This window comes from Protomyctophum parallelum (assembly GCF_964188405.1).
Source record: "Protomyctophum parallelum genome assembly, chromosome: 23".
Taxonomy (NCBI): domain Eukaryota; kingdom Metazoa; phylum Chordata; class Actinopteri; order Myctophiformes; family Myctophidae; genus Protomyctophum; species Protomyctophum parallelum.
Genome location: NC_139715.1, coordinates 414,104 through 486,192, shown reverse-complemented (window position 1 = coordinate 486,192; position 72,089 = coordinate 414,104). Strand labels below are relative to the sequence as shown.

Sequence of the window (72,089 nt, the reverse complement as noted above, 5' to 3'; positions counted from 1 at the left end):
AGGGTAACTACACTAGGGGACATGGGGAGAACATGCAAACTCCACACAGATTGTTGTTTTTAGTATTCAGAATTCCATTCATGAAAGATGAAGGCCAGAAACACGCCGACTGCCGCCACATAGAAAATGATGAACGCTTGGTTGATTCTGGTGGCCATTCTGGTCCAGTAACCTCCAGGCCTGCCTCCATCTTCCTCGCTCTTAAGGAACCAATGCAGGTTCTTCTCCAGATCTCTCAGCTCGTCCAGGATCACCTGGAATCCATGGGATTCCCCTTTGAGATCGCTGTCCTGAAACGCACATTATATCAGATTGATATTAGCGTTTATTAACAATGATAATAACTTATCTTAAGAGTGGTAGGCCTACAGTATTTTTTTACATTTAATTATTTGTGCCAACAATTAAGACAAGACACTTGTCTTGCGGTTTGTATCCTTGACGTTTGATGTGTCGTTTTTTCCTGTAGGAAGTCTAACAAAATCAAATCAAAGTCCTAAAGGTTTCGTGTTTCTTTCATATGCACACGTGGTGGCATGTACAGTACTGTGTACATGATGATGACATCATGCTAACCTCTTCAGCTGCAGTCTGAGGCTGACGTGTTGTGTCTTTATCACCATCATCAGGGACATTGTAAAAACATGGAGGACACCACTGGCATCTCTTCTCTGAAATGACGCATGCACGCACGCGTGCACACACACGCACACACACACACACACACACACGCACACACACACACACACACACACACACAGTAATTGATGATTGCCCCACATTATCCATCCATCCATCTTCAACCGCTTTAAATTAAAACTAAATTACGTTTTATTGAAAGGACTAGAGGACTAAAAACGACATCGAAATTTGCTGCCAAAACCAACACTGCTCTGCGTTGTAACGTCTCACCTTTGGTCTCGTCCTCCTCCTCGTCGGGGTCTTCGTCTGTCTCACCTTTGGTCTCGTCCTCCTTCTCGTCGGGGTCTTCGTCTGTCTCACCTTTGGTCTCGTCCTCCTTCTCCTCTTCGTCTGTCTCACCTTTGGTCTCGTCCTCCTTCTCCTCTTCGTCTGTCTCACCTTTGGTCTCGTCCTCCTCCTCCTCTTCGTCTGTCTCACCTTTGGTCTCGTCCTCCTCCTCCTCTTCGTCTGTCTCACCTTTGGTCTCGTCCTCCTCCTCCTCTTCGTCTGTCTCACCTTTGGTCTCGTCCTCCTCCTCCTCTTCGTCTGTCTCACCTTTGGTCTCGTCCTCCTCCTCCTCTTCGTCTGTCTCACCTTTGGTCTCGTCCTCCTCCTCCTCTTCGTCTGTCTCACCTTTGGTCTCGTCCTCCTCCTCGTCGGGGTCTTCGTCTATCTCACCTTTGGTCTCGTCCTCCTCCTCCTCTTCGTCTGTCTCACCTTTGGTCTCGTCCTCCTCCTCGTCGGGGTCTTTGTCTGTCTCACCTTTGGTCTCGTCCTCCTTCTCGTCAGGGTCTTCGTCTGTCTCACCTTTGGTCTCGTCCTCCTTCTCGTCGGGGTCTTTGTCTGTCTCACCTTTGGTCTCGTCCTCCTTCTCCTCTTCGTCTGTCTCACCTTTGGTCTCGTCCTCCTTCTCGTCGGGGTCTCCGTCTGTCTCACCTTTGGTCTCGTCCTCCTCCTCCTCTTCGTCTGTCTCACCTTTGGTCTCGTCCTCCTCCTCGTCGGGGTCTTCGTCTGTCTCACCTTTGGTCTCGTCCTCCTTCTCGTCGGGGTCTTTGTCTGTCTCACCTTTGGTCTCGTCCTCCTTCTCGTCGGGGTCTTTGTCTGTCTCACCTTTGGTCTCGTCCTCCTTCTCGTCGGGGTCTTTGTCTGTCTCACCTTTGGTCTCGTCCTCCTTCTCGTCGGGGTCTTTGTCTGTCTCACCTTTGGTCTCGTCCTCCTTCTCGTCGGGGTCTTTGTCTGTCTCACCTTTGGTCTCGTCCTCCTTCTCGTCGGGGTCTTTGTCTGTCTCACCTTTGGTCTCGTCCTCCTTCTCGTCGGGGTCTTTGTCTGTCTCACCTTTGGTCTCGTCCTCCTTCTCGTCGGGGTCTTTGTCTGTCTCACCTTTGGTCTCGTCCTCCTTCTCGTCGGGGTCTTTGTCTTTCTCGTTGGGGTCTTTGTCTGTCTCACCTTTGGTCCCGTCCTCCTTCTCGTCGGGTTCTTTGTCTTTCTCCGTCTTCTGGGCGTCTTTTTCCAGCAGAAACGTCACCAGAATAACCTCCAGCAGACTCAGCAGCATCAGAGCAAAGCTCCCGATGCAGTAGGTGGCTACAGGAGCAGGACATAATGTGAAATAGACCTATACATTAGTGGTTTTCAACCCTTTTCATATCAAGGTGGTCCATTATATATTCGGCCTTTGAGCCACGGACCACCTCTTGATCCATACCACATACTGTACAAAACAAAAATAAAATGTACAAAAAAACACACTTTCAAAAGGGCACGTTGCAAAAGCACCTGCCCTATCCATCTGTGCACGCCCCCTGGCGTTACCTATGACCACGCCCCCTGGCGTTACCTATGACCACGCCCCCTGGCGTTACCTATGACGGGCATCCTGTTGGACGTGGCGGGCAGGATGTCGTTGAGGAGCAGCTGTAAGACGGTGACGGCCAGCAGCACGGTGATCTTGAAGCCCAGCTTCGTACCGCTGTCCGAGATCAGGAAAGACGCCATGTCTAGACCCAGGAAGAAGAGGACGGGCAACAGGAAGTTGACAATGTAGAGGATGGCCTTCCTCTTCATGGTGATCTATGAGGAGGAGACGTTATATAGAAAGGTTAGTCTAGAGAAATGCAACTGTAGAAGTTTGCTATAGAAAACATCCTCTAGAACAGGGGTGTCAAACTGGTGATCCGCGGGCCGCATGCGGCCCTAGCCCCAAGTTGAGTTCGACACCCCTGCTCTAGAACAATATACCTACAGTGAAAACAATCCTGTGCTGAGGCTTCTGCTTGTTCCCGGTGAGTTTGACATACGTAAAGTTGTCAAACTCCCACTCGTGCTTGCCCCACATCACCATCTCCGTCACAAATCTGGTTTTGTTCTGGTCGTAGGCGGCGTTGAGCTCCAGTTCATTGGCTGGTATAAAAGGAAGAGAAGGAAATTAAACACAGAGGTAATCCAGGCTCCAGGCAGACCAACTATCTATCTATCTATCTATCTATCTATCTATCTATCTATCTATCTATCTATCTATCTATCTATGTCAATGAGCTTGTATAGATTTAGACCAATTTATTTAATTCATAATGGATTTCCTAGGGTGGGATGTCTGAGAAAGCATGAGAATTCACATTAAAAAGATTATTTTCCCCCCACCCACCTGTTCTGTACACACATGCATGCACAGTAGACTGACTCACTGAAGTCTACCCCAGAGGACTGACTCACTGAAGTCTACCCCAGAGGACCAGAGTATACCCCAGAGGACTGACTCACTGAAGTCTACCCCAGAGGACTGACTCACTGAAGTCTACCCCAGAGGACAGTAGACTGACTCACTGAAGTCTACCCCAGAGGACTGACTCACTGAAGTCTACCCCAGAGGACTGACTCACTGAAGTCTACCCCAGAGGACCAGAGTATACCCCACAGTAGACTGACTCACTGAAGTCTACCCCAGAGGACCAGAGTATACCCCACAGTAGACTGACTCACTGAAGTCTACCCCAGAGGACTGACTCACTGAAGAATACCCCAGAGGACCAGAGTATACCCCAGAGGACTGACTCACTGAAGTATACCCCAGAGGCGAACGTCAGGTTGCAGGACTGCATGTCGAAGGGGAACTTGTAGACGTTCATCCTGCAGCTGGTGACGACCACCTGGTCGTTCTTCACGTAGACCGTCCCGTCGTGTCTGATGTGGACGTAAGGGTTGAGAGCAGAGGCGTCCTCTAACCTGGAAGAAACAAAGACGGTTTATGTTCCGCCGCATCCCGCACTGCCAGCGATTCTCCGGCAACGGCAGCATCAGACCGACACTCTACCCAAAGCCCTTACCCTAACCCTAACTAAAAGCACGACGCAACGCAATGTCAGACCCAACGCACTGCCGCGGGAGCAAGTGGCAGTCGAGTGTCATAATCCCCCCCCCCCCCCCCCCCCCCCGTTTAAAAATGCACATTGATGTCGGTTATAGAGTTGTCCTTTCTCCATCAAAAAACACACAAAATAGACATTTTGATTTTCAAAACAAAATCTAAAGTATGACATTCGCCCGCCCTACGCCCCAGTTTCCCCGGCAGCTGCCGCCCCTTCTCCCGACAGCGCCGCGGCTGTTACCGGCAGTTTACCGGCAGTTCCTGCGGCCGGGGGTGACTGACAGATCGGTGAGATATCCAATCTGGGCGTGCGCAAATCTCTGCCGCGACCCGCCCCTCTAGACCAGAAAAACATTAGCTCAGGTTAGTTCAGTCCTAGCCTCGATACCCAGGCTTTCATTCAGTCCTAACCCAGTCCTAACCTAACCCTAACCAAATCAATATTGATTATAGATGACGTGTTCCCACCTCTCATCGATGATGACGTCAGGTTTCCACAGCCATCCGCTGGGTACAGAGATATGCTTAATGCCACAGAACTGAGACGGATCCCAGGATATGAACTCATTCATCCATCTCTGCAGTAGAAGAACACATCATATTGTTAGCTCGCACTAGACATAATATTAATATAATAATTGATTGCATTTTCATAGTGTTGCCTTTTTTATGGCTGGCTGAGGAAGAGTTATTCGATCGAAACAGGCTGAGTCTGTAAGACTAGCTAAGATTTTAAGACAAATATTGTGTATAGAGTAGAGTAGGGTCGGAGTAGAGTCACTGCTTCTTCGCCTTCTGGTTAGGATGCCTCTCGGGCGTCTCCCTAGGGAGGTCTTCAAGGCACGTCCCACTGGGAGGAGACCCCCGGGGCAGACCAAGGACCACGTCCCACTGGGAGGAGACCCCCGGGGCAGACCAAGGACCACGTCCCACTGGGAGGAGACCCCCGGGGCAGACCAAGGACCACGTCCCACTGGGAGGAGACCCCCGGGGCAGACCAAGGACCACGTCCCACTGGGAGGAGACCCCGGGGCAGACCAAGGACCACGTCCCACTGGGAGGAGACCCCCGGGGCAGACCAAGGACCACGTCCCACTGGGAGGAGACCCCCGGGGCAGACCAAGGACCACGTCCCACTGGGAGGAGACCCCCGGGGCAGACCAAGGACCACGTCCCACTGGGAGGAGACCCCCGGGGCAGACCAAGGACCACGTCCCACTGGGAGGAGACCCCGGGGCAGACCAAGGACCACGTCCCACTGGGAGGAGACACCCGGGCAGACCAAGGACCACGTCCCACTGGGAGGAGACCCCCGGGGCAGACCAAGGACCACGTCCCACTGGGAGGAGACCCCGGGGCAGACCAAGGACCACGTCCCACTGGGAGGAGACCCCCGGGGCAGACCAAGGACCACGTCCCACTGGGAGGAGACCCCCGGGGCAGACCAAGGACCACGTCCCACTGGGAGGAGACCCCCGGGGCAGACCAAGGACCACGTCCCACTGGGAGGAGACCCCAGGGGCAGACCAAGGACCACGTCCCACTGGGAGGAGACCCCAGGGGCAGACCAAGGACCACGTCCCACTGGGAGGAGACCCCCGGGGCAGACCAAGGACCACGTCCCACTGGGAGGAGACCCCGGGGCAGACCAAGGACCACGTCCCACTGGGAGGAGACCCCAGGGGCAGACCAAGGACCACGTCCCACTGGGAGGAGACCCCGGGGCAGACCAAGGACCACGTCCCACTGGGAGGAGACCCCAGGGGCAGACCAAGGACCACGTCCCACTGGGAGGAGACCCCCGGGGCAGACCAAGGCGCAGTTGGAGGAAACACATCGACTCACTGGCCTTGGAACGTCTAGGGATCCCCCAGGAGGAAGTCACTAATGTTGCTCTGGAGAAGGTAAGTCTGGAGCTCTCTGGTGGAGCTGTTGCCCCCGCGACCCGACTACAGATAAGCGGTTGAAGATGGATGGATGTCCAGATTATATTTCTCCCGTCCAAATGATACCTCCTCGTGTTCTTCATACTTTATACTGGATTTCTACCACTCTAGTCCAGATTAACTCCACCCACCGCCCGCTAAAAAGTACCAGAGAATATTATTAATTGTTGAGCAAAAGTTGTGAAAATTGCCGATCTGCAAGCTCATACCGCGTTTGCATCATGCTCTGTTGTGAGCTTACACGTACCAGCTATTTTCTCGGTATGTTTGAAGTGTATGTTTAAAGTGACATTACTAGGTTAGGTTTTTGTCTGTGGGCGTTCTGAAAATTAACCGCGTTGGACATTCATAGTTTCCAATCGCTACGCATTCAGAACTCACCATTTCAATCCACAGGTATGATGTGAATTTCTGGTCTTTCTCAACCTATATGAATGAATGAACACACACAGAGGACAATGTTTTTTGCAGACAATAATAACAACTGCATGAAAATATAGAAATTAGTCCGGAACGTCGGTGTGGAAGCTATATTTCCAAGTGGGGCGTTTATTGTTACAATTTAGGCATTTAGCAGTCGCTCTAGATCCAGAGCGACTTACATTTAAGCAAAAACAAAAGCATGTCATACATCACATATATAAAAAGTAGTTATCGTGAATCATGTATAAACTAAGAACGTAACAGTGGAGTATCTATGTCAACTATACATACTATACTTATATTATATATTATACAATATACATGTGTCCTATAAAGTGCTATGACTACATGAAATGCAATTCTAGTGCTGTCTACGTAACGAGCTATAAGTCTGTCTAAAATACTATCTAAGTCTACATAAAGTGCAACAATTTTATTTTAATTCATTACTATTTTTTTATTATTTTTCTGTTCTTTTTTCACCTAAACGTCATCAGTGATGTTCATTGCAATGCCATTTCAATGCCATTGGTCATGATATTTGCATATAAATACCCCCCACAGAGGCTGAAATTCACACAAATTAAAAATGTCTGGACTTTGAATGGATTTTGAACATTTTTAACCTAAAATTATTAATTTGTTAAATTATTATATGATTATATAATTATTATATAATTATTATAAACTTTTCATCAAACTTTATTCTTTTATTTTTTTAAACATATTTTTTAGTTTTAGTCCTAGTAGTACAAATTAGTAGTAAGGTTGAAATCTATTTTTTGCAAGTAGAAATTAATGCGGGTGTTAGAGGGCTAAGGGGCTAGGCTAGGGCAAGTGCTACGGGCCATGGTGGAGTCTGAAGAGGTGGGTTTCGTTACACAGGTTATACAAACAGATTCCAACATCAGGGCAAAAAAACAAGTCTCACTTTGAATAAGGTGGGCTCTGATTGGCCATCCACAACTCTGGGGTGAGCGAAACGTAATTCAAACTATGAGTGAGGAGTGCCGGTCAGACCAATTAATCTCCCCTTCAGGCATTCGTCTGGTTTCCAGGCTAATAAAGAAAACAACGTGCGTTAACCCATTCTGAACGGGGAACCCATTTTGGTGTCAGCATCATGTTATGCTTTTTTTTTTATATTTTGAAAAATCGAAGAACGACTGACATTTTTTTAGAATCTGATCTCAGGTCAGAATGGGGTTAATCAGACCAGTGTGTGTGTTCCAGTGGAAACCTCGTATGAATCTGATCTCAGGTCAGAATGGGTTAATTCCACTCACCACGTCTAGGATGGCGTTAAGCGCCACGTCCAGCCACACCACGGTGGGCGTGGCGTGGTCCCGGACGGGTCGCGTTGCCACATATTCTCTGTTGCCGTCCTTCAAGTCCAGCATTATTATAATGTCGAGGTAACTGCACACAGTATCCACCGATGGATCTGAAACAGAGTGAATATAATGTCTAGGTAACTGCACACAGTATCCACCGATGGATCTGAAACAGAGTGAATGTAATGTCGAGGTAACTGCACACAGTATCCACCGATGGATCTGAAACAGAGTGAATGTAATGTCTAGGTAACTGCACACAGTATCCACCGATGGATCTGAAACAGAGTGAATGTAATGTCGAGGTAACTGCACACAGTATCCACCGATGGATCTGAAACAGAGGGAATGAATGAGAGGAAGTGTCAACTCCTTACACTCCGGTACTGTATGGGGCGGTACAGTAGGTCAGAACGTGCCAGTGACCAATCAGAGCGAGCAGCAGAGAAGGCCTAGTGGTCGTTCACTTCCGTTTCAAGCGGAAGTAAAAGTCGGCCATTCCGTGTGTGTGTGTGTGTGTGTGTGTGAATGGGTGAAGGTAATGCACACTCTATGTAAAGGTGTATGAACTATGAGTGTGTGTGTGTGTGTGTGTGTGTGTGTGTGTGTGTGTGTGTGTGTGTGTGAATTGGTGAATCTAATGCACAATCTCATCTATGTAAAGCGCTTTGGATGACAGCGCTACAGTGGTGTCCCCTTCATCTCTACCAGGCCGATACCTAGAGGTTTTGAAAGGTACCTTTCATATGAAAGGTACCTCTGGAAGCCACACCTCTGATGGGTGGGGTTTAGTCTTAAGGGGTGTGTTTTTTTTCACCCACTGTGTAATACAATAAATGTTCAGTAGGTGGCAGTAGTATACAGAGGCCAGAGCAACTATACATTCCAGCTTGCAAATTTAACCAAGTATAATTTAGGTTGACACATTTTATCACGTGTATTTCTGTCCTCACTGTGCTCACCTGTACCGCGGATGAATCCAGTCCGACGATGTAGCGTCACCTTGGGCTTCGGGAGGAGGTCCTCGATCAGGGGTATCAGGTCCTCTGGAGGCTTCATCCTGTCCTCCGCAGCCATCATATACGTCAGGAATTCTAACACGCACGCACACACGCGCACACACACACACACACACACACACACACACACACACACACACACACACACACACGCACGCACGCACATGATGTAATATGTTCCAGTACACGTGAGAAAAATGAAAGATATAAAAGCCCCGAAATAGTCTGATTACTACAAGCCACTGGCTCTATACGTACCCTTCGGGGGGATAACTTCCAGGGTAGTCCCCTCCGGGGGGATAACTTCCAGGGTAGTCCCATCCAGGGAGCCAGCTTCCAGGGTAGTCCCATCCAGGGAGCCAGCTTCCAGGGTAGTCCCATCCAGGGAGCCAGCTTCCAGGGTAGTCCCGTCCAGGGAGCCAGCTTCCAGGGTAGCGCCCTCCAGGGAGCCAGCTTCCAGGGTAGTCCCCCTGAGGGAGCCAGCTTCCAGGGTAGCGCCCTCCAGGGAGCCAGCTTCCAGGATAGTCTCCCTGAGGGAGCCAGCTTCCAGGGTAGTCCCCCTGAGGGAGCCAGATTTCAGGGTAGCCCCTATAAGGGAGCCAGCTTTCAGGGTAGCTCCCCTGAGGGAGCCAGATTCTAGGGTAAACGCCGCGTTTCCCAGGGTCCCTCGAATCCAGGGTCCCTCGAGGGAGCGAGAGTCCAGGGTAGCCCCCTCGTCCAGGGAGCCGGCTTCCAGAACGGAGAGAGAGGGACTGGTCAAAAACATTACACAACACGACACAACAACCCCAAAACACCAATAATTATCCAAATTGATGAACCTGGCTCAGTGCTCAGACAAGAGAGGGATATACGCAGATAAACATGATTCATTAAATCCACAGAAAACCGACAAAGACAACTTAGCAACAATGGTAATGGAGTGTGTTAAGTCAGGAAAGACGATCACATTATATCACTACAACCTTCTGTCGGCATCGTGCCATTGGCTGGGGTCTGGGACGGCTTCACGTCATTGGCTGGGGTCTGGGATGGCTTCACGTCATTGGCTGGGTTCTGGGATGGCATCAGGTCATTGGCTGGGGTCTGGGATGGCTTCACGTCATTGGCTGGGTTCTGGGATGGCATCAGGTCATTGGCTGGGGTCTGGGATGGCTTCACGTCATTGGCTGGGTTCTGGAATGGCATCAGGTCATTGGCTGGGGTCTGGGATGGCTTCACGTCATTGGCTGGGGTCTGGGATGGCTTCACGTCATTGGCTGGGGTCTGGGATGGCTTCACGTCATTGGCTGGGTTCTGGGATGGCATCAGGTCATTGGCTGGGGTCTGGGACGGCTTCACGTCATTGGCTGGGGTCTGGGATGGCTTCACGTCATTGGCTGGAGTCTGGGATGGTATCAGGTCATTGGTTGGGGTCTGGATTGGCTTCATGTCATTGGCTGGGTTCTGGGATGGCATCACGTCATTGGCTGGGTTCTGGGATGACATCATGGGTGCTGCAGTGAATGCATCCGCTGAGCCTGACGACATCAGGGACATTTAGATTAGTTTTGATATATTTTTGATATGTTTTGATAATCAATGCTGCCTCACTCTAATCACAGGGCTCTGCTCCTGCATAGGAGGTCATAATGAACAGCAATAAAAGACCAGGCACCACACACAGCATGCAATACAATATGTACCCAAATAAACATACATATAATGTTCAGAAAAGTAAGCAATAAAATAACATAATTACAAAATACCCAATGCTGGGACAACCCACAGAGAAAACTCCACACCACAGCCAATCCACTTACTAGTTACTTTACAAACAGCTACTGATCCAATAAACACATTAACCCATTCTGACCTGAGATCAGATTCATACGAGGTTTCCACTGGACACACACTGGTCTGATTAAACACATCAATACATGAAGAGCTTATAACCAAATTAGCCTCTTGTCTTGAAACCTATAGCATAACTTTGAGCGAAAACAGCTGATCGACAAGCTCACAATGCATCACAGCGCTATTATGCATTGTGAGCTTGTAGATCGGCTATTTGTCTGCAAAGCTATTCTGTGTGTAGACAAGAGGGTTAAAAAGAACGGATCAAGCACAGAGCAGACCCCGGTCAATATGTATAATTATGCTTTATAAATAAAGTTGTATTGGATTGGATAGATGGCTTTAATCCATTTTGGTATTAGCATCATGTTATGCTTTAGCTATTGAAAAACAGCAGATCTACAAGCTCATATCTACAAGCTTTCACGATTTTTTGAAAAATCGTGAAAATATTTATTTCAGAAAACTGGAGGATTTAGAAGTTTTTTTTTTAATTTCGAGGTCAGGCCTAACTGGCTTTAAGTGGTCAAATCTGGCCTCTGTCTTCAGTGAGAAGATGAGTGAGTTGGACGTCACTATAATCACAATGTTTGGAAAATTGATTTAGCACAAAAATAAAACAAGATATGCTGTTAAGGATCATATTGTTGTACAAACTCAAAGAAAATGTCTTGGAATAATTTTACCACTTGACACACTAATAAAATAAATGAATCATTTAGTTATAGTGGAATGCAGATGACCAAAGTTGAAGGAATAACTTATAGGCAAAAGTTAATTATTGTATTATTTCTACCAGTGTTTATGTTTTAACCCGTTGCATGCAACATGTAATGTGAATCATTTAACACAATGCAATGCTCTAGGCCTAGCCGTTTTAAAATATGTAGACTGTAGATATATATAATATAAAATATGTAGACTGTAGATAAAAGACTGTATAGCCGATACTACGATATTGGGATGGATCCTTTTAAAATCTAAACAGATAAATAAACCCTGCATGCATTATAATGTTATTCATGAATGGGTCTTACCTGTGAAGACGAACAGCAACATGACGTTAACAAACATTGTATGTCTTGTGTGTGTGGAGAGAGAGGAGTGTGACTTTCTCCTCTGAGCTGCATGTAACTGCATGTTGCTGCGTCTATAGTATATCCAATTCTGACCTGAGATCAGATCCATACGAGGTTTCCCACTGGACACACACTGGTCTGATTATAACCCATTCTGACCTGAGATCAGATTCTAAAAAAATGTCGGTCGTTCTTCGATTTTTCAAAAAGTAGCAGACCTACAAGCTCGTAGCGCGCCACTCGGTGGCGCGCTATGAGCTTGTAGATCTGCTATTTTTCAATAGCTTAAAGCATAACATGATGCCGACGCCAAAATGGGTTCCCGTTCAAAATGGGATATAGATCCATGCAGTATACGGCGTTCCCACAGCTCTGAGTCCTGCGTAGAAGAGTGAAGAAAGGGCAGGGCAGCGTGAACGTTTCAATGGTGGCGACTAATGGTTGGTCATGTGAAAGGAAGAGTTCACTTCCTTAATGGACGTTATTACGGTCACTCTCATTAAGATTGCATGATGGAAATGGAAATTGCAATTGCGGTTTTCCCATAAACTTGAGCCATGCACGCCACAACAAGACTGTTAACTCCAACGCACACCAACGCAACCAGTTCCAACGACGTGCATTTTAACCATTAGGTTGACAGGAAATTGCATCCGTCTGAATATACTCTGATGATACTAAATGGTTCTCAATCTCAAACTTTGTCATTTCAAGGACAGTCCATATAACTCTGAGGGTGTACAAATGAAACCGGTCCATTTGGACCCCGTGCACTGAAGGACACTTTTGACCCCCTTTCCACCTAAACAACGTTGGTTCTATATAGAACTGGTTCTGTTCTCCATTCTTGGAACTTTGGTGCTTTCACGGAACCGGAGGCATTTTTTTTGGGGGTGTGCAGTAATATTCTGTACAGCATTATTATACAGATGTTTGAATGTAGCATCGTTGTTGGACTGCAGTCTGTAACAAAATATTAAGATAATTATGTTTATTGTCACTGTATGGAACAGTCTGTAACAAGATATTAAGACAATTATGTTTATTGTCACTGTATGGAACAACATCTTGTCAATGCATCCACTTAAAAAAAACAAATGAATACTGATAGAGCAACATTATGATACAGCCATGAATCATGATAAACTGTTAGTCCCTTATAGTGAAGTCATCCATAGCATAGGCCTAATACATACAATGATAAATCTTGAAATCTTCTAGATACGATTGCACCATAAACAAAGAGATCAGATTCGTGTGTGTGTGTGTGTGTGTGTGTGTGTGTGTGTGTGTGTGTGTGTGCGTGCGTGCGTGCGTGCGTGCGTGCGTGTGTGCGTGCGTGCAGGGTGCACACGTATATGCATGTGTGTGTATTTAGGGGAGAATGAGTCCATCAATGCTGTCATAGTTCTCAGATGTGTGCGTGCGTGCGTGCGTGCGTGCGTGCGTTGCGTTGCGTGCGTAGAGTGAGTGCATGGTTTGGTTGCATGGTTTCTAAGTGCAGGATGATGACTCAATCAATACAATACATTCACATGCGCACTACATGTACCACATACACATACATACACTGTCTACATACAATAAACTACATGCATGCATCACATACACATACACTGTGTCTACATACAATACACTACTGTACATTATGCACCACATGCACTGTGTCTACATACAATAACCCCTTCAACCACACACGGTTGAGCGGAGGCCCTCAGGGCTCTGTGCTAAGGTAGGATCATGTGTTCCACTTTGGTATTATTATTCTTGGGGGAAAAGCTTTCGCAGAAAACAGCCGACGGACAAAAGCTCACAAAGCGCGGCCGCTATACGCTAATTCCACCGAACAGAACTTTAGTGACAAAGTCAGCAGACATCACGATCAATGATGATCTATAACCGCAGACTGACAGACGAGGAAGGTCTTTTAACTAGAGGCCATCAGTCGCTTTAACCCATTCTGATCGGGAACCCATTTTGGTGTCGGCATTATGTTATGCTTTAGCTATTGAAAAATTAGCAGATCTACAAGCTCATAGCGCGCCACCGAGTGGCGCGCTACGAGCTTGTAGGTCTGCTATTTTAGAAAAATCTAAGAACGACTGACATTTTTAGAATCTGATCTCAGGTCAGAATGGGTTAATCAGACCAGTGTGTGTCCAGTGGAAACCTCGTATGAATCTGATCTCAGGTCAGAATGAGTTAAGCACTTTCAATATCAAATGGCACTGATCGACGGTCATCCCATTCCCATGCATCGCTTCATCAACCTCACGCCATCTGGACAAAGACACAGAAAAGGGTCAGTTTTACTTTGAGTTCAGAGTTTTGTCCTTTTGTTATTGAGATTGATTTAAAAAATGCACAGGTAGCCAGGGACGAGATCCAGAGATTTGATGAATTTGCCTGACCAGAGCCTTTTGTGGTGGTTCTGGACAACCGTGTATCTGACCGACTCGACACCGGGCACTGCACTCCCTTGTGGGGGTGTGGAACGCCTGTGCCAAAAGTCTGTGGGGCGAACGGTTCTCGAGTTACGTGGACCACAGACACGCACACGTACCGATGCAGACCAACATGGAAAGGTTTGGTGAAGGGCTCTAGCTGCCACAGCCCTGAGCCCTCACACACTTAAAGGTTTGGTGAAGGGCTCTGCCACAGCCCTGAGCCCTCACACACTTAAAGGTTTGGTGAAGGGCTCTAGCTGCCACAGCCCTGAGCCCTCACACACTCATACAATACATGCAGCATACTGTAATAAAGTCTATATACTGTATACGCAGACCACAGGCCTGCAGTTCAACCCGTTTGTACAGTTCAAAGTGTTCCACATTGAACAGAGAAGCAAGCAGTGTTGTTTTCGTCGACTAAAACTAAGACGAAGAATGTTCGTCGACTAGCTATTTTCTGACAAAAACTGACAAAACTGACAAAACTGACAAAAACTGACAAAAACAAATGGAAACTAAATGAAAACTAATCTATGGTGACTAAAACTAAGACTAAATATACTGACAATTTCGTCGACAAATAAAAACTAGACTAAAATGTTAGGAAGGGACTAGTGGACAAGAGATCCAGTATAAGTCATTTTACACTTGGTTGCATGCTGAAAATAGCTGATAAAAACACTCATTACGACGGCATCAAGACCCGCCAAAACACATTTTAGTCGACTAAATCAACTGTAGATTTAGTCGACTAAAATCTTATGACATTCAGTCGACTAAAACTAGACTAACACAAAGACATTCCAGGTGACTAAAATGTGACTAAAACTAAATGAAGTTTCAGTCCAAAGACTCATGACTAAAACTAAAATAGAAATTTGCTGCCAAAAACAACCACTGGAAGCAAGTCAACAATATCTGCAGCATTTCTGTCCCGTTTTTAGTATTCAGGACTCCATGCCCTGAAGATAAGAACCAGGAACACGGCGACCGTCGCCACGTAGAAAACGGCGAACGCTCGGTTGATTCTGGTGGCCATTCTGGTCCAGTAACCTCCAGGCCTGCCTCCATCTTCCTCGCTCTTGAGGAACAAACTCAGGTTCTTCTCCAGATCTCTCAGCTCGTCCAGGATCACCTGGAATCCATGAGATTCCCCTTTGAGATCGCTGTCCTGTGAAACGCACATTCGATTATCATTTGAGGGGTTTCCACACTACCGTTTCAAAGTCATGGACTAAGTATTAATTCATACATGTATTTACTGTGCATAGTATTCTACAAACACGTTACATATACACGGTGACGTGAATATGGTGACATCATGCTAACCTCTTCGGCCGCACTCTGAAGCTCATGCATGGTCTCTCTTTCACCATCATCATCATCATCAGGGACATTGTAAAAGCACAGACTGCTCTTGCTTCTCTTCTCTGGAACGACACATGCAGAGGATTGATGAGTACGTTCTCTTTCTCTATCCTTGTCATTTACGTTGATGTTGGACTTTGTGAGATCACCGTGGATAAGAATGTCTGGCTGAATGCTAAATGGCTACAAATATTAATTTGCCTCCGTGTCGCAAATCATGCCTCACCTCTGTCACAGCTACGGCCTTTGATGGTCTCGTCCTGCTTCTCGTTGTCGTCTTTGTCTGTTTCCGTCTTCTGGGAGTCTTTGTCCAGCAGAAACGTCACCACGACCGTCTCCAACAGACTCAGCAGCATCAGGAAAAACGTCCCCATGCAGTACATCGCTGTGAGCAAAAGACAATGAATAGTGTATTAATTCATTTTAATAGACTATTATCCACTTGTAGTGATGCACAGGAGCTGGGATTGAACCCCAGATCTCCCAACTCGCCAGACCGCCACACAACATGTCGTGCCGATAGGGCTGAGCCCGACTTGGCAGGGCTGTTGTGTGAGCGAGATGAGCGTTGTACCTATGATGGGCATCCTGTTGGAGGTGGCGGGCAGGATGTCGTTGAGAATGAGCTGTAAGACGGTGACGGCCAGCAGCACGGTGATCTTGAAGCTCAGCTTCTCTCCGCCGCCGTCCGGGATCAGGAAAGACGCCATGTCTAGACACAGGAAGAACAGGACGGGCAACAGGAAGTTGACGATGTAGAGGACGGCCTTCCTCTTCACGTGATCTATGAGGAGGAGACGGTATAGAAAGGTCAGTCTAGAGACGGTTCAGATTAGACGAATGCAACGGTTTGACATTTAAAGATGGAGTGCCACCATTTTTTTCCACCCTAAAACATGATCATCAGGTATTATTACAATATAAGGGGGAAGAACTTTTTCCAAAAAGTGTACAGTATTTGTTAAAACCATGCTTTTATGTGGACACGCCCACCAGTTCATTAAGTATGCCTGGTTTGCCTGGTGGGTGGTGATGGGTGGTGATCCACCTGAACTGAAGCCGCACCCACAGCTGTAGTTGTATGATAAAGGGGGAGGGGTTAGGGGAGGGGCTGATAATGTGATGTCAGTCACCCATTCTTGAGATAAGGGACAAAACTTTTTTCAAACTGGATTTTTTTTTTTTTAAGATACATTCAAATCAAATGGATGTATTTGTAGACACAGGTCTCAACTACCAATATTGAGAAGGAACAGGTTTTTCGCATAACATTTCTTTCTAAAATGGGACATTTATGCACTTAATACCCGATTCATGTCAACTCCGTCAGACACACTAAAATACCTTTTAATTGAATTTGATAATTTCAACAATAATATAAAGTCCTCAGTTCTCTTATAATGGCTTTCAGTAATCAAGTTAAGTAATACAATTATTTTAATATTGTTTTTTTCCAATATCACACTATTATGAAATATCCAATTTCTCAAATCCGTCATTTCAACCTCTATTTTCAATATTATAACATGAAAACCATGTAAAAAAAAAAAAAAATCATCATTACGTATCATTTCAGTTGGTGTTTCAATACATATGCACAAAATATTTAACATCACATTTTCTATTTCTTTGGAAATTAACAAAAACATCACGGGACGAACATCTGACGGAGTTGACGAACATCTGACGGAGTTGACAAGTTTAACTGATTTAGGTTCTAGATCACCTAGGATCTTGATTCTGGTGACTAATCCCACATTTTCAAGGATGAGGAATACAGTGGTACTATTTATATTGGCCCTGTGACCATGGCAGCCATTTTCAAAATGGCAGCCACCTGCTGTTATCTTACAATAACTCAAGTTCTACATCACCTAGGATCTTGATTCTGGTGACTAATCATACATTTTCAAGGATGTGGGATACATTGGTACTATTTAGATTTGTCCTGTGACCATGGTAGACATTTTTCAAAATGGCCGCCAACTTTCTGTTATTTCCCAATAACTCAAGTTCTACACCACCTAGGATCTTGATTCTGATGACTAATCCTACATTTTCAATGAGGAGGAATACAGTTTTATGTATTTAGATTTATCCCGTGACAATGGCAGCCATTTAAAAAAATGGTGGACCTGCTATTATTTTACCAATTTAGTCAGGGAATAGGCCTATTATCAGAATATGTCAAATCTGTGAATACATTTCTTACCAAGATTTTTTTCACCAATGTGTTTGTAAAGGTGTCTACTAACATATCCCACATTGGTTTCTATTGAACCACCCTAGAGGCATTTTTGACAGCTGCTGAAAGTTGGGTACCATACCAAGTGGCTATGGCAAAACTAGGGAGTCTATGGCCAAACTAGGGGTCAAACCCCTTGGGCTAAATTCGGCCATATATCCACTTGCCCAAATGTGCTGACCTCATTTTGTGATGATGGCTATGGCCGTTTTCAGCCCAAGGAGTGTTCTTCGTGCATAGCCAATGCTTCGAATGCATTCAGAATCATGAAAACTCCCTAGTTTGACATGTCACATGCTACTTAAAGCATAATGAACATTTTGCCTTATATAGGTTGTTGATGGTACCCCAACTTTCAGCAGCTGTCAAAAGGTCCCCTAGGGTGGTTGAATATAAAGCAATGTGGGATATGTTAGTAGACACCCTTCCAAACACATTGGTGAAGAACATTCTTGATAAGGAATTTATTACCAGATTGTATTAATATCCCCTGACTAAATAACTCATCTTCTAGACCACCTAGACCCGACTTCACAAACAGAGACCCGATTGACACCTAAACAACAAGTTTGGACAGCCCCACCAATTAGTGTTACGGAAAATAGCAAGTGTCTACCCTAGGCCCAGAGGGAGACACAGAACTTAGATGCGGCTCACATGTTGCACGACTCCTCAACAAGCTGCCACCAGAGATGAGAGCTGAATTCTGCCGCACAATGCTCTGCGGCCCAGGAGCAACCAACACCCTGTTGGAGTTCTCTGAGTGGTTGAAGCATGAGTCCTAGCCATATAGCCTGTGCAAAGGCAAACACCTTGAAGACCTGCTTGAGGTGAACAGTGAGCAGTGAGCGAAAGACTGAAGACAGAAGATCTGCCTTCAGGACTATCAGGCAGGATGTGCAGTCACTGAAGGCATCAGTGTCGTTCTGTGTCCCCAGCATGTCAACCAAAGCAATGTTACCAAATCAAAGGAGCCTTCACCTCAAGTCACCTGGGGCTGGGTGAGCAATCGTATCCTGTATCTAGCCTCACAACTAAATACAGACACTTGGCCAGACTGCCGTTTGAAAGGGTCAAACCCTTCATCCTGATTGGGGAAGACCACCCCACCTAATCACACCAACCAAACAAGTGAGGTTGGGGCCTCCAGGTGGGCCAGCAGCCATCTGCACAAGACTGGGCTGGACCCTGCAGGAAAGCAATCTCCAGCCAAGACAATGTAAGTTGACTATAACAGAGCCCCAGAACACAGAGCTCATGAGAAGGATGGAGAAACACTGGCAGGAGGCCACCAAGATACAACGCCACACTGCAGTGGCCAGTGAAGTCAAACTGTGCGTCTGTACCTGAAAGAGACAAGTCAAAGGCCAAAAGCCCACCTCCTTTTAATGTCCTGTCAGTAGCAACTCAACCTGCACCTGAAATAAGCCCTGACCCCTCCCAGAGAAAGTTCATCCTTGAAAATGTAATGATTAGTCGCCAGAATCAAGATCCTTGGTGGTCTAAAACTTAAGTTATTGGTAAAATAACAGCAGGTTGGTGGTCACTTTGAAAAACAATGGCTGCCATGGTCACAGGACAAATCTAAATAGTACCACTGTATTCCTCATCTTTTAAAATGTATTATTAGTCGGCAGAATCAAGATCCTATGTGGTCTAAAACTTAAGTTATTGTAAAATAACAGCAGGTGGCGGCCATTTTGAAAAACAATGGCTGCCATGGTCACAGGACAAATCTAAATAGTACCAATGTATCCCTCATCCTTGAAAATGTAGTCTTAGTCACCAGAATCAAGATCCTAGGTGGTGTAGAACTTGAGTTATTGTAAAATAACATCAGGTGGCGGCAATTTTGGAAAATGGCTGCCATGGTCACCACGAGACAAATCTGTGATGGCCCTATAGCCAAAAATGTTCCTTAAGGCATGCTCTAACTGTGTGCCAAATTAGAATACGTCCCATTATTCAAAAACTATCATTTTATTGTTTTAGGAACACTTTTGTCAACTCCGTCAGATACATGTCAACTCCGTCAGACACAAAACCTGACGGAGTTGACGTCTGACGGAGTTGACAAAATGTCATTTGTTTTCATCTTAACCCTCTGTAGTACAATGTAGCCATTTTGTTTTTGCTTCATTTGTTAGCTAAACCTAACCCTAAACTTTTATAATAAACATTATTTTGGAATTCTTAACAAAGATCATAATAATGTCCTGACGGAGTTGACATGTAAAAGCTGTGACCACCCTGATATCAACATTGTTTGTTTAAAATATCAAACAATTGAATGCTTGTCAGACCAGGTGCTCCACTGTTGCAACAAATACAAACGGGACTTGGAAAAGGAGTCTTCAGGCTAAATCTGTCGACAATATTTTCTGATTAATTTAAGACTTTTAAAAAACCTGACGGAGTTGACGGGAGACGTGGGACACACATTTGATATGAGATATCTATTGTGTATATTGTTTGCTATGTTGTTGACAATCTACTTTAATTTAGTATGTATATTTATGTGATTGTGACAGTATTAGACACTTTTTTAGCAGTTTGAAATTATGACCACTTGCTGGGGACAGGCTAAATACAGGCGTTTTTGGGTACAGTGCCTGCTTTTAACTAATTCAGATGGCATATGAAAACAATTATAATGAAATTAATGGCATAATAATGCACAACTGTATTACATTTAACTTTGCAAGTGCTTTTATTTTTATTAAATTAATTTATTTTTAACAATAATAAGGCTCTTATGTGTGGGACATGTTTTTTCCACCTCAAGAATGAGTGCACTATATTACTGTTCATTTCTTTGGCCCGTTTGACTGTCAAGGGTTCAGCATCCAGGAAGAAACCCTAAATACAAAGTCAATACACAATTGCACATAAAAACAACTCCAGTCTGTCTAATTAAGTACTGTCACCTCATAGAGACATGAACAACTGGAAAAATTCAAAGATTGTGGCACTCCATCTTTAAAATGTGGAAAACATCCTAGTCTTTGAGAATACCTACCGTGTAGACCAGCTGCTGGTGTTTGTAGTGAGTCTCGTTGAGCAGGACGTAGGAAAAGTCTTGGAACTCCCACTCATACTCGCCCCACATCACGCTCAGGGATCTGTTTCTGGTGAAATCTGAGCTGTAGATCGTTTTGAGCTCCAGTTCATCGCCTGGTATAACAGAGGAACAGAGGGAGAAACAGTCTGGTATAACAGAGGAACAGAGGGAGAAACAGTCTGGTATATAACAGAGGAACAGAGGCAGAAACAGTCTGGTATAACAGAGGAACAGAGGCAGAAACAGTCTGGTATAACAGAGGAACAGAGGCAGAAACAGTCTGGTATAACAGAGGGACAGAGGGAGAAACAGTCTGGTATAACAGAGGAACAGAGGCAGAAACAGTCTGGTATATAACAGAGGAACAGAGGGAGAAACAGTCTGGTATATAACAGAGGAACAGAGGGAGAAACAGTCTGGTATATAACAGAGGGACAGAGGGAGAAACAGTCTGGTATAACTAGCCTCGATACCCAGGCTTTCATTTCGTCTGCGCGTAAGATGAAAGCCTGGAAAAAGCCGTGGGCTGAACCAGTCTAAAAGTGGGAGTCAACCTTTCCGGGTGGGCGTCGCTCTAAATGATGTGACGTAGCGCTGCACTAGGGGGGAGAGGAGGGGCCGGGGGTGACGTACAGATCGATGAGATCCAATCAGGGTGCGCGCATTTCTGAGGCGCGACCCGCCCCTCTAGACCAGAAATGTCTCTGCTTAGATCAGGCTAGGTATAACAGAGGAACAGAGGGAGAAACAGTCTGGTATATAACAGAGGAACAGAGGGAGAAACAGTCTGGTATAATAGAGGAACAGAGGGAGAAACAGTCTGGTATATAACAGAGGAACAGAGGCAGAAACAGTCTGGTATATAACAGAGGAACAGAGGGAGAAACAGTCTGGTATAACAGAGGAACAGAGAGAGAAACAGTCTGGTATAACAGAGGAACAGAGGGAGAAACAGTCTGGTATAACAGAGGAACAGAGGGAGAAACAGTCTGGTATAACAGAGGAACAGAGACAGAAACAGTCTGGTATAACAGAGGGACAGAGGGAGAAACAGTCTGGTATAACAGAGGGACAGAGGGAGAAACAGTCTGGTATAACAGAGGGACAGAGGGAGAAACAGTCTGGTATAACAGAGGAACAGAGGCAGAAACAGTCTGATATAACAGAGGAACAGAGGCAGAAACAGTCTGGTATATAACAGAGGAACAGAGGGAGAAACAGTCTGGTATAACAGAGGGACAGAGGGAGAAACAGTCTGGTATAACAGAGGAACAGAGGGAGAAACAGTCTGGTATAACAGAGGAACAGAGGGAGAAACAGTCTGGTATAACAGAGGAACAGAGGGAGAAACAGTCTGGTATAACAGAGGAACAGAGGCAGAAACAGTCTGGTATAACAGAGGAACAGAGGGAGAAACAGTCTGGTATAACAGAGGAACAGAGGCAGAAACAGTCTGGTATAACAGAGGGACAGAGGGAGAAACAGTCTGGTATAACAGAGGGACAGAGGGAGAAACAGTCTGGTATAACAGAGGGACAGAGGGAGAAACAGTCTGGTATAACAGAGGAACAGAGGCAGAAACAGTCTGATATAACAGAGGAACAGAGGCAGAAACAGTCTGGTATATAACAGAGGAACAGAGGGAGAAACAGTCTGGTATAACAGAGGGACAGAGGGAGAAACAGTCTGGTATAACAGAGGAACAGAGGGAGAAACAGTCTGGTATATAACAGAGGAACAGAGGGAGAAACAGTCTGGTATAACAGAGGGACAGAGGGAGAAACAGTCTGGTATATAACAGAGGAACAGAGGGAGAAACAGTCTGGTATATAACAGAGGAACAGAGGGAGAAACAGTCTGGTATAACAGAGGAACAGAGGGAGAAACAGTCTGGTATAACAGAGGAACAGAGGGAGAAACAGTCTGGTATATAACAGAGGAACAGAGGCAGAAACAGTCTGGTATAACAGAGGAACAGAGGGAGAAACAGTCTGGTATAACAGAGGAACAGAGGCAGAAACAGTCTGGTATATAACAGAGGAACAGAGGCAGAAACAGTCTGGTATAACAGAGGAACAGAGGGAGAAACAGTCTGGTATAACAGAGGAACAGAGGCAGAAACAGTCTGGTATATAACAGAGGAACAGAGGGAGAAACAGTCTGGTATATAACAGAGGAACAGAGGCAGAAACAGTCTGGTATATAACAGAGGAACAGAGGGAGAAACAGTCTGGTATATAACAGAGGAACAGAGGCAGAAACAGTCTGGTATAACAGAGGAACAGAGGCAGAAACAGTCTGGTATAACAGAGGAACAGAGGCAGAAACAGTCTGGTATATAACAGAGGAACAGAGGCAGAAACAGTCTGGTATAACAGAGGAACAGAGGGAGAAACAGTCTGGTATAACAGAGGAACAGAGGCAGAAACAGTCTGGTATAACAGAGGAACAGAGGGAGAAACAGTCTGGTATATAACAGAGGAACAGAGGGAGAAACAGTCTGGTATATAACAGAGGAACAGAGGGAGAAACAGTCTGGTATATAACAGAGGAACAGAGGCAGAAACAGTCTGGTATAACAGAGGAACAGAGGGAGAAACAGTCTGGTATAACAGAGGAACAGAGACAGAAACAGTCTGGTATAACAGAGGGACAGAGGGAGAAACAGTCTGGTATAACAGAGGGACAGAGGGAGAAACAGTCTGGTATAACAGAGGGACAGAGGGAGAAACAGTCTGGTATAACAGAGGAACAGAGGCAGAAACAGTCTGATATAACAGAGGAACAGAGGCAGAAACAGTCTGGTATATAACAGAGGAACAGAGGGAGAAACAGTCTGGTATAACAGAGGGACAGAGGGAGAAACAGTCTGGTATAACAGAGGAACAGAGGGAGAAACAGTCTGGTATAACAGAGGAACAGAGGGAGAAACAGTCTGGTATAACAGAGGAACAGAGGGAGAAACAGTCTGGTATAACAGAGGAACAGAGGCAGAAACAGTCTGGTATAACAGAGGAACAGAGGGAGAAACAGTCTGGTATAACAGAGGAACAGAGGCAGAAACAGTCTGGTATAACAGAGGGACAGAGGGAGAAACAGTCTGGTATAACAGAGGGACAGAGGGAGAAACAGTCTGGTATAACAGAGGGACAGAGGGAGAAACAGTCTGGTATAACAGAGGAACAGAGGCAGAAACAGTCTGATATAACAGAGGAACAGAGGCAGAAACAGTCTGGTATATAACAGAGGAACAGAGGGAGAAACAGTCTGGTATAACAGAGGGACAGAGGGAGAAACAGTCTGGTATAACAGAGGAACAGAGGGAGAAACAGTCTGGTATATAACAGAGGAACAGAGGGAGAAACAGTCTGGTATAACAGAGGGACAGAGGGAGAAACAGTCTGGTATATAACAGAGGAACAGAGGGAGAAACAGTCTGGTATATAACAGAGGAACAGAGGGAGAAACAGTCTGGTATAACAGAGGAACAGAGGGAGAAACAGTCTGGTATAACAGAGGAACAGAGGGAGAAACAGTCTGGTATAACAGAGGAACAGAGGCAGAAACAGTCTGGTATAACAGAGGAACAGAGGGAGAAACAGTCTGGTATAACAGAGGAACAGAGGCAGAAACAGTCTGGTATATAACAGAGGAACAGAGGCAGAAACAGTCTGGTATAACAGAGGAACAGAGGGAGAAACAGTCTGGTATAACAGAGGAACAGAGGGAGAAACAGTCTGGTATAACAGAGGGACAGAGGGAGAAACAGTCTGGCATATAACAGAGGAACAGAGGCAGAAACAGTCTGGTATATAACAGAGGAACAGAGGGAGAAACAGTCTGGTATATAACAGAGGAACAGAGGGAGAAACAGTCTGGTATAACAGAGGGACAGAGGGAGAAACAGTCTGGTATATAACAGAGGAACAGAGGGAGAAACAGTCTGGTATATAACAGAGGAACAGAGGGAGAAACAGTCTGGTATAACAGAGGAACAGAGGGAGAAACAGTCTGGTATAATAGAGGAACAGAGGGAGAAACAGTCTGGTATATAACAGAGGAACAGAGGGAGAAACAGTCTGGTATATAACAGAGGAACAGAGGCAGAAACAGTCTGGTATAACAGAGGAACAGAGGGAGAAACAGTCTGGTATATAACAGAGGAACAGAGGGAGAAACAGTCTGGTATATAACAGAGGAACAGAGGCAGAAACAGTCTGGTATATAACAGAGGAACAGAGGCAGAAACAGTCTGGTATATAACAGAGGAACAGAGGCAGAAACAGTCTGGTATATAACAGAGGAACAGAGGCAGAAACAGTCTGGTATAACAGAGGAACAGAGGGAGAAACAGTCTGGTATAACAGAGGAACAGAGGCAGAAACAGTCTGGTATATAACAGAGGAACAGAGGGAGAAACAGTCTGGTATATAACAGAGGAACAGAGGCAGAAACAGTCTGGTATATAACAGAGGAACAGAGGGAGAAACAGTCTGGTATATAACAGAGGAACAGAGGCAGAAACAGTCTGGTATAACAGAGGAACAGAGGCAGAAACAGTCTGGTATAACAGAGGAACAGAGGCAGAAACAGTCTGGTATATAACAGAGGAACAGAGGCAGAAACAGTCTGGTATAACAGAGGAACAGAGGGAGAAACAGTCTGGTATAACAGAGGAACAGAGGCAGAAACAGTCTGGTATAACAGAGGAACAGAGGGAGAAACAGTCTGGTATATAACAGAGGAACAGAGGGAGAAACAGTCTGGTATATAACAGAGGAACAGAGGGAGAAACAGTCTGGTATATAACAGAGGAACAGAGGCAGAAACAGTCTGGTATAACAGAGGAACAGAGGAACAGAGGGAGAAACAGTCTGGTATAACAGAGGAACAGAGGGAGAAACAGTCTGGTATATAACAGAGGAACAGAGGCAGAAACAGTCTGGTATAACAGAGGAACAGAGGGAGAAACAGTCTGGTATAACAGAGGAACAGAGGGAGAAACAGTCTGGTATAACAGAGGAACAGAGGCAGAAACAGTCTGGTATAACAGAGGAACAGAGGGAGAAACAGTCTGGTATATAACAGAGGAACAGAGGGAGAAACAGTCTGGTATATAACAGAGGAACAGAGGCAGAAACAGTCTGGTATATAACAGAGGAACAGAGGGAGAAACAGTCTGGTATATAACAGAGGAACAGAGGCAGAAACATTCTGGTATAACAGAGGAACAGAGGGAGAAACAGTCTGGTATAACAGAGGAACAGAGGCAGAAAAAGTCTGGTATATAACAGAGGAACAGAGGCAGAAACAGTCTGGTATAACAGAGGAACAGAGGGAGAAACAGTCTGGTATAACAGAGGAACAGAGGGAGAAACAGTCTGGTATATAACAGAGGAACAGAGGCAGAAACAGTCTGGTATATAACAGAGGAACAGAGGGAGAAACAGTCTGGTATATAACAGAGGAACAGAGAGAGAAACAGTCTGGTATAACAGAGGAACAGAGGGAGAAACAGTCTGGTATAACAGAGGAACAGAGGCAGAAACAGTCTGGTATATAACAGAGGAACAGAGAGAGAAACAGTCTGGTATAACAGAGGAACAGAGGGAGAAACAGTCTGGTATATAACAGAGGAACAGAGGCAGAAACAGTCTGGTATATAACAGAGGAACAGAGGGAGAAACAGTCTGGTATATAACAGAGGAACAGAGGCAGAAACAGTCTGGTATATAACAGAGGAACAGAGGGAGAAACAGTCTGGTATAACAGAGGAACAGAGGGAGAAACAGTCTGGTATATAACAGAGGAACAGAGAGAGAAACAGTCTGGTATAACAGAGGAACAGAGAGAGAAACAGTCTGGTATATAACAGAGGAACAGAGAGAGAAACAGTCTGGTATAACAGAGGAACAGAGGCAGAAACAGTCTGGTATAACAGAGGAACAGAGGCAGAAACAGTCTGGTATAACAGAGGAACAGAGGGAGAAACAGTCTGGTATAACAGAGGAACAGAGGCAGAAACAGTCTGGTATATAACAGAGGAACAGAGGGAGAAACAGTCTTGTATAACAGAGGAACAGAGGCAGAAACAGTCTGGTATAGCAGAGGAACAGAGGGAGAAACAGTCTGGTATAACAGAGGAACAGCGGCAGAAACAGTCTGGTATAACAGAGGAACAGAGGCAGAAACAGTCTGGTATAACAGAGGAACAGAGGGAGAAACAGTCTGGTATAACAGAGGAACAGAGGGAGAAACAGTCTGGTATAACAGAGGAACAGAGGCAGAAACAGTCTGGTATAACAGAGGAACAGAGGCAGAAACAGTCTGGTATAACAGAGGAACAGAGGCAGAAACAGTCTGGTATAACAGAGGAACAGAGGGAGAAACAGTCTGGTATATAACAGAGGAACAGAGGGAGAAACAGTCTGGTATATAACAGAGGAACAGAGGCAGAAACAGTCTGGTATAACAGAGGAACAGAGAGAGAAACAGTCTGGTATAACAGAGGAACAGAGGGAGAAACAGTCTGGTATAACAGAGGAACAGAGGCAGAAACAGTCTGGTATAACAGGAACAGAGAGATAAACAGTCTGGTATAACAGAGGAACAGAGGCAGAAACAGTCTGGTATAACAGAGGAACAGAGGCAGAAACAGTCTGGTGTATAACAGAGGAACAGAGGGAGAAACAGTCTGGTATAACAGAGGAACAGAGGCAGAAACAGTCTGGTATAACAGAGGAACAGAGGCAGAAACAGTCTGGTATATAACAGAGGAACAGAGGGAGAAACAGTCTGGTATATAACAGAGGAACAGAGAGAGAAACAGTCTGGTATAACAGAGGAACAGAGGGAGAAACAGTCTGGTATAACAGAGGAACAGAGGCAGAAACAGTCTGGTATATAACAGAGGAACAGAGAGAGAAACAGTCTGGTATAACAGAGGAACATAGGGAGAAACAGTCTGGTATATAACAGAGGAACAGAGGCAGAAACAGTCTGGTATATAACAGAGGAACAGAGGGAGAAACAGTCTGGTATATAACAGAGGAACAGAGGGAGAAACAGTCTGGTATATAACAGAGGAACAGAGGCAGAAACAGTCTGGTATATAACAGAGGAACAGAGGGAGAAACAGTCTGGTATAACAGAGGAACAGAGGGAGAAACAGTCTGGTATATAACAGAGGAACAGAGAGAGAAACAGTCTGGTATAACAGAGGAACAGAGAGAGAAACAGTCTGGTATATAACAGAGGAACAGAGAGAGAAACAGTCTGGTATAACAGAGGAACAGAGGCAGAAACAGTCTGGTATAACAGAGGAACAGAGGCAGAAACAGTCTGGTATAACAGAGGAACAGAGGGAGAAACAGTCTGGTATATAACAGAGGAACAGAGGCAGAAACAGTCTGGTATAGCAGAGGAACAGAGGCAGAAACAGTCTGGTATAGCAGAGGAACAGAGGCAGAAACAGTCTGGTATATAACAGAGGAACAGAGGCAGAAACAGTCTGGTTTATATCAGAGGAACAGAGAGAGAAACAGTCTGGTATAACAGAGGAACAGAGAGAGAAACAGTCTGGTATATAACAGAGGAACAGAGGCAGAAACAGTCTGGTATAACAGAGGAACAGAGAGAGAAACAGTCTGGTATAACAGAGGAACAGAGGCAGAAACAGTCTGGTATAACAGAGGAACAGAGAAAGAAACAGTCTGGTATAACAGAGGAACAGAGGCAGAAACAGTCTGGTATATAACAGAGGAACAGAGGGAGAAACAGTCTGGTATATAACAGAGGAACAGAGGGAGAAACAGTCTGGTATAACAGAGGAACAGAGGGAGAAACAGTCTGGTATAACAGAGGAACAGAGGCAGAAACAGTCTGGTATAACAGAGGAACAGAGGCAGAAACAGTCTGGTATAACAGAGGAACAGAGGCAGAAACAGTCTGGTATATAACAGAGGAACAGAGGGAGAAACAGTCTGGTATAACAGAGGAACAGAGGCAGAAACAGTCTGGTATAACAGAGGAACAGAGGGAAAAACAGTCTGGTATAACAGAGGAACAGAGGCAGAAACAGTCTGGTATAGCAGAGGAACAGAGGCAGAAACAGTCTGGTATATAACAGAGGAACAGAGGGAGAAACAGTCTGGTATAACAGAGGAACAGAGGCAGAAACAGTCTGGTATAACAGAGGGACAGAGGGAGAAACAGTCTGGTATAACAGAGGAACAGAGGCAGAAACAGTCTGGTATATAACAGAGGAACAGAGGGAGAAACAGTCTGGTATATAACAGAGGTACAGAGGCAGAAACAGTCTGGTATAACAGAGGCACAGAGGCAGAAACAGTCTGGTATATAACAGAGGAACAGAGGCAGAAACAGTCTGGTATAACAGAGGAACAGAGGCAGAAACAGTCTGGTATATAACAGAGGAACAGAGGCAGAAACAGTCTGGTATAACAGAGGAACAGAGGCAGAAACAGTCTGGTATATAACAGAGGAACAGAGGGAGAAACAGTCTGGTATATAACAGAGGAACAGAGGGAGAAACAGTCTGGTATATAACAGAGGAACAGAGGCAGAAACAGTCTGGTATATAACAGAGGAACAGAGGGAGAAACAGTCTGGTATATAACAGAGGAACAGAGGCAGAAACAGTCTGGTATAACAGAGGAACAGAGGCAGAAACAGTCTGGTATAACAGAGGAACAGAGGCAGAAACAGTCTGGTATATAACAGAGGAACAGAGGCAGAAACAGTCTGGTATAACAGAGGAACAGAGGGAGAAACAGTCTGGTATAACAGAGGAACAGAGGCAGAAACAGTCTGGTATAACAGAGGAACAGAGGGAGAAACAGTCTGGTATATAACAGAGGAACAGAGGGAGAAACAGTCTGGTATATAACAGAGGAACAGAGGGAGAAACAGTCTGGTATATAACAGAGGAACAGAGGCAGAAACAGTCTGGTATAACAGAGGAACAGAGGGAGAAACAGTCTGGTATAACAGAGGAACAGAGACAGAAACAGTCTGGTATAACAGAGGGACAGAGGGAGAAACAGTCTGGTATAACAGAGGGACAGAGGGAGAAACAGTCTGGTATAACAGAGGAACAGAGGCAGAAACAGTCTGGTATATAACAGAGGAACAGAGGCAGAAACAGTCTGGTATAACAGAGGAACAGAGGCAGAAACAGTCTGGTATATAACAGAGGAACAGAGGGAGAAACAGTCTGGTATATAACAGAGGAACAGAGGGAGAAACAGTCTGGTATATAACAGAGGAACAGAGGCAGAAACAGTCTGGTATATAACAGAGGAACAGAGGGAGAAACAGTCTGGTATATAACAGAGGAACAGAGGCAGAAACAGTCTGGTATAACAGAGGAACAGAGGCAGAAACAGTCTGGTATAACAGAGGAACAGAGGCAGAAACAGTCTGGTATATAACAGAGGAACAGAGGCAGAAACAGTCTGGTATAACAGAGGAACAGAGGGAGAAACAGTCTGGTATAACAGAGGAACAGAGGCAGAAACAGTCTGGTATAACAGAGGAACAGAGGGAGAAACAGTCTGGTATATAACAGAGGAACAGAGGGAGAAACAGTCTGGTATATAACAGAGGAACAGAGGGAGAAACAGTCTGGTATATAACAGAGGAACAGAGGCAGAAACAGTCTGGTATAACAGAGGAACAGAGGGAGAAACAGTCTGGTATAACAGAGGAACAGAGACAGAAACAGTCTGGTATAACAGAGGGACAGAGGGAGAAACAGTCTGGTATAACAGAGGGACAGAGGGAGAAACAGTCTGGTATAACAGAGGGACAGAGGGAGAAACAGTCTGGTATAACAGAGGAACAGAGGCAGAAACAGTCTGATATAACAGAGGAACAGAGGCAGAAACAGTCTGGTATATAACAGAGGAACAGAGGGAGAAACAGTCTGGTATAACAGAGGGACAGAGGGAGAAACAGTCTGGTATAACAGAGGAACAGAGGGAGAAACAGTCTGGTATAACAGAGGAACAGAGGGAGAAACAGTCTGGTATAACAGAGGAACAGAGGGAGAAACAGTCTGGTATAACAGAGGAACAGAGGCAGAAACAGTCTGGTATAACAGAGGAACAGAGGGAGAAACAGTCTGGTATAACAGAGGAACAGAGGCAGAAACAGTCTGGTATAACAGAGGGACAGAGGGAGAAACAGTCTGGTATAACAGAGGGACAGAGGGAGAAACAGTCTGGTATAACAGAGGAACAGAGGCAGAAACAGTCTGATATAACAGAGGAACAGAGGCAGAAACAGTCTGGTATATAACAGAGGAACAGAGGGAGAAACAGTCTGGTATAACAGAGGGACAGAGGGAGAAACAGTCTGGTATAACAGAGGAACAGAGGGAGAAACAGTCTGGTATATAACAGAGGAACAGAGGGAGAAACAGTCTGGTATAACAGAGGGACAGAGGGAGAAACAGTCTGGTATATAACAGAGGAACAGAGGGAGAAACAGTCTGGTATATAACAGAGGAACAGAGGGAGAAACAGTCTGGTATAACAGAGGAACAGAGGGAGAAACAGTCTGGTATAACAGAGGAACAGAGGGAGAAACAGTCTGGTATAACAGAGGAACAGAGGCAGAAACAGTCTGGTATAACAGAGGAACAGAGGGAGAAACAGTCTGGTATAACAGAGGAACAGAGGCAGAAACAGTCTGGTATATAACAGAGGAACAGAGGCAGAAACAGTCTGGTATAACAGAGGAACAGAGGGAGAAACAGTCTGGTATAACAGAGGAACAGAGGGAGAAACAGTCTGGTATAACAGAGGGACAGAGGGAGAAACAGTCTGGCATATAACAGAGGAACAGAGGCAGAAACAGTCTGGTATATAACAGAGGAACAGAGGGAGAAACAGTCTGGTATATAACAGAGGAACAGAGGGAGAAACAGTCTGGTATAACAGAGGGACAGAGGGAGAAACAGTCTGGTATATAACAGAGGAACAGAGGGAGAAACAGTCTGGTATATAACAGAGGAACAGAGGGAGAAACAGTCTGGTATAACAGAGGAACAGAGGGAGAAACAGTCTGGTATAACAGAGGAACAGAGGGAGAAACAGTCTGGTATATAACAGAGGAACAGAGGGAGAAACAGTCTGGTATATAACAGAGGAACAGAGGCAGAAACAGTCTGGTATAACAGAGGAACAGAGGGAGAAACAGTCTGGTATATAACAGAGGAACAGAGGGAGAAACAGTCTGGTATATAACAGAGGAACAGAGGCAGAAACAGTCTGGTATATAACAGAGGAACAGAGGCAGAAACAGTCTGGTATATAACAGAGGAACAGAGGCAGAAACAGTCTGGTATATAACAGAGGAACAGAGGCAGAAACAGTCTGGTATAACAGAGGAACAGAGGGAGAAACAGTCTGGTATAACAGAGGAACAGAGGGAGAAACAGTCTGGTATAACAGAGGAACAGAGGCAGAAACAGTCTGGTATAACAGGAACAGAGAGATAAACAGTCTGGTATAACAGAGGAACAGAGGCAGAAACAGTCTGGTATAACAGAGGAACAGAGGCAGAAACAGTCTGGTGTATAACAGAGGAACAGAGGGAGAAACAGTCTGGTATAACAGAGGAACAGAGGCAGAAACAGTCTGGTATAACAGAGGAACAGAGGCAGAAACAGTCTGGTATATAACAGAGGAACAGAGGGAGAAACAGTCTGGTATATAACAGAGGAACAGAGAGAGAAACAGTCTGGTATAACAGAGGAACAGAGGGAGAAACAGTCTGGTATAACAGAGGAACAGAGGCAGAAACAGTCTGGTATATAACAGAGGAACAGAGAGAGAAACAGTCTGGTATAACAGAGGAACATAGGGAGAAACAGTCTGGTATATAACAGAGGAACAGAGGCAGAAACAGTCTGGTATATAACAGAGGAACAGAGGGAGAAACAGTCTGGTATATAACAGAGGAACAGAGGGAGAAACAGTCTGGTATATAACAGAGGAACAGAGGGAGAAACAGTCTGGTATATAACAGAGGAACAGAGGCAGAAACAGTCTGGTATAACAGAGGAACAGAGGGAGAAACAGTCTGGTATAACAGAGGAACAGAGGGAGAAACAGTCTGGTATATAACAGAGGAACAGAGGCAGAAACAGTCTGGTATAACAGAGGAACAGAGGGAGAAACAGTCTGGTATAACAGAGGAACAGAGGGAGAAACAGTCTGGTATAACAGAGGAACAGAGGCAGAAACAGTCTGGTATAACAGAGGAACAGAGGGAGAAACAGTCTGGTATATAACAGAGGAACAGAGGGAGAAACAGTCTGGTATATAACAGAGGAACAGAGGCAGAAACAGTCTGGTATATAACAGAGGAACAGAGGGAGAAACAGTCTGGTATATAACAGAGGAACAGAGGCAGAAACATTCTGGTATAACAGAGGAACAGAGGGAGAAACAGTCTGGTATAACAGAGGAACAGAGGCAGAAAAAGTCTGGTATATAACAGAGGAACAGAGGCAGAAACAGTCTGGTATAACAGAGGAACAGAGGGAGAAACAGTCTGGTATAACAGAGGAACAGAGGGAGAAACAGTCTGGTATATAACAGAGGAACAGAGGCAGAAACAGTCTGGTATATAACAGAGGAACAGAGGGAGAAACAGTCTGGTATATAACAGAGGAACAGAGAGAGAAACAGTCTGGTATAACAGAGGAACAGAGGGAGAAACAGTCTGGTATAACAGAGGAACAGAGGCAGAAACAGTCTGGTATATAACAGAGGAACAGAGAGAGAAACAGTCTGGTATAACAGAGGAACAGAGGGAGAAACAGTCTGGTATATAACAGAGGAACAGAGGCAGAAACAGTCTGGTATATAACAGAGGAACAGAGGGAGAAACAGTCTGGTATATAACAGAGGAACAGAGGCAGAAACAGTCTGGTATATAACAGAGGAACAGAGGGAGAAACAGTCTGGTATAACAGAGGAACAGAGGGAGAAACAGTCTGGTATATAACAGAGGAACAGAGAGAGAAACAGTCTGGTATAACAGAGGAACAGAGAGAGAAACAGTCTGGTATATAACAGAGGAACAGAGAGAGAAACAGTCTGGTATAACAGAGGAACAGAGGCAGAAACAGTCTGGTATAACAGAGGAACAGAGGCAGAAACAGTCTGGTATAACAGAGGAACAGAGGGAGAAACAGTCTGGTATAACAGAGGAACAGAGGCAGAAACAGTCTGGTATATAACAGAGGAACAGAGGGAGAAACAGTCTTGTATAACAGAGGAACAGAGGCAGAAACAGTCTGGTATAGCAGAGGAACAGAGGGAGAAACAGTCTGGTATAACAGAGGAACAGCGGCAGAAACAGTCTGGTATAACAGAGGAACAGAGGCAGAAACAGTCTGGTATAACAGAGGAACAGAGGGAGAAACAGTCTGGTATAACAGAGGAACAGAGGGAGAAACAGTCTGGTATAACAGAGGAACAGAGGCAGAAACAGTCTGGTATAACAGAGGAACAGAGGCAGAAACAGTCTGGTATAACAGAGGAACAGAGGCAGAAACAGTCTGGTATAACAGAGGAACAGAGGGAGAAACAGTCTGGTATATAACAGAGGAACAGAGAGAGAAACAGTCTGGTATAACAGAGGAACAGAGGGAGAAACAGTCTGGTATAACAGAGGAACAGAGGCAGAAACAGTCTGGTATATAACAGAGGAACAGAGAGAGAAACAGTCTGGTATAACAGAGGAACATAGGGAGAAACAGTCTGGTATATAACAGAGGAACAGAGGCAGAAACAGTCTGGTATATAACAGAGGAACAGAGGGAGAAACAGTCTGGTATATAACAGAGGAACAGAGGGAGAAACAGTCTGGTATATAACAGAGGAACAGAGGCAGAAACAGTCTGGTATATAACAGAGGAACAGAGGGAGAAACAGTCTGGTATAACAGAGGAACAGAGGGAGAAACAGTCTGGTATATAACAGAGGAACAGAGAGAGAAACAGTCTGGTATAACAGAGGAACAGAGAGAGAAACAGTCTGGTATATAACAGAGGAACAGAGAGAGAAACAGTCTGGTATAACAGAGGAACAGAGGCAGAAACAGTCTGGTATAACAGAGGAACAGAGGCAGAAACAGTCTGGTATAACAGAGGAACAGAGGCAGAAACAGTCTGGTATATAACAGAGGAACAGAGGCAGAAACAGTCTGGTATAGCAGAGGAACAGAGGCAGAAACAGTCTGGTATAGCAGAGGAACAGAGGCAGAAACAGTCTGGTATATAACAGAGGAACAGAGGCAGAAACAGTCTGGTTTATATCAGAGGAACAGAGAGAGAAACAGTCTGGTATAACAGAGGAACAGAGAGAGAAACAGTCTGGTATATAACAGAGGAACAGAGGCAGAAACAGTCTGGTATAACAGAGGAACAGAGAGAGAAACAGTCTGGTATAACAGAGGAACAGAGGCAGAAACAGTCTGGTATAACAGAGGAACAGAGAAAGAAACAGTCTGGTATAACAGAGGAACAGAGGCAGAAACAGTCTGGTATATAACAGAGGAACAGAGGGAGAAACAGTCTGGTATATAACAGAGGAACAGAGGGAGAAACAGTCTGGTATAACAGAGGAACAGAGGGAGAAACAGTCTGGTATAACAGAGGAACAGAGGCAGAAACAGTCTGGTATAACAGAGGAACAGAGGCAGAAACAGTCTGGTATAACAGAGGAACAGAGGCAGAAACAGTCTGGTATATAACAGAGGAACAGAGGGAGAAACAGTCTGGTATAACAGAGGAACAGAGGCAGAAACAGTCTGGTATAACAGAGGAACAGAGGGAGAAACAGTCTGGTATAACAGAGGAACAGAGGCAGAAACAGTCTGGTATAACAGAGGAACAGAGGGAGAAACAGTCTGGTATATAACAGAGGAACAGAGGGAGAAACAGTCTGGTATAACAGAGGAACAGAGAGAGAAACAGTCTGGTATAACAGAGGAACAGAGGGAGAAACAGTCTGGTATATAACAGAGGAACAGAGGGAGAAACAGTCTGGTATAACAGAGGAACAGAGGCAGAAACAGTCTGGTATATAACAGAGGAACAGAGGCAGAAACAGTCTGGTATAGCAGAGGAACAGAGGCAGAAACAGTCTGGTATATAACAGAGGAACAGAGGGAGAAACAGTCTGGTATAACAGAGGAACAGAGGCAGAAACAGTCTGGTATAACAGAGGGACAGAGGGAGAAACAGTCTGGTATAACAGAGGAACAGAGGCAGAAACAGTCTGGTATATAACAGAGGAACAGAGGGAGAAACAGTCTGGTATATAACAGAGGTACAGAGGCAGAAACAGTCTGGTATAACAGAGGCACAGAGGCAGAAACAGTCTGGTATATAACAGAGGAACAGAGGCAGAAACAGTCTGGTATAACAGAGGAACAGAGGCAGAAACAGTCTGGTATATAACAGAGGAACAGAGGCAGAAACAGTCTGGTATAACAGAGGAACAGAGGCAGAAACAGTCTGGTATATAACAGAGGAACAGAGGGAGAAACAGTCTGGTATAACAGAGGAACAGAGGCAGAAACAGTCTGGTATAACAGAGGAACAGAGGGAGAAACAGTCTGGTATAACAGAGGAACAGAGGGAGAAACAGTCTGGTATATAACAGAGGAACAGAGGGAGAAACAGTCTGGTATAACAGAGGAACAGAGGCAGAAACAGTCTGGTATATAACAGAGGAACAGAGGCAGAAACAGTCTGGTATAGCAGAGGAACAGAGGCAGAAACAGTCTGGTATATAACAGAGGAACAGAGGGAGAAACAGTCTGGTATAACAGAGGAACAGAGGCAGAAACAGTCTGGTATATAACAGAGGAACAGAGGCAGAAACAGTCTGGTATAACAGAGGAACAGAGGGAGAAACAGTCTGGTATATAACAGAGGAACAGAGGCAGAAACAGTCTGGTATATAACAGAGGAACAGAGGGAGAAACAGTCTGGTATAACAGAGGAACAGAGAGAGAAACAGTCTGGTATAACAGAGGAACAGAGGGAGAAACAGTCTGGTATATAACAGAGGAACAGAGGGAGAAACAGTCTGGTATAACAGAGGAACAGAGGCAGAAACAGTCTGGTATAACAGAGGAACAGAGGGAGAAACAGTCTGGTATAACAGAGGAACAGAGGCAGAAACAGTCTGATATAACAGAGGCAGAAACAGTCTGGTATATAACAGAGGAACAGAGGGAGAAACAGTCTGGTATAACAGAGGAACAGAGGCAGAAACAGTCTGGTATATAACAGAGGAACAGAGGCAGAAACAGTCTGGTATATAACAGAGGAACAGAGGCAGAAACAGTCTGGTATAGCAGAGGAACAGAGGCAGAAACAGTCTGGTATATAACAGAGGAACAGAGGGAGAAACAGTCTGGTATAACAGAGGAACAGAGGCAGAAACAGTCTGGTATATAACAGAGGAACAGAGGGAGAAACAGTCTGGTATAACAGAGGAACAGAGGCAGAAACAGTCTGGTATATAACAGAGGAACAGAGGCAGAAACAGTCTGGTATCACAGAGGAACAGAGGCAGAAACAGTCTGGTATATAACAGAGGAACAGAGGCAGAAACAGTCTGGTATAACAGAGGAACAGAGGCAGAAACAGTCTGGTATATAACAGAGGAACAGAGGCAGAAACAGTCTGGTATAACAGAGGAACAGAGGCAGAAACAGTCTGGTATATAACAGAGGAACAGAGGGAGAAACAGTCTGGTATAACAGAGGAACAGAGGCAGAAACAGTCTGGTATAACAGAGGAACAGAGGCAGAAACAGTCTGGTATATAACAGAGGAACAGAGGGAGAAACAGTCTGGTATAACAGAGGAACAGAGGGAGAAACAGTCTGGTATAACAGAGGAACAGAGGCAGAAACAGTCTGGTATATAACAGAGGAACAGAGGCAGAAACAGTCTGGTATAGCAGAGGAACAGAGGCAGAAACAGTCTGGTATATAACAGAGGGAGAAACAGTCTGGTATAACAGAGGAACAGAGGGAGAAACAGTCTGGTATAACAGAGGAACAGAGGCAGAAACAGTCTGGTATATAACAGAGGAACAGAGGGAGAAACAGTCTGGTATAACAGAGGAACAGAGGGAGAAACAGTCTGGTATATAACAGAGGAACAGAGGGAGAAACAGTCTGGTATAACAGAGGAACAGAGGCAGAAACAGTCTGGTATATAACAGAGGAACAGAGGCAGAAACAGTCTGGTATAACAGAGGAACAGAGGCAGAAACAGTCTGGTATATAACAGAGGAACAGAGGCAGAAACAGTCTGGTATAACAGAGGAACAGAGGCAGAAACAGTCTGGTATATAACAGAGGAACAGAGGCAGAAACAGTCTGGTATAACAGAGGAACAGAGGCAGAAACAGTCTGGTATATAACAGAGGAACAGAGGCAGAAACAGTCTGGTATATAACAGAGGAACAGAGGCAGAAACAGTCTGGTATAACAGAGGAACAGAGGCAGAAACAGTCTGGTATATAACAGAGGAACAGAGGGAGAAACAGTCTGGTATAACAGAGGAACAGAGGGAGAAACAGTTTGGTATAACAGAGGAACAGAGGCAGAAACAGTCTGGTATATAACAGAGGAACAGAGGCAGAAACAGTCTGGTATAGCAGAGGAACAGAGGCAGAAACAGTCTGGTATATAACAGAGGAACAGAGGGAGAAACAGTCTGGTATAACAGAGGAACAGAGGGAGAAACAGTCTGGTATAACAGAGGAACAGAGGCAGAAACAGTCTGGTATATAACAGAGGAACAGAGGGAGAAACAGTATGGTATAACAGAGGAACAGAGGGAGAAACAGTCTGGTATAACAGAGGAACAGAGGCAGAAACAGTCTGGTATATAACAGAGGAACAGAGGGAGAAACAGTCTGGTATAACAGAGGAACAGAGGCAGAAACAGTCTGGTATATAACAGAGGAACAGAGGCAGAAACAGTCTGGTATAACAGAGGAACAGAGGCAGAAACAGTCTGGTATAACAGAGGAACAGAGGGATAAACAGTCTGGTATAACAGAGGAACAGAGGGAGAAACAGTCTGGTATATAACAGAGGAACAGAGGGAGAAACAGTCTGGTATAATAGAGGAACAGAGGGAGAAACAGTCTGGTATATAACAGAGGAACAGAGGCAGAAACAGTCTGGTATATAACAGAGGAACAGAGGGAGAAACAGTCTGGTATAACAGAGGAACAGAGAGAGAAACAGTCTGGTATAACAGAGGAACAGAGGGAGAAACAGTCTGGTATAACAGAGGAACAGAGGCAGAAACAGTCTGGTATAACAGAGGAACAGAGGGAGAAACAGTCTGGTATAACAGAGGAACAGAGGGAGAAACAGTCTGGTATATAACAGAGGAACAGAGGCAGAAACAGTCTGGTATAACAGAGGAACAGAGGGAGAAACAGTCTGGTATAACAGAGGAACAGAGGGAGAAACAGTCTGGTATAACAGAGGAACAGAGGCAGAAACAGACTGGTATAACAGAGGAACAGAGGGAGAAACAGTCTGGTATATAACAGAGGAACAGAGGGAGAAACAGTCTGGTATATAACAGAGGAACAGAGGCAGAAACAGTCTGGTATATAACAGAGGAACAGAGGGAGAAACAGTCTGGTATATAACAGAGGAACAGAGGCAGAAACATTCTGGTATAACAGAGGAACAGAGGGAGAAACAGTCTGGTATAACAGAGGAACAGAGGCAGAAAAAGTCTGGTATATAACAGAGGAACAGAGGCAGAAACAGTCTGGTATAACAGAGGAACAGAGGGAGAAACAGTCTGGTATAACAGAGGAACAGAGGGAGAAACAGTCTGGTATATAACAGAGGAACAGAGGCAGAAACAGTCTGGTATATAACAGAGGAACAGAGGGAGAAACAGTCTGGTATATAACAGAGGAACAGAGAGAGAAACAGTCTGGTATAACAGAGGAACAGAGGGAGAAACAGTCTGGTATAACAGAGGAACAGAGGCAGAAACAGTCTGGTATATAACAGAGGAACAGAGAGAGAAACAGTCTGGTATAACAGAGGAACAGAGGGAGAAACAGTCTGGTATATAACAGAGGAACAGAGGCAGAAACAGTCTGGTATATAACAGAGGAACAGAGGGAGAAACAGTCTGGTATATAACAGAGGAACAGAGGCAGAAACAGTCTGGTATATAACAGAGGAACAGAGGGAGAAACAGTCTGGTATAACAGAGGAACAGAGGGAGAAACAGTCTGGTATATAACAGAGGAACAGAGAGAGAAACAGTCTGGTATAACAGAGGAACAGAGGGAGAAACAGTCTGGTATAACAGAGGAACAGAGGGAGAAACAGTCTGGTATAACAGAGGAACAGAGGCAGAAACAGTCTGGTATAACAGAGGGACAGAGGGAGAAACAGTCTGGTATAACAGAGGGACAGAGGGAGAAACAGTCTGGTATAACAGAGGGACAGAGGGAGAAACAGTCTGGTATAACAGAGGAACAGAGGCAGAAACAGTCTGATATAACAGAGGAACAGAGGCAGAAACAGTCTGGTATATAACAGAGGAACAGAGGGAGAAACAGTCTGGTATAACAGAGGGACAGAGGGAGAAACAGTCTGGTATAACAGAGGAACAGAGGGAGAAACAGTCTGGTATAACAGAGGAACAGAGGGAGAAACAGTCTGGTATAACAGAGGAACAGAGGGAGAAACAGTCTGGTATAACAGAGGAACAGAGGCAGAAACAGTCTGGTATAACAGAGGAACAGAGGGAGAAACAGTCTGGTATAACAGAGGAACAGAGGCAGAAACAGTCTGGTATAACAGAGGGACAGAGGGAGAAACAGTCTGGTATAACAGAGGGACAGAGGGAGAAACAGTCTGGTATAACAGAGGGACAGAGGGAGAAACAGTCTGGTATAACAGAGGAACAGAGGCAGAAACAGTCTGATATAACAGAGGAACAGAGGCAGAAACAGTCTGGTATATAACAGAGGAACAGAGGGAGAAACAGTCTGGTATAACAGAGGGACAGAGGGAGAAACAGTCTGGTATAACAGAGGAACAGAGGGAGAAACAGTCTGGTATAACAGAGGAACAGAGGGAGAAACAGTCTGGTATATAACAGAGGAACAGAGGGAGAAACAGTCTGGTATATAACAGAGGAACAGAGGGAGAAACAGTCTGGTATAACAGAGGAACAGAGGGAGAAACAGTCTGGTATAACAGAGGAACAGAGGGAGAAACAGTCTGGTATAACAGAGGAACAGAGGCAGAAACAGTCTGGTATAACAGAGGAACAGAGGGAGAAACAGTCTGGTATAACAGAGGAACAGAGGCAGAAACAGTCTGGTATATAACAGAGGAACAGAGGCAGAAACAGTCTGGTATATAACAGAGGAACAGAGGGAGAAACAGTCTGGTATAACAGAGGAACAGAGGGAGAAACAGTCTGGTATAACAGAGGAACAGAGGGAGAAACAGTCTGGTATAACAGAGGAACAGAGGCAGAAACAGTCTGGTATAACAGAGGAACAGAGGGAGAAACAGTCTGGTATAACAGAGGAACAGAGGCAGAAACAGTCTGGTATAACAGAGGAACAGAGGCAGAAACAGTCTGGTATATAACAGAGGAACAGAGGGAGAAACAGTCTGGTATAACATAGGAACAGAGGGAGAAACAGTCTGGTATAACAGAGGAACAGAGGCAGAAACAGTCTGGTATATAACAGAGGAACAGAGGCAGAAACAGTCTGGTATAGCAGAGGAACAGAGGCAGAAACAGTCTGGTATATAACAGAGGAACAGAGGGAGAAACAGTCTGGTATAACAGAGGAACAGAGGGAGAAACAGTCTGGTATAACAGAGGAACAGAGGCAGAAACAGTCTGGTATATAACAGAGGAACAGAGGGAGAAACAGTCTGGTATAACAGAGGAACAGAGGGAGAAACAGTCTGGTATAACAGAGGAACAGAGGCAGAAACAGTCTGGTATATAACAGAGGAACAGAGGGAGAAACAGTCTGGTATAACAGAGGAACAGAGGCAGAAACAGTCTGGTATATAACAGAGGAACAGAGGGAGAAACAGTCTGGTATATAACAGAGGAACAGAGGGAGAAACAGTCTGGTATAACAGAGGAACAGAGGGAGAAACAGTCTGGTATAACAGAGGAACAGAGGCAGAAACAGTCTGGTATAACAGAGGAACAGAGGCAGAAACAGTCTGGTATAACAGAGGAACAGAGGCAGAAACAGTCTGGTATATAACAGAGGAACAGAGGGAGAAACAGTCTGGTATAACAGAGGAACAGAGGCAGAAACAGTCTGGTATAACAGAGGAACAGAGGGAGAAACAGTCTGGTATAACAGAGGAACAGAGGCAGAAACAGTCTGGTATAACAGAGGAACAGAGGGAGAAACAGTCTGGTATATAACAGAGGAACAGAGGGAGAAACAGTCTGGTATAACAGAGGAACAGAGGGAGAAACAGTCTGGTATAACAGAGGAACAGAGGCAGAAACAGTCTGGTATATAACAGAGGAACAGAGGCAGAAACAGTCTGGTATATAACAGAGGAACAGAGGGAGAAACAGTCTGGTATAACAGAGGAACAGAGGGAGAAACAGTCTGGTATAACAGAGGAACAGAGGGAGAAACAGTCTGGTATAACAGAGGAACAGAGGCAGAAACAGTCTGGTATAACAGAGGAACAGAGGGAGAAACAGTCTGGTATAACAGAGGAACAGAGGCAGAAACAGTCTGGTATAACAGAGGAACAGAGGCAGAAACAGTCTGGTATATAACAGAGGAACAGAGGGAGAAACAGTCTGGTATAACATAGGAACAGAGGGAGAAACAGTCTGGTATAACAGAGGAACAGAGGCAGAAACAGTCTGGTATATAACAGAGGAACAGAGGCAGAAACAGTCTGGTATAGCAGAGGAACAGAGGCAGAAACAGTCTGGTATATAACAGAGGAACAGAGGGAGAAACAGTCTGGTATAACAGAGGAACAGAGGGAGAAACAGTCTGGTATAACAGAGGAACAGAGGCAGAAACAGTCTGGTATATAACAGAGGAACAGAGGGAGAAACAGTCTGGTATAACAGAGGAACAGAGGGAGAAACAGTCTGGTATAACAGAGGAACAGAGGCAGAAACAGTCTGGTATATAACAGAGGAACAGAGGGAGAAACAGTCTGGTATAACAGAGGAACAGAGGCAGAAACAGTCTGGTATATAACAGAGGAACAGAGGGAGAAACAGTCTGGTATATAACAGAGGAACAGAGGGAGAAACAGTCTGGTATAACAGAGGAACAGAGGGAGAAACAGTCTGGTATAACAGAGGAACAGAGGCAGAAACAGTCTGGTATAACAGAGGAACAGAGGCAGAAACAGTCTGGTATAACAGAGGAACAGAGGCAGAAACAGTCTGGTATATAACAGAGGAACAGAGGGAGAAACAGTCTGGTATAACAGAGGAACAGAGGCAGAAACAGTCTGGTATAACAGAGGAACAGAGGGAGAAACAGTCTGGTATAACAGAGGAACAGAGGCAGAAACAGTCTGGTATAACAGAGGAACAGAGGGAGAAACAGTCTGGTATATAACAGAGGAACAGAGGGAGAAACAGTCTGGTATAACAGAGGAACAGAGAGAGAAACAGTCTGGTATAACAGAGGAACAGAGGGAGAAACAGTCTGGTATATAACAGAGGAACAGAGGGAGAAACAGTCTGGTATAACAGAGGAACAGAGGGAGAAACAGTCTGGTATAACAGAGGAACAGAGGGAGAAACAGTCTGGTATATAACAGAGGAACAGAGGCAGAAACAGTCTGATATAACAGAGGCAGAAACAGTCTGGTATATAACAGAGGAACAGAGGGAGAAACAGTCTGGTATAACAGAGGAACAGAGGCAGAAACAGTCTGGTATATAACAGAGGAACAGAGGGAGAAACAGTCTGGTATAACAGAGGAACAGAGGGAGAAACAGTCTGGTATAACAGAGGAACAGAGGCAGAAACAGTCTGGTATATAACAGAGGAACAGAGGCAGAAACAGTCTGGTATAGCAGAGGAACAGAGGCAGAAACAGTCTGGTATATAACAGAGGAACAGAGGGAGAAACAGTCTGGTATAACAGAGGAACAGAGGGAGAAACAGTCTGGTATATAACAGAGGAACAGAGGCAGAAACAGTCTGGTATATAACAGAGGAACAGAGGGAGAAACAGTCTGGTATATAACAGAGGAACAGAGGGAGAAACAGTCTGTTATATAACAGAGGTACAGAGGCAGAAACAGTCTGGTATAACAGAGGAACAGAGGCAGAAACAGTCTGGTATATAACAGAGGAACAGAGGCAGAAACAGTCTGGTATAACAGAGGAACAGAGGCAGAAACAGTCTGGTATATAACAGAGGAACAGAGGCAGAAACAGTCTGGTATAACAGAGGAACAGAGGCAGAAACAGTCTGGTATATAACAGAGGAACAGAGGGAGAAACAGTCTGGTATAACAGAGGAACAGAGGCAGAAACAGTCTGGTATAACAGAGGAACAGAGGCAGAAACAGTCTGGTATATAACAGAGGAACAGAGGGAGAAACAGTCTGGTATAACAGAGGAACAGAGGCAGAAACAGTCTGGTATAACAGAGGAACAGAGGCAGAAACAGTCTGGTATATAACAGAGGAACATAGGGAGAAACAGTCTGGTATAACAGAGGAACAGAGGGAGAAACAGTCTGGTATAACAGAGGAACAGAGGCAGAAACAGTCTGGTATATAACAGAGGAACAGAGGCAGAAACAGTCTGGTATAGCAGAGGAACAGAGGCAGAAACAGTCTGGTATATAACAGAGGAACAGAGGGAGAAACAGTCTGGTATAACAGAGGAACAGAGGGAGAAACAGTCTGGTATAACAGAGGAACAGAGGCAGAAACAGTCTGGTATATAACAGAGGAACAGAGGGAGAAACAGTCTGGTATAACAGATGAACAGAGGGAGAAACAGTCTGGTATAACAGAGGAACAGAGGCAGAAACAGTCTGGTATATAACAGAGGAACAGAGGGAGAAACAGTCTGGTATAACAGAGGAACAGAGGCAGAAACAGTCTGGTATATAACAGAGGAACAGAGGCAGAAACAGTCTGGTATAACAGAGGAACAGAGGCAGAAACAGTCTGGTATATAACAGAGGAACAGAGGCAGAAACAGTCTGGTATAACAGAGGAACAGAGGCAGAAACAGTCTGGTATATAACAGAGGAACAGAGGCAGAAACAGTCTGGTATAACAGAGGAACAGAGGCAGAAACAGTCTGGTATATAACAGAGGAACAGAGGCAGAAACAGTCTGGTATATAACAGAGGAACAGAGGCAGAAACAGTCTGGTATATAACAGAGGAACAGAGGCAGAAACAGTCTGGTATAACAGAGGAACAGAGGCAGAAACAGTCTGGTATATAACAGAGGAACAGAGGGAGAAACAGTCTGGTATAACAGAGGAACAGAGGCAGAAACAGTCTGGTATAACAGAGGAACAGAGGCAGAAACAGTCTGGTATATAACAGAGGAACAGAGGGAGAAACAGTCTGGTATAACAGAGGAACAGAGGCAGAAACAGTCTGGTATAACAGAGGAACAGAGGCAGAAACAGTCTGGTATATAACAGAGGAACATAGGGAGAAACAGTCTGGTATAACAGAGGAACAGAGGGAGAAACAGTCTGGTATAACAGAGGAACAGAGGCAGAAACAGTCTGGTATATAACAGAGGAACAGAGGCAGAAACAGTCTGGTATAGCAGAGGAACAGAGGCAGAAACAGTCTGGTATATAACAGAGGAACAGAGGGAGAAACAGTCTGGTATAACAGAGGAACAGAGGGAGAAACAGTCTGGTATAACAGAGGAACAGAGGCAGAAACAGTCTGGTATATAACAGAGGAACAGAGGGAGAAACAGTCTGGTATAACAGAGGAACAGAGGGAGAAACAGTCTGGTATAACAGAGGAACAGAGGCAGAAACAGTCTGGTATATAACAGAGGAACAGAGGGAGAAACAGTCTGGTATAACAGAGGAACAGAGGCAGAAACAGTCTGGTATATAACAGAGGAACAGAGGCAGAAACAGTCTGGTATAACAGAGGAACAGAGGCAGAAACAGTCTGGTATATAACAGAGGAACAGAGGCAGAAACAGTCTGGTATAACAGAGGAACAGAGGCAGAAACAGTCTGGTATATAACAGAGGAACAGAGGCAGAAACAGTCTGGTATAACAGAGGAACAGAGGCAGAAACAGTCTGGTATATAACAGAGGAACAGAGGCAGAAACAGTCTGGTATATAACAGAGGAACAGAGGCAGAAACAGTCTGGTATAACAGAGGAACAGAGGCAGAAACAGTCTGGTATATAACAGAGGCACAGAGGGAGAAACAGTCTGGTATAACAGAGGAACAGAGGGAGAAACAGTCTGGTATAACAGAGGAACAGAGGCAGAAACAGTCTGGTATATAACAGAGGAACAGAGGCAGAAACAGTCTGGTATAGCAGAGGAACAGAGGCAGAAACAGTCTGGTATATAACAGAGGAACAGAGGGAGAAACAGTCTGGTATAACAGAGGAACAGAGGGAGAAACAGTCTGGTATAACAGAGGAACAGAGGCAGAAACAGTCTGGTATATAACAGAGGAACAGAGGGAGAAACAGTCTGGTATAACAGAGGAACAGAGGGAGAAACAGTCTGGTATAACAGAGGAACAGAGGCAGAAACAGTCTGGTATATAACAGAGGAACAGAGGGAGAAACAGTCTGGTATAACAGAGGAACAGAGGCAGAAACAGTCTGGTATATAACAGAGGAACAGAGGCAGAAACAGTCTGGTATAACAGAGGAACAGAGGCAGAAACAGTCTGGTATATAACAGAGGAACAGAGGCAGAAACAGTCTGGTATAACAGAGGCAGAAACAGTCTGGTATATAACAGAGGAACAGAGGCAGAAACAGTCTGGTATAACAGAGGAACAGAGGCAGAAACAGTCTGGTATATAACAGAGGAACAGAGGCAGAAACAGTCTGGTATATAACAGAGGAACAGAGGCAGAAACAGTCTGGTATAACAGAGGAACAGAGGCAGAAACAGTCTGGTATAACAGAGGAACAGAGGGAGAAACAGTCTGGTATAACAGAGGAACAGAGGGAGAAACAGTCTGGTATATAACAGAGGAACAGAGGGAGAAACAGTCTGGTATATAACAGAGGAACAGAGGGAGAAACAGTCTGGTATATAACAGAGGAACAGCGGGAGAAACAGTCTGGTATAACAGAGGAACAGAGGGAGAAACAGTCTGGTATATAACAGAGGAACAGAGGGAGAAACAGTCTGGTATAACAGAGGAACAGAGGGAGAAACAGTCTGGTATATAACAGAGGAACAGAGGGAGAAACAGTCTGGTATATAACAGAGGATAACACGCACGCACGCACGCACGCACGCACGCACGCACACGCACACACACACACACACACACACACACACACACACACACACACACACACACACACACACACACACACACACACACACACACACACACACACACACACACACACACACACACAGGAAAACAAGTTGTCTCCATCACCTCTGTATATCGCAGAGGCGAGCGTCAGGTTGCAGGACTGCGTGTCGAAGGGGAACTTGTAGACGTTCATCCTGCAGGTGCTGACGACCATCTCGGCGCTCTTGACGTAGACCTTCCCGTCAGAGTACAGACGGGCGTAGGGGATTCATCCATTATCCTCCTTCAACCTGGAAAAGGGTGCATGTGTGTTTTTGGTCCGACGTCACAAACAGTCCTATAGGGCCGATTCATACTCCTATTTCACCGCTGTCTCGTCAGAAATTTTCAGTAGCACCGAAGAGACGACTTTAGGACGGTACCCCCCCCCCCCCCCCCCTCTAGAGCCTATGATGTGACGTCATTTGGCTCTGTAGAGCCTACGATGTGACGTCATTTGGCTCTGTAGAGCCTACGATGTGACGTCATTTGGCTCTGTAGAGCCTACGATGTGACGTCATTTGGCTCTGTAGAGCCTACGATGTGACGTCATTTGGCTCTGTAGAGCCTACGATGTGACGTCATTTGGCTCTGTAGAGCCTACGATGTGACGGTGTTGTCGGACTGTTAACATAAAACCGATTGTGACATGATGTCTGCATCATGCGTATAATTCCCAGAATACCTCTCTTCGATGAAGACGTCAGGCCTCCACACCCACTCGCCAGGCACAGAGACACGCTTGATCCCACAGAAGTCGGAGGGATCCCAGGATATGAACTCATCCTTCCATCTCTGGAGAGGACAGACAATGACAAACACATCAGGATATGAACTCATCCTTCCATCTCTGGAGAGGACAGACAATGACAAACACATCAGGATATGAACTCATCCTCCCATCTCTGGAGAGGACGGACAATGACAAACACATCAGGATATGAACTCATCCTCCCATCTCTGGAGAGGCCGGACAATGACAAACACATCAGGATATGAACTCATCCTCCCATCTCTGGAGAGGCCGGACAATGACAAACACATCAGGAATAACAGAGGAACTATTCGACTGTTTTAACTATATTTTATAATCATTTTGTCACTGTGTGTATTAGCACATATACCTGCACATGAAATTTGTCATCTGTATTTATTTATTTATTATTTTCTATGAAGACTAAAATATTATGACATTTAGTCGACTAACCAGTGTTGTTTTCGTCGACTAAAACTAAGACGAAAAATGTTCGTCGACTACCTTTTTTCACTGACAAAAACTAAATAAAAACTAAATAAAAACGAATCTATGTTGACTAAAACTAAGACTAAATATACTGACAATTTCGTCAACAAATAAAAACTAGACTAAAATCATAGGAAGGGACTAGTGGACAAGAGATCCAGTTTTATGCTGGGTTGCATGCAACCAAAGTGTAAAATAATTATGTCATTACAACGACATCAGGGGAGGGGAAATGTGGAGATGTAATATTAATAATACATACACACTGTATGCAATCAGAACTCACCATTTTAATAAAGATGCGTGAAATCAATTTCCCCTCTTTCTCGACCTACGGATAAACATAATAATTGATTAGAATTGTCCAGTCAGGGTTAGGGTTAACACACAATAGAATATAGGCCAGTCACCTAAGGGTTAGGGTTAACACACTATAGAATATAGGCCTGTCATATTGTCCAGTCACCTAAGGGTTAGGGTTAACACACAATAGAATATAGGCCTGTTTTGAAATAACTCTCCAACGGAAGCATTTCGACTTACTTTACACATTTGATACATTTGATGTATTCTGCGTAATGAGTACTTTATACGTTTGGTACAATAGGTACATTTTGATACCAATATTTTGGTACTTTTACTCATGTTGAACTCCAGACTCTTATTTGTTATTTTATTTAATATATGTGACCAGGTTTGACTGAGGGGCTGCCATGGTGCAGCCTCCAGCCTTTCACCAGGGGAGAAAAACTGAATTTATTCATGTTTTATCTAAAATGAGTTAATAGCACAGGCAGACTCTTCTTCACATACTAGAGCATGTCTGAAATAAATATCAGAGCTGAAATCGACATGCTAATATGAAATAAATGCATAAACATGTAGCTATAGGTGTAATGTTAGAGACCACAGAAGACATGTAAATATGAAATAAATGCTTAAACATGTAGCTGGGTGTAATGTTAGAGACCACAGAAGACATGTAAATATGAAATAAATGCATAAACATGTAGCTAGGTGTAATGTTAGAGACCACAGAAGACATGTAAATATAAAATAAACATAAACATGTAGCTATAGGTGTAATGTTAGAGACCACAGAAGACATGTAAATATGAAATAAACATAAACATGTAGCTATAGGTGTAATGTTAGAGACCACAGAAGACATGTAAATATGAAATAAATGCTTAAACATGTAGCTGGGTGTAATGTTAGAGACCACAGAAGACATGTAAATATGAAATAAATGCATAAACATGTAGCTAGGTGTAATGTTAGAGACCACAGAAGACATGTAAATATAAAATAAACATAAACATGTAGCTATAGGTGTAATGTTAGAGTCCACAGAAGACATGTAAATATGAAATAAACATAAACATGTAGCTATAGGTGTAATGTTCACAGAAGTGAACCTTTTCAAGCCTGTTTTCTCAACTCGCTGTTTCTCGGCAAGACATTACTCTATAAGCCATATCTCGAAAGCTGGTGGGTCAAACTGAACAACCAATATGTCAATTTGAAGCTAGGATTCCCCGCTTTAATCATATTATATTATGAAAAAACGAACATTCTAATAAATCCAATGGCAGCCCCTCAGTCAAATGTGGCCACATATCTACATTGCAGTATTGATTGAAAGTACTTTTTCCACCATACTGGTTCTGCTTGTTTTCAGTGCATTTCTTCTCTCAACGTCAGCACCGCAGGGATGCCTTTAAAACACGACGTTGGTTCCAGTGGCGTGCACAGACATTTAGAGGGGCAGGTGCTCAAGTGGTGCAGCGCATTTTGGGGCGGGAACCCATTTTGATGCTTTAGCTATTGAAAAATAGCAGATCTACAAGCTCATAGCGCGCCACCGAGTGGCGCGCTATGAGCTTGTAGGTCTGCTATTTATTTATTTTAATCGAAGAACGACTGACATAGCTTTAGATTGTGGGGGCCTAAATAATATAGTAGAAGCGTTTTTTTATCAAGATTTGATCAATGTCACCGCATGGTCCACACTACAAATTAAGAAAAATTGCCAAAAGGGCAGGGGGTGCTCTAGCACCCCCTAGTGTCTATCTGTGCACGCCACTGGTTGGTTCACTCACCACGTCCAAAATGTGTTTTGACAGGCCTTGATGTCGTTATAATGACATATTTTACACTTTGGTTGCATGCTGAAAATAGCAGATCTACAATCAACAATCTACAATTGTATATCTGCTATTTTCAGCATGCAACCCAGCATAAAACTGGATCTCTTGTCCACTAGTCCCTTCCTAACATTTTAGTCTAGTTTTTATTTGTTGACGAAATTGTCAGTATATTTAGTCTTAGTTTTAGTCATCATAGATCATAGTTTTTATGGTTTTTATGGTTATGGTCCGTTCACTCACCACGTCCAAAATGGCCTCCACGGCGACGATGATGTGAACCTGTGTGGGCGTGGCGTGGTGGCGGACGGGCCGCGTGTCCGTGTACCGCTGGCCGTCCAGGGCCAGGTGGCTCAGAAGGTCGCGGTAACTGCAGCCCCGCTCAGAGGGACCGCCAGCTGGAGAAACAGAGAACCCGTTCACAACGGGAACCCCTTTTGGTGTTTTTAACCTGACCTGAGATCAGATTCATACGAGGTTTCCACTGGACACACACTGGGTCTGATTAACCCATTCTGACCCGAGATCAGATTCATACGAGGTTTCCACTGGACACACACTGGGTCTGATTAACCCATTCTGACCTGAGATCAGATTCATACGAGGTTTCCACTGGACACACACTGGTCTGATTAACCCATTCTGACCTGAGATCAGATTCATACGAGGTTTCCACTGGACACACACTGGTCTGATTAACCCATTCTGAATTTTACGAATGAACGCGTAAGTATTAATGTTATTAATACTATAAGGGAGAGCTTGTAGATCAGCTATTTTCGGGGCGCAACCTAGCACCCTTTAGCTAGTGGAGATGCTGTGTAGGACATGGATTTCTAAACAACTTTGTTCAATGCAAAATACTGTGTTCAAGTTCAGGAGACTTCGGGAAAAAAAGCAATTCTCCTGAATGCTGCCTTCCGGCATGGCATGGAAAGGAGTGGCATTTGCATTTTATTTCACCACCATTCGTGGTCTGGAGAGGGCAGTTGTTTTACAGACGGGTGAAAGGGCAGGGGCTGTGTGGAGTTTGCATGTTCTCCCCGTGTCCCCTACGGGGAATGGAGGGGAAAGGAACTGATTGGAATAACGTGTTCCTTCCACGTGCTACGTCCAACCAGGGAAACTGTCAGGTGTAAAGGAGCAACTTGGACACTCAGGCATGAAGGAAGCATGCGTTCAAGCCCGTTGCTCTCCCCATGTCCCCCATATATGGTGACTAGGTTGGCGGAGGGTGTGTAGAGCCCAGGATCACATTAGATAATTGACACAGGGGTGAAAAATGGGTTACAAAATCGTGGGATCAAAATTATAATAAAAACTAAATCTATGTGTGCACGTCCCTGCCTGTAAATACCTTGTTCTCCAGTGGCATAACCAGGATTCCTCCCCTCTTAACCAGGTTCATCATGTAGGACTTGTATGCAGGCTGTACAGCGGCACCAGCATACACCCTGTCATACTGGATGCTAAACGGGACAGCCTGCAGACCGTTGCACCTCGCAAAGCAAGGCTTGCAAAACCTATAAATGCAAGCGCACGCACACACACGCACGCGCACACGCACACGCACACACACACACACACACACACACACACACACACACACACACACACACACACACACACACACACACACACACACACACACACACACACACACACACACACACACACACACACACACAGAAATATACTATTTTTTTTAAAAGTTTGAATGGATTAGCCTATTTGGTTTATTTTTAAATGTATCATCATTAGCATAGAAGTGACAGGTGACATGGTTTGGCCACTAGAAAGGTGATACACATTATTTCTTATTTAATTTGGATTTAGATGGATTTATATTTGGATTTTAATAACAAGTTGACATGTTAAGGCTGAGACACATGATAGCAATATTATTGTATGCATTAACAAAACAATAAGAACTAGAAAGTTCTTATTGGAAAATGGAGTGGTTGTCTATTTATATTACATATTGGGATCAGCCTTTTCTGGTTGATATGACAGAGTGATCCTTTATTATCAGATTTTTGTTGTTGCCTAGAGTGATACGCTTGGTCGAGCTTCATGTGACATTACATATAGTGTGTTTCAATAACGGTCACTTTCAATTCCCCCTTTGTGTCTACTTATATATACATAATATATAGCACCTCATAGCACCTGACGAAGCTCACGGCGTTTTTCTCTTTTTGATATATATATGTATAACATATATATATATATATATATATATCAAAAAGAGAAAAACGCCGTGAGCTTTGCTAGCCTTGGTGATAAGGTCATGTAATACCGCGCTGCGGCGCTATACAAAGAAAAGGTTGGTGCTACCTAATTTGTGGTGGCGCTACCAACTGAAAAGGTAGGTGGCACCAGTGCTACCTGTGAAAAAGTTAGTCTGGAGCCCCCATCCACGCAACTGTGATATTTACTGTACAAATATTACTTTTGTCAAACACACTGTTATTGCGTTATTGCGCCAGATCACCAGCCTACGTCAAAATCGTCATCACTTTGCCGACTTACGCCAACTCCGTTCACTTCATGGGGACAGTCCTTCACAGTGACACACGCGTTACATGAACCACGCGACCGGGATGATTTCCAACCCCTCAATGTCCAATCTCGCTGCTGCGGCACGCCTACTCTACACTCTGCTATTGCTATTGGATGGACGTGTGGATAACGGCATGGTTGTGTGCAATATCGGAGGGAAAGGTTTCATAATCCATATGACCAACGTTAGCTTCCATGCTAGCTGCTTCAGCTTAGGACTCGCAGAGGACACCGGAGGCTCACTGTGATTTTACCACAGCACAAAGCTGTCAAGCTGTCCTCAATGCGAAGCATACTGCATGAAGCAGTAAGCGTGGAAGTCCGTGCCGTGGTCTGCCCCAACTCCATGTGAAATGCACTCCTCAGCAGTTCATTCCACAGTTTTTGATTGTATTCCTTTGTCAAAGTGTTTCCCCCCCAATAAAGTTGTTTTTATTTGATTTATCATGCCCCACCACGCAAAGCACATTGACTATTGACTATTGAATGTGTTCACAGACAGTGTTCTGTGCTATATAAAAAATTGCACAGACAATGTCACAGTGGACAAACGCATCCGGGTCTACCCCAACCAGAAGCCCTGGATGACCCGGGAGGTCCAGCGGCTGCTGAAGGAGAGGAACACCGCCTTCAGGTCTGAGGGTAGGGCTAACTACAGCACAGCCCGAACGAACCTGAGGAGAGGCATCAGAGAGGCCAAGGCTGACTACAGGAGGAAGATCGAGGACCATCTGGACAGCAACAACAGCAGGCAGGTGTGGCAGGGAGTCCAGCAGCTTACCAACTACAGGACTACCGTCGGAGCTGTCGAGGGTGACGTCTCGTTGGCAGAGGAGCTAAACACCTTCTTTGCCCGCTTCGAGGCAGAGCCACCGGAGGCAGCAACGTCACACCCCACGGTCCACAGCAGCTTCACCTTCACAGTGGAGGAGCACGAGGTGAGGCGCACGCTGCGGGCCATCAACCCGAGGAAGGCTGCGGGTCCTGACGGCGTCACTGGACGTGTACTGAAGGACTGCGCGGACCAGCTGGCTGGGGTCTTCACCAAGATCTTCAACCAGTCCCTCGCCCAGTCCACTGTCCCACTCTATCTGAAATCCTCCACCATAGTCCCCCTGCCCAAGAAGCGCAACATCTCCAGTCTAAATGACTACCGGCCAGTCGCACTCACACCAGTGGTGATGAAGTGCTTTGAGAAGCTGGTCCGGGGTCACATCACATCACTCCTGCCCCGTGGCTTTGACCCCCACCAGTTCGCTTACAGGGCCAATAGATCCACAGAGGACGCCGTGGCCACAGCCCTCCATGCTGCACTGTCCCACCTGGAGCAGCAGGGGAGCTACATGCGGATGCTCTTCGTGGACTTTAGCTCTGCTTTCAACACCATCCTCCCCCACAGACTGGTGGATGTACTGGGGGAACTGGGTTTTCCACACAACACCTGCATGTGGATTAAAAGCTTCCTGTCTGGTCGCAGTCAGAGGGTGAGAGTGGGACAGCACATGTCTACGTCCCTCAGCCTCAGTACCGGCTCCCCACAGGGCTGTGTGCTGAGTCCGCTGCTCTACACCCTCTACACACACCAATGCACCCCCACCCACCGCAGCAACACCATGGTGAAGTTCGCAGATGACACCACAGTAGTAGGGCTCATCTCCAAGGGAGATGAGTCAGCCTACAGGGATGAGGTGGTGCAGTTGACGGACTGGTGCAGAGAGAACAACCTGCTCTTGAACACATCCAAGACCCAGGAGCTGGTCATAGACTACAGGAGGAAGAAAACAGTCATTCCACCCCTGTTCATTAATGGGGACTGTGTGGAGAGGGTGTCCTCTTGCCGTTTTCTGGGAGTCCACATGGAGGAGGGCTTGACCTGGAGCACGAACACCTCTGAGCTGCTGAAGAAGGCCCAGCAGAGACTCTACTTCCTGAGGGTGCTCAGGGGGAACAACATCACACATAGACTGCTGGTGTCCTCCTATCGGTGCTCCATAGAGAGCATACTAACGTACTGCATATGTGTGTGGTACACCAGCTGTACAGTGGCGCAGAGGAAAAAGCTCCAGGGGGTCATAAATACGGCACAGAAGATCGTTGGCTGCCCTCTCCCCACACTGGGTGAACTACACAGAGAAAAAACTCTGAACATTATAAAAGACACTTCCCACCCCGCTCACTCACGGTTTGAACTGTTGCCATCAGGCAGACGGTACAGAGTGATCAAGTCCAAGACCAACAGATTCAGTAACAGCTTCTATCCCACAGCGGTAGTTGCACTCAATGCTGCTAAAAAAATTATCTGTTGCTGCGACACTTTTTAGTTTCTATTATCTATTATCTATTACCTTCTATTACTATCTATTATCTTAAGTACAATAAGGGTTTGTTGTGCGATAACAGCTGAAAATTACATGTTTGTGCATTAGTGCTGCTGGGGTTGTGCAATAACAAGAAGTCATGTGTTTTTGTTTTATCTTGTACAGTATGTTGTTTTGTGATATGATGCACTGATTGGTTGGCACTTTTAATTTCGTTGTACACGTTGCAATGACAAATGAAGATCTATCTATCTATCTATCTATCTATCTAAAGGAAAACATTTCTCTATCAATCAAATGAAAGATACATTTTGTAATTATAATAATCACTTCTACATCTTCTATAACATGTTAATGTAATATTGTCCTTGTGTGTACTGTACAGCCAATACAAGGAGCGCTGTTCAATGCCTGTGCGTTGAGGAAGATACTAAACATGTCAAAGTGTCCACTGTGTTAATTTATTAATAGTCCAATACAACACACATCTGCAGATAAGTATGCCAGCCAATGCAAATAAACAACGTCTACTGTAAAATTATTGTACAGTACATATTTGTCTTCATACTCATAAAAGAACAGTTGTCTTGTTTTTCTTCAATTTCCTAAATAAATAATTCAAATTCAAATTCAGATCATATTGATGGATTGATTGAATAATTAACCCATTCTGACCTGAGATCAGATTAAAAAAATGTCTTCTACATCCTGACAGTTTTATGTCAGGATGTCAGTCGTTCTTCGATTTTTCAAAAATAGCAGACCTACAAGCTCATAGCGCGCCACTCTGTGACATTTACAACACAGGTAAATGGATTAACAAAATCATTAGCCTACAATACTGTACCAGCCATGAATCTATTTACACTAGGGTTCATTAAGAAGATATTGCATTGGGTTGTAAGCCTGTAAATGCTGTCATATTAGTCATGAGTGCATCCTTTTGAAGCAGCAGCGCTTCTCTCCGTAACGTTGCATCTTCTATCTGAATTATATTCTTCTCTTTCTCCAATTCCAGTACATCAAAATGATATTCATTTGTGTCCTTTTTGTCTCCACCAGGCCGAAGGCATGGGGGGAGAGTATGTTTTGCACTCCGTCCGTCCGTCCGTCCGTGTGTCCGTCCGTCCGTGTGTCCGTCCGTCCGTGTGTGTGTGTCCGTGAGCAGCTAATCTCGGCCACCGTTAACCCGGTCGATGCCAAATTTTGCACACACACTCCCTGGATGCCAACGATGAACCTCTGCCCCAAAATTTCCAGAACGGCCTGTTATAGCGCCACCAGGAGGCAGCTTTGTGCAAAACAAGTTTTTGCACAGTACACCTACAGATTTTGTCCAAACATCACGCAAATTGGTACACAGTCTCTCTAGAGCCATTCAACGAAACGGGATTTCTCAGACTCCATCCTGATTGGTTAAGATTGCCTTCCAAAGTTCACAGGAGTGCTCAGTTTCAAACAAAATGCTGCAAATCATGAACACATCGCGTGATTTCCGTGAAATTGTCCACGCACATTCCCACTAGGCCGAGGACGAAATGCCACATGAACAATTTCAACTCAGCCTCAAGGTGGCGCTATAACTGGCCGAAAAGTGTTTTTACCTCTAACTGCACGGATCTGTGGATAATTTACTTTTGTTGCCCTTTTATCCAACCACCAGATGAAGGCAAGCTGCAATGTCCTACATTCCTATCCTGGTGGAGACCTGTGACCTGTGCCCAGAAGGGCACTTTGATGGGCTGCCGTGCTGAAGCGTGTGGGACTGTCCCGGGGCTGAAGCGTGTGGGACTGTCCTGGGGCTGAAGCGTGTGGGACTGTCCTGGGGCTGAAGCGTGTGGGACTGTCCTGGGGCTGAAGCGTGTGGGACTGTCCTGGGGCTGAAGCGTGTGGGACTGTCCTGGGGCTGAAGCGTGTGGGACTGTCCTGGGGCTGAAGCGTGTGGGACTGTCCTGGGGTTGCTCCTTCGCCGACACCTTTTTTCACAATGGCAGGAGCAGAGGGGGGGGGGGGCAGTCTTCACATGTACACCATTATCTAAAAAATACATAAAGGATTTAAAAACTACTTTAGTACAGTAGCCTATAGCACAATTGTGACCACTCCCAGCAGAATATGCCTCATCTCGCCAGAATGAACATGCCTTAAATCAATATATAAACTCGTCTTTTTTTATGTGATTTTCTTTTTTTTCATATTAATACAGTTTGAATGTTGAAGAAGGTTTTCATTCAAACAGATTGTTCATTTGTTTCATTGTACAATGTCTCATGGCTATGGGCACAACATTATTATTATTATTATTATTATTATGGGCACAACATCATTTGTTTTATTTACATTACCTACATGAGGAACAATTATAAACAGTGATTTTGTTAGTAAGTAACAATATGGGCATTATAGTATCATTTAAATATCATGCCAATATCATCATGCTGAAATATGATATTGGTATTATGCTGTCAGGGCAAAAGAAAGTTAAACTGGTATTATACTGACCATAATTATTGAAATACTACTGACATGATGCTGACATTACATTATACTGAACAATAAATGACACACACACACACACACACACACACACACACACACACACACAGTGGCACACACACACAGACACAGACACAGACACAATTTACAATTTAGGCATTTAGCAGATGCTCTTAATCCAGAGCGACTTGCATTTAAGCAAGAACAAAAGCATGGGAATACATCACATGAAAGCATTTATCATGAAACATGCGTAAGCTAAGAACGTAACAGTGGAATATCTATATAATGAAACTATACATATAAACTATACATCTATACTACTATGCTATACATATGTACTATGGCGTGCTATGACTATATACAATGCAATTATAGTGCTGTCTACATAACATTAGGGTTGGGTGACGATACGAATACATCGTCAATCGCGAATATACGAATCCAATCGCCGAATATTTTTATTAGGCGATTTCTCGGGACGATTTAGCCCAATTAACATGTAAAGTGTGAGCAACATGTAGTAACAGCGGCCGGGTGAAAATCCCCCGTTATAATGGTATGCTCCCAGCCTCCCACTGTCCCCGCACTCAGCACTTACGGCAGCCGCCAGCCAAAGTAAAGGCTGGGAGCTGGGAGGATGTAGCCTACATGTTGTTTAAGCTCCGGAGTCCAGACCCATGCAGTTTAATAATATACAGTCACAACAGAATGCACACTGCTGTCTCGTGTCTCATCACAATCCCAATGCGCCACCCGTGAGTGGCGGGGGGGGGAAATAAAAAAAACTTTCTACTAGTGTTAGTGTATAGGCTCGGGGATCATAATAGCGCTTAGCTTAGCATTAGCTTAGCGTGTAGCCAATACTGGTGCAACCCACTGATTGAACTTCATCTCCGCCTGTAATCCAAGTTATTTTTATTGACAACGTGAACGAACCCCGACACCAGCGCTGCAAAAATAGACAGATCTACAAGCTCTCAACGCGTAGCGAACGGCACTGCAAAAAGAGGCAGGACGCGATGCCTTGAGAGCCTGTGTGGATCAGCCCGGGGCGGCCGCAGCAGCTTGTGGGCTCCGCTCCGAGCCTCCGACGTGCGGGGAGGGAAGGGAGCTAGTTACCCTGCCTGGCTGCGCTGCAGTCTGCAGAAACAGACTGATCTACAAGCTCTCAACGCCTAGCGAACGGAGCTGCGAAAACAGGCAGGACGCGGCGCCTTGAGAGCTTGTAGATCTGGCTTTTTTGCGACCTGCAGTGAGCTGTTCTCACTTTACTTTTATGACACGAATACATCGTCAATCGGCGAATATTTGTCAGACGATTGGCGGTTGAAAAAAATTGGCATATCGCCCAACCTTACATAACATGCTATAAGTCTGTATCAAATGCTATCTAAGTCTACAGAAATGCTATCTAAGGGGGTATAGGGTAAGTGCTATGGGCCATGATGGAGTCTGAAAAGGTGGGTTTTCAGACTACGGCGGAAGATTGGGAGTGATGCTGCAGTTCACAGACACACACACACACACACACACACACACACACACACACAAACACACACAACTGGACTCACGTTCAGAGGTGGACGTTGATGGTAGGTGCGCTGCTTGGTCCGTTGGTACCAGCAGTAAAGGCTTGGTCAAAATGGTCAGCCAGGGCATCGTCATCATATGGGTTTGGTAAGGGCTTTATTTGGGTTGGTCAAAATGGTCAGCCAGGGCATCGTCATCATATGGGTTTGGTAAGGGCTTTATTTGGGTTGGTCAAAATGGTCAGCCAGGGCATCGTCATCATATGGGTTTGGTGAGGGCTTTATTTGGGTTGGTCAAAATGGTCAGCCAGGGCATCGTCATCATATGGTATTTGGTGAGGGCTTTATTTGGGTTGGTCAAAATGGTCAGCCAGGGCATCGTCATCATATGGGTTTGGTAAGGGCTTTATTTGGGTTGGTCAAAATGGTCAGCCAGGGCATCGTCATCATATGGGTTTGGTGAGGGCTTTATTTGCTGTGGGATCAACTCCATGATCTTCTGTGACAAACGCATCAATCTTTCCGGGTGGGGGTCCACCTCCTGTGAGAAAGGAGTCTCCCTCCTTCCCTCAGAAGTGTCTCGTTTATCCTCGATACCCGCTGAACCATTGAAACACAAACACGTACACAACTCGTCCCATGCCAAGTCTTTCTTTCTCACCGTTACATTGTCTGTCTTTTTTCTCCCATACTGCTCCATTAACTGACATGATAAATGCTTTTCATGGCTAGTGAAGTTTGGACCCCTTGCGCGCTGCGCCATGTTTGTTGTTGTTTGGTGAAACTATCGGAGGAACGAGGAAGTGGTGGTGTGCGTGATCAACGGAACAGATCTATAAACCTACCACGCACCACAGAGTGACGCTCTCTGAGCTTATACGTCTGTTTTTATTATTATATATATTTTAGTCTATAATTTACTTTAAACATTCTCAAATATGAATTAAATAGAACGCTAATGATGCTCACGACTGCTGCTGTTTATTTACAGCGCAAAACCAAGATGGCGGACACAACAAAGTTTAATCCATGAATTAATCACAGTTTAAAGTTTTAATCACAGTTTAATGGATTTTAATCACAGGTTAAGGATTTAATCACAGACCTGTTAAGCAATGCTTAAAATTAAGTGGTGCAACACAACTCAAATTAAAATTAATCCTTGATCAACAAATCCCTGATTAACACTAAACTAAGCTTTATTTAATCTTTCTTGGTGCAAACGGCCCTATGACTAAAACTAAATTAGCTGCCAAAAACAAAACTAATGTGTATGTGCAGCACCTGATTAACCCTTTGTGGTGACACACCACATAGACAATGAGCTTGTAGATCTGCTATTTTGGGAAATGTTCCCCCCAGAATATTCATGCTGGGGATCCGGAGGATAATTCATATTTCCATTATTCAGATAAAGGGAAGACTATGTAATGTAACATGTAATCAATGAATAACAGCCATCTGTTTCATTTTAACACCACAGACAGATAGGATCAATAAAGTGTTTGTGATGAAACTGGGTTTGGTCCAAATCAGTTTGTTAAAACAGTGAATGTTATAAATAAAACAGTACATGAACTCTAATCACTGTAAATTACTGTTACATTTCAACATGTAGAATTGTTCACATCAGGGGCTTAAACTGTTGTACCTCATATGATAAAGAGTACACTTTAGTAACTAAATTATCCCTGAGTTTGGACTTCTTTAAATGTAGGTCAACAGATGAGGAACAACTTCAGATATTTACATACTAGTCCATATCTAGACAACACCAGTTATATGTAAATGACTTCAGATATTTACATACTAGTCCATATCTAGACAACACCAATTATATGTAAATGACTTCAAATGAGAAGTTCTGAAAAGGCAGCCGTACAGAATTACACAGTGATGACACCAGTGGAGGAAGTTTTTGTACATACTGTAATGATGGTAGAATATTGGCCTCTAAATGTAAATTGTAAATATCTAGCATTCAAGTCTGGATGGTAACCGCAAGGTTGCCAGTTCGAACCCTGTGGGCTCCCCCAGAGTTAGTGTTGAAGTGTCCTTGAGCAAGACTCTGAACCCCTAATTGCTCCTGCTGTGCTGGTTGGTGCCTTGCATGGTTTTCCACCACCATATGAATGTGTGGGTGAATGTAATGCACAATCTATGTAAAGCGCCTTGGATAAAGGCGTTATATAAATGCACCATTTACCATTTACCCTCTCCTCCATTTAGATTTATCAATGGAAGAAATATGACATTGATGAGCTCCACTTCAACAGCTGAACTATTTTCTAAAAGGAAATACTCGACAAAAAACAATACCTCAAAATTGTACAGTGCTTAAGTAAATGTACTGTAATTAAGTACAGTGCTTAAGTAAATGTACTGTAATTCAGTACAGTGCTTAAGTAAATGTACTGTAATTAAGTACAGTGCTTAAGTAAATGTACTGTAATTCAGTACAGTGCTTAAGTAAATGTACTGTAATTCAGTACAGTGCTTAAGTAAATGCACTGTACTGTACAGTGCTTAAGTAAATGTACTGTAATTAAGTACAGTGCTTAAGTAAATGTACTGTAATTCAGTACAGTGCTTAAGTAAATGCACTGTACTGTACAGTGCTTAAGTAAATGTACTGTAATTAGTACAGTGCTTAAGTAAATGTACTGTAATTAAGTACAGTGCTTAAGTAAATGTACGTAGTTACTTTCCACCACTGTCCCAGAGCATTGTGAAATTCTGCATTATTCTGCTGAAACTAGCAGATCTACAAGCTCACAATGTGTCACTTTGCAATGCATTGTGATCTTGTAGATCTGCTATTTTCAAATGATTTGTATGCATTGTGAAATGGGACATTCCGCATAATTCTGCAATCTGCTGAAACTAGCAGATCTACAAGCTCACACTGAGCTTGTAGCATCATGAAGACATCTGCCATGCACTGTACAGTTCACCAGCATTGCCTTTTTTCACTTTTGAGATCTACAAGCTCACACTGAGCTTTTAGATCTTTCAGCATGCAACCAAGTGCATAATCAGGCATTACGACACCACCAAGGCCTGCCAAAATGTATTTTGGATGTCGAATATCTTATGATAGTTAGACATATTTTAGTTAGTGACTAAAATATGACTAAAACCAACATCTCAACACTGGTAAAACTACAGTATTGAAAGCATCAAATGCAGCAAAAACTGAAAAATATATAATACAACAGAAAATAATATCAAATCTCTCTCTCTCTCTCTCTCTCTCTCTCTCTCTCTCTCTCTCTCTCTCTCTCTCTCTCTCTCTCTCTCTCTCTCTCTCTCTCTCTCTCTCTCTCTCTCTCTCTCTCTCTCTCTCTCTCTCTCTCTCTCTCTCTCTCTCGTTGGTAACCATGACAACACACTACAGGTACTACTATGAAAACATGCCCAAAAGAAACAACTGTATCCTACATGAGAACTTATATCTGCAATAGTGAAACTGTCTAATCCACGAAGCTTGTAGATCGTCTATTTTTCCCCTCCATTTCTATTTCATTGGACAATTAAGCCCCAATAAGACCAAGAGCAGAACAACCAGACATTCATGACAACTCAATATTATGGCCACAGCTAATATAATGTAAACAAATGTGCACCACAAATCACACAACGTTCTTCTAAATACACAACCAAGCATTTCTGTGATTTATGCTTTTTATTTATGGAGACCTACAAGCACCAGCAGCCAACCAGCATCTAATTAACCTCATCAAAGACCTACAAGCACCAGCAGCCAAACAGCATCTAATTAACCTCATCAAAGTGCACAGCTGCGCAATAAGTAGCACCAACACGTCATGTCGGCAACACACAGCATTGTAACTAAATTAAACAGCATTTATATTTATATTCTAGATGAGCCTTACCTTCTAAGATGAAGTGGCGCTTCCTCCCCGCCTTTTGCTCCTGCATTCATTGTTCTTCAGTTGGTTTTGTTTATTGTCTGTCTGCTCTTTGTAGAATCCACAAGTTCATCTCTCGTTGTGTCCGTTTGTAAAATAATCCTTTAAATGTCTCAGATAAGAGTTGACACACTTTGGACTTATAGTTGGAGCATTGAGTTCACCTGCTGTGGTGTGGTGGCTACTAGCCTATAGGCTACTCTCATTTCTGTAGTTTTAACTCTTTTGTTTCCATGTTTAATGAATAAATGTTCATGTGGTTTGCTGTGAGTTGTGTCCATTGTTCAGCAGCTGTAGCTTGTTGATATAAAACACATTGAATGTTTAAGTTGTCAGTATAGGCCTATTTGTGTAAAACGTGCAGTTGAAACAAGGTGTTGTAGTCTAGACTAGAGAGTTGAGTCACTGCCACCAAACTTTACACAACTCCTCATTGTAACCCTTTACTGCCACCCGGTGGAAGAAACACTTCATTTGAACCCATGCAGCATCTACAATTCTAGAACCTTATCCAAAAACATGTGAGCTTAGATCTACAAGCTCACAACAACGTTATGTGAGCTTAGATCTACAAGCTCACAACGACGTTGTTATATGAGTTTAGATGTACAAGCTCACAACAACGTTGTTATGTGAGCTTAGATTGGAAATTATTGTAAAAAAGTGGTCAAAATACAGAGTCGATCACCTCAGTTCCAGTTGTCCGTGTTGGGACCCCAGAAAAAGTGCCTAGAAAATGAGTTTCGTTCCCGCGTCATGGGCACTACTCATTCAATGCATTTATTCATAGATAATACCCTTCTAAACTTCTTCTACTCATAATATCCTGCAGTATTTTGTCACAGGCCAAAAATGTATATAAAAGTATAATAACCAAAAAACGAAAATATTGTGCTGCTGTTTTTGCTTGTAAAATGTGTTATATTGATTTTGGCAACACAAAATCTTTATATGTCATAAATACTGTACATATACCTAACATCTGAAACAAGTACTGGTGCCTTAGTTTACTCATACAGTATTATTATTACAAGCCGTGCATATCCACGGACAGTTTTCAAATCAGCCTCATGGTGGCTACAACAGGCCATGTTGCGTCACACACGCACACGCACACGCACACGCACACGCACACGCACACGCACACGCACACGCACACGCACACGCACACGCACACACACACACACACACACACACACACACACACACACACACACACACGTTTAAATTACTCCTAAACATTTTGCCAAACATCACACACTCTCCTATCCTCCTGGTGGAGACCTGTGCCCAGAAGGGCACTTTTCTAGTTAATTTCTCTTAGGGCCCATTTAACCATATAATGCATTTGGATGGCAAAAATGGCAGATCTGCAAGTTCAGTGTCTTGAATGAGATGTGCTGTGAGTTTGCATATCTGCTATTTTCCAGCATAGGACCGTTGCACAGTGAAGTATAAACAAGCTGCATATCCCATAGGGATATACAGTACTCCAGGTGTGCAACTGGCGGCCCGGGGGCCACATGCGGCCTCCACCTTCACTTAATGTGGCCCTCAGGTTATCAGAATACTGATATAATATTGGTTCCAGCTGTTTACAATTCCACAACATGCAAACATGACCTGCTTTAATTACTTCAGTCTAAATTAGTAGCTCAATGCTCAACACACGTATAATTAAAGGCATTTGAAATGACATAAAAGTGTAAATTTTCAGGATTCCAATTCGAATATAGCAAAAATAGCCGATCTACAAGCTCAAAATGCGTCGCAGCGCAACGCGTTTTGAGCTTGTAGATCGGCTATTTTTGCTACGACAGTAATATATGGCCCTAGGGAGTGAGTGGAAATATAGTGGCCCTCTCCATCGTCAAAGTTGCCCACCCCTGCTCCAGATAGTCTCCAAGATTGAAAGAAAAAACGGAAAACTATAAATTATTTAACATTTTAAATAATCTAGGATTAAGATCAAACAATAAAGAATGAATGATTTATGCAAACAATAGGCTTTTGCTAATATAACCGTGACATTACATAATACTGTATATACAGTAGCCTACATGCAGCAGCATATTTTTGCAAAAATACAAAATGAAAATGTGAAGATTTGGGCTACTATATATACTCTACTCTACTCTACTCTACAATACAATACAATACAATACAATACAATACAATACAATACAATACAATACAATACTCTACTCTACTATAGGCCCAGAGAGAGAATCAAGCGCTCAGAACGCAACTGGGAGAAAATAACGGGAAAAAAGGAAAACCCCACAGCGGCGCTGCCTCGACAGCTGCATTCCAATGGTAATCACAAATCCAAGAACTGAACTGAACTGACTGTTGAACTAAGAAGAGAAACACTGAAGAAACAAGGCAGGTGTTTTGTCTTAGGCAGCACACACACACACACACACAAACAAACATGTTTAAATTAATCCTAAACATTTTGCCAAACATCACACACTCTCCTATCCTCCACCAAGGAGACGGAGAGTATGTCTGTTGTATGTCTGTTAGGCAGGCATGTCGCGCGTAATTGTAGAACTCAGGGCATTCACTGTGAAGAGTGCAGGCGCAGCTGGGCACCACAAAACAGTTTGCAATCAAACAGCCAGTCAATATACAGCATGATAGACGCGCCGACCACGGCAACGACAGACAGGCTGACCACAGTGTTGCAGATCGATGCAGTTAGTAGTGTAGCAAGCAACTCTGACAATAGTACAGTATTATTATTACAAGCCGTGCATATCCACGGACAGTTTTCAAATCAGCCTCATGGTGGCTACAACAGGCCATGTTGCGTCTCTCTCTCTCACACACACACACACACACACACACACACACACACACACACACACACACACACACACACACACACACACACACACACACACACACACACACACGCGCACACACACACACACACACACACACACACACACACACACACACACACACACACACACACACACACACACACATTGTGCAACATTCTGTAAAATAACAAACATAATGAGTTCCAACTTCCAGGGCCCTAATGAATTACTACTGCAAAAATATTGGTGTTGTGAGGTTAATTACATGGATTTAGTAATTAATATATTCATTATGAATTTATTAAAATTAATAATGTATTCATAATAAAAAAACAACGCTTTTCTGAAACCTGTTAGGCTTACTCTGTCATATTGTCTCGTGGGTAAATAGACCAAACTGAGCTCATTCTAATGAAAAGAATGTCCATCTGATGTAGGTCGAAATCATACTGTAAAAAAATAGTTTGAAATCGTCTCCTTTGGTCACGTGTCCCGTTGTGGCACTGACATTTGTAACCTATGGAATTCTGTGTCTACAGAGGTCAATGTGTTCACTGGGAAGATTTTAGTTTTTATTTGGGGTGTTTATTAGGTCTTTAAATATAGGGCAGCCAAGAAATATATCCAATGTATTAATATGTAGGCTATACAATGTATAGGCCTATATACAGTGGGTTATATATAATATTATACAACTTACAACTGTAACAGTCAGTGTATATGTTTTCTTTTCCCTTTTTACCTCCTTTATGATGATTTCCTGTTATTTGGCTATATAGAAGTGTATATTTGTACGTCACTTGGATCATATAGGTGGGAATATAATAGATAGATCACTACATTATGGTGATTTGAACATGGTGGACCCTCTTGTAAACAAGTGTAGTGCTTTATTGGGTCGTCCACTCACTCACTGTTAATAGTTTTTGTATTGAGTTGTGCTTAATCTAGATCATGAAATGTAGCAAATTTGTTAAAATAAAACCGCTTCAACTAACTTTTTGGCACCCAGCACAATGAAACATACACATAGTAAATTTAGTCAAAAGCTTATGTTTCATACATTCAAAATGTCACAACCTACTGTGTAATGATAGGTAGAAAAAAAAAGCAGCGCACCTTGGCCCAAAATGGCTGGTCTATCAAAATGTTACCACGCCCCCTAATTTGGAATAATGCAAAAAAGACTGAAAACTAGATAAAGTGCCAATCGGCACAGGTCTCCACCAGGATTCTTCCTCAGCCTAGTGGGAATATGCGTGCACAATTTCATCGCAATCGGACGCTGCGTTGAGTTGAGTTGTGGCCATTTGCTACTCCTGAAAACTGTAGGAGCCAATCGTGGCCAATCAGGATGGAATATGAGAAATCAAACAAACCTGTCTTGATCACATGACTATGGAGATCATGTGTACCGATTTGCGTGAAAGTTGGATAAAATCTGAAGGAGTAATAATAGAAAATGTGTTTTACATATGTGGGCCTCCTGGTGGCGCTATAAAGAGCAGATGTGAAAAATTCCAGGCAAAGGTTTTTCCTTGGCCTCTAGGGAGTTGGCATACAAAGTTATCCACAGATCTGTGCAGTTAGAGGTAAAAACACTTTTGGGCCAGTTATAGCGCCACCTTGAGGCTGAGTTGAAATTGTTCATGTGGCATTTCGTCCTCGGCCTAGTGGGAATGTGCGTGCACAATTTCACGGAAATCACGCGATGTGTTCATGATTTGCAGCATTTTGTTTGAAACTGAGCACTCCTGTGAATTTTGGAAGCCAATCTTAACCAATCAGGATGGAGTCTGAGAAATCTGAAAGACCGGTTTGGTTGAATGGCTCTAGAGAGACTGTGTACCAATTTGCGTGATGTTTGGACAAAATCTGTAGGTGTACTGTGCAAAAACTTGTTTTGCACAACGCGGCCTCCTGGTGGCGCTATAACAGGCCGTTCTGGAAAGTTTGGGGCAGAGGTTCATGGTTGGCATACAGGGAGTGTGTCTGCAAAATTTGGCATCGACCGGGTTAACGGTGGCCGAGATTAGCTACTCACGGACGGACACACGGACGGACGGACACACGGACGGACACACGGACGGAGTGCAAAACATACTCTCCCCCATGCCTTCGGCTGGTGGAGACAATAAATGCAATAAAGGTCAGAATTATTTAAACATGCAACATTTGTTAAAGTACCACAAACTGTCACAGCATCTGACATTTCAGCAATATAGTCCCGGGCCTTACGGATATTTCCATGCCAATCAATATTAAAGGGACCAAATTTGGCCCAGATGTAGCCCAGGGCATGCTCTAATGAATGATTAAGCTAGCCATTAAGCTATGGCGGACAAATCCAATATGGCTGCCACCTAAGACAGTTTTGGCTGTACCATTTTAACCTAATGAACTACAAATGTCTATGGCAGTGAAAGGTCATACGAAGCATTTAAAGTAGCATTTCAATGACTCAATGGCTCTGGTCTCAGGCCCCGCGGTGGATATTTTGACATTCCGTTTGTTTTGTTTTTTGGAATGTTGCCACTACTGCTGGGGCAGCTTATGTATTTCCTGTAGGCGGACTCGACATACAGTAGCTGCAGGGTTTAAACCCTCACCAGGCGCACCTCTTCTACTACAGTGAACGGTAGAGTGACTGATGTTAGTCTGCCTCAAGTTTATGGCTGCTCGAACAGCAATGGCAACATTCAAAAAGAAAAACAAAAAAAAACGGAATGTCAAAATATCCACCGTGGGGTCTGAGACCAGAGCCATTGAGTAATGGTTGAGACGAAGCAGTGAAAGGTCATACTAAGCTTTTTTTTTTTTTTTTTTTTTTTTTTTTTGCGGCTTACGCCTTTTATTGATTTTTTAAGGGACAGATAGTAGGCTGACAGGAAACGGGAGAGAGATGGGGGGATGACATGCGGTAAAGGCCGTGTCGGGTCCGGGAGTCGAACCCGCGGCACACCGCGACTGGATCACCAGTCCGGTGCCCAGACCGTTACGCTACGGCCTGGGCCCATACTAAGCATTTAAAGTAACATTTCAATGACTCAATGGCTCTGGTCTCAGGCCCCGCGGTGGATATTTTGACATTCCGTTTGTTTTGTTTTTTGGAATGTTGCCACTACTGCTGGAGACAGCCATAAACTAAACAGGTTAATCTCGATGTAAGCTGCGACCATGAGACCCGTTTCTGAATTCGCCCCAGGGTGTCAAGGTGTATGAATGCCTTGTTTAGCATGTAGAATAGATGACATCATCAAACATCAAACCCAATGTCCACCTGGTATGCAAACTGAAGGGGGCCAATGATGGACCATCGGTGAGTGACGATTTTATACATGTGGTGGAGCTCAGAGTGGAAAGTAGGCTTTCTAATAACACAAGCCGCCTTTGTATTGGTGAGTATAGGTACAACGTATTTATATTTCCACAACAGAGGAGAGGCTGGTCTGCATTTCATGCGAGCGCAGGAAGACAACAGTCCCATAGCTCTAATGAAGGCATTAGACTAGATTTATACTACTGTACTGTACTGTACTGTACTGTACTGTACTGTACTGTACTGTACTGTACTGTACTGTACTGTACTGTACTGTACTGTACTGTACTGTACCATACCATACCACTATACTATACTATACTATACTATACTATACTGTTACGCCAACACCTATGTATGGGCGATTGGGCGTACATACTGTAGGTGGTTCTATCCAATCAACTCGATATCGGACATAAAAATGTACCTGGAGTCAGCAGCAACGTACATGCCGAGTTTAAAGTTGGTCTTTCGATTTTTACGAATTTTGTCTACTAGTGTATATGCACATACAGAGATTTTGTGCATTCATTATTTAATACTCCTATCTGTATCAATAGGAATGTGTATATTAGAGTGTTCTAGATAGATGTAATCATACATCAGAGCATTTTAATGTGTTTAAAATAGACATGTTTGTCAAAAAATTCAAAAGTTCACTGGTTTTCACATAGCCATAGGGTTCCAGACACACCCAATCATAATGATAAACATTCCAACGCGTTTGTAATGGTCCAAAAACATGACAGACACAAAGTCTGCATGTGTAGCTCATCTGTTTTTACAGCCAAAACAGTTTTAGTTAGCAGCCATTGAGGTCGCGATGGCGACCCCAAAGGTCGCCAGCTGTACATTAATGTCAGATGCTGTGACACTTTGTGATACTTGAATAAATGTTTCATACCATATGTTGTAATTAGGGCTGTCAATCGATTAAAATATTTAACTCGATTAATCGCATGATTGTCCATAGTTAACTGTGATTAATCGCAAATGAATCTCATATTTTGTATCCGTTCTAAATATACCTTATATCAGTGGTTTTCAAGATTTTGCATATCAATGCCCATTATTTATTCTGCATTTGAGCCACGGACCACCATTTGATGACATGTAGCCTTCCAGACCCAAACTAAAGAACTGTATTGATGTTGGCCAATGGTACCATTACGAGAGATAACAGGCCATGTTGATCAAAATAACATGTTTTCAAAGTTTTCTAATTGTGTAGACTCACTGGGAGAGAGAGAGAGGGGGAGAGAGGCGGGGCTCACTGACTGCCTGCATTCACATGCATGCGTCTCTCAACCATTCTGTCAAACTTCACAGTGCGTTAATCGCGCATCAAAAAAATTAGTGCCGTTAAAAGGATTGTGAGTTAACTAGTTAATAGTGCGTTAACTTTGACAGCCCTAGTTGTAATAATTCTGACCTTTATTGCATTCGACTTTAGTCTTTTTTTTTGCATTATTCAATTTAGGGGGGTGTGGTAACAATTTGATAGATTTGTAGCCTTTGTGGGCCAAGGTGCACTGCTTTTCTTTTCTACCTTTCATTACACATTAGGTTGTGATTTTTTTATGTATGAAATATAAGCTTTTGGCTAAATTTACTATGTGTATGCTTCATGTGCTGTGTGCCAATCACTTAATAATATTAATAATAATACATTTAATTTATAAGGCGCCTTTCAGGGCACTCAAGGTCGCCGTACAGGTTAAAACAGTACAAGAACACAGTTAAAAGCAGAACAAAACACAGCTTGCAGCAGAAGACACAGGTCACACATAAGCCTGCCTAAACAGGTGGGTTTTGAGGTGAGTTTGGAATATGGTGATAGAGTCCATGTTTCTGAGGTCAGGGGGGAGGGAGTTCCAGAGGTGAGGGGCAGAGCGGCTGAAAGCTCTTGACCCCATGGTGGACAGACGGGCTGGGAGGACTTTCAGTTTGACGGAGGAGGCAGACCGAAGAGACCGGGTGGGAATGTCGACGTGGACAAGGTCAGACAGATAAGGGGGGGGGGGTGAGGTTATGGACGGCCGTGAAAGTATGGAGAAGGATCTTATAGTCAATGCGGAATTTGATGGGAAGCCAGTGGAGTTGGTGTAAAACAGGGGTGATGTGACTGATGACAGGGGTTCTGGTGACGATACGTGCTGCAGCGTTCTGGACCAGTTGGAGTTCATGGAGGAGTTTGTGGGGAATTACAGTAGTCCAGGCGGGAGGTGACGAGAGCATGAAGCAGGATTGCGG

The 72,089-nt window shown here is 44.2% G+C and overlaps 1 protein-coding gene across 1 annotated transcript; it reads right to left on the bottom strand.

The window, feature by feature from the left end:
* Positions 1-15,072: 15,072 nt before the first annotated feature.
* On the bottom strand, positions 15,073-52,257 carry LOC310854337 (5-hydroxytryptamine receptor 3A-like; the record flags this gene model as incomplete). Its single annotated transcript, XM_083758935.1, has 9 exons — positions 15,073-15,303; positions 15,462-15,562; positions 15,727-15,885; positions 16,075-16,284; positions 20,761-20,919; positions 47,541-47,652; positions 48,174-48,251; positions 51,090-51,244; positions 52,194-52,257. 9 exons carry the CDS (start codon positions 52,255-52,257, stop codon positions 15,073-15,075), a joined length of 1,269 nt encoding a protein of 422 aa, XP_083615061.1.
* Between the last annotated feature and the right edge of the window lie 19,832 nt (positions 52,258-72,089).